The sequence below is a fragment of the Pinus tabuliformis genome, chromosome 1_2, assembly GCF_031772625.1.
Source record: "Pinus tabuliformis cultivar Carrire ecotype Pingquan chromosome 1_2, CPIR1, whole genome shotgun sequence".
Classification (NCBI taxonomy): domain Eukaryota; kingdom Viridiplantae; phylum Streptophyta; class Pinopsida; order Pinales; family Pinaceae; genus Pinus; species Pinus tabuliformis.
The window spans coordinates 1,136,530,419-1,136,602,507 of NC_142298.1; the positions used below are offsets into that span (position 1 = coordinate 1,136,530,419).

At 38.9% G+C, this 72,089-nt stretch overlaps 2 protein-coding genes across 2 annotated transcripts; one reads left to right on the forward strand and one right to left on the reverse strand.

Moving 5' to 3' along the window:
* Window positions 1-31,480: 31,480 nt before the first annotated feature.
* Window positions 31,481-33,411, reverse strand: LOC149210174 (pentatricopeptide repeat-containing protein At3g28660-like). Its single transcript, XM_089398896.1, has 4 exons — window positions 33,203-33,411; window positions 32,749-32,889; window positions 32,461-32,538; window positions 31,481-31,901 (listed from the first exon to the last, which is right to left on the reverse strand). Exons 1-4 carry the CDS (start codon window positions 33,409-33,411, stop codon window positions 31,481-31,483), a joined length of 849 nt encoding a protein of 282 aa, XP_089255022.1.
* Window positions 33,412-44,358: 10,947 nt separating this feature from the next.
* LOC149210175 (uncharacterized) lies at window positions 44,359-46,800 on the forward strand. Its single transcript, XM_089396652.1, has 2 exons — window positions 44,359-45,062; window positions 45,168-46,800. The coding sequence occupies exons 1-2, from the start codon at window positions 44,609-44,611 to the stop codon at window positions 45,440-45,442; spliced, it is 729 nt and encodes a 242-aa protein (XP_089252778.1). The 5' UTR covers window positions 44,359-44,608; the 3' UTR covers window positions 45,443-46,800.
* The last annotated feature ends 25,289 nt before the right edge of the window (window positions 46,801-72,089 follow it).

Consider the following 72,089-nt stretch of genomic DNA (forward strand, 5'->3'; position numbering starts at 1 on the left):
AAAAACACTTATAAAGGTATTAACAGAGCTAGTGGTGGACCAACACATGAATCCAGAAGAAGGACTCAAGATATGAGATCAAAGTTGAAATATTTTGAAGAAAGGAGGGTGATACTAGTAACATCAGCACAAAAGTTCTTGAAAATGCAAATTCAGGTGAGATCTAACAAGTAAAAATAGTCTTTATGTTTTTCATGTCTTCGTCTTCTTTTTGTAACTTTTGAAAACCATCTAAACTTTCTTAAGAAAGGGATGGATGTTGATTCTCCTCTTGACTACTTATCATTTTTGGATAAGTTTTCTTCAATTGGCATGTCACTAAATAGTCTATGCACCTAAAGGTTATATTCTTGTCGTTTAGTTGTTGGGTCCATTTCAAATATTTACAATCTAGAATCATATTGTATGGAACAACTTTGCCAAGGTCCAGCTCAACACAATTTCATTCATAAGTGAAAATTCCCTTCTTTTGTGGACACAAGTCAACCTTTCTGAATTTACCTAAAGAATTGTTGATATCTATGAAGGTATTGATTCATGCCTCTTCATTTTGGTTTGACATGGATGTGAAGCAGATCCAAACCCTTGTATTGGTGAATTACATAATTTCTTGATCATCTAAACCAAACTTTAAATACTGAGCAAATCCCAATTTTATCTGAAGGGAATCGACTATCCTTCTCTTTGGTGGTTTATATCTAAAAAAATGGGTTATGGTCAGAGGTTAAAATCAATTAAATTTAAATTTAAATTTAAATTAAAAGTTGTTCATTAATTCCATGAAAATGAACATGTTTAGCAGTTTTGCTATGGAAACCTTTCTCTTCCTTTGGTTGTCCATGTATATTTTTCCCCAGAAAAAATTGTATATTTTATTCGAGTTAAATGAATGATACATTCAAGAGGAAAAAATGTATATTTTATTCAAGTTGAATGAATGATACATTTAGTAAATGCATATGGCATTAAGAAAAAGTCATCATCAATTTTTTCTCTTCCAAAAATAAAATAAAAAATCCAACTTATGCTTATGTGGTTGTCATATTGTGAACAACATTATGCTTTCAAAAAAAATTCTCCCCAAGGGATATGTGCTCATAAACTATTAAGGTAATTTCATGAAGAAGAAAATATAAATTCTTCATCAAGGCTATAAAATGGGGACTGTGTTGTAGTAGTATGTATCATCTCTATATGTCATAATTCTTCAGTGGATCATATAACTAAAGAAACATTTTGAAATTCAAACAAAAGAAATATTGTACAAGCAGTGGTTGTAGCCTATCACTCACACCTTTCCACTCAAGGATTAATCTATGGTCCTTGAATCCATTTGAATAATAATTGTTTGACATGCCCAATCTGAACACTAATTTCTTGCTCATTGAGAAATTTTCAAACCACTCATTAACGGTCCCTTTGGTAAGCCAAACAAACTAATTAACATTATGGTCATTATATAAGCTTTTGGGGTAAAAAAATTTACATCTCTTTAACTTAAGTCTTATTAGTATCTTTGCACCTTTAGAGGTCGTTGCTAGTTATGTTGAGTCTTATTAGTCCCTTTGCACCTTTAGAAGTCATCGCTAGTTATATCGAAGGTGTTTTTAAGGGGAGAGCTCCTCCGTACCTTCGTCGTTTGTCCACAACAAATCAAGTGATGCCACATACAGGAACTTTGTATGTATGATTAATTTTTGTTCTCTTCCTATGGTACTCTGCCACGTCTCACATTGTTTTCTTTATCATCAGGTTTACTTTGTCGTGAAATTGTGGAGATAGAGGAATGATGACGCAATTGTCATTATAATTAAGTCGATAGGCTTTTTACTATGAGGTTCATCTTCACGTCATTGTAGTAGATTCGTCGGCCTCCAGGTGTCTTGACTTGATAGGTGAACCTCCCCTGTGGCCTTGAAGCGTCTTTGACAAGGCTTCCTCCTCATGTACCACCTGCCAAGCTCAACATTATCCCATCTATGCTGCCAGTGCTCATGGAATTACTAGGGCCACTTTACTAGAACAAGGTCTTGTTTCCAGGCAAGTTACGAAGGACCTTGATGTATGCTTTGTATGTTTGGTTCCCAGTCAATTTCAGGCTTGGTAGCGACCCTCCTGCAAGGCAACAAGATAATTAACTACTGCGGAAGAAGGCGTCAGTTCAGGAGCAGGAAAGATTTCTCTTGTTACTAAGAAAATCTTTAGCCTTAAAATTTGGAAATAAGTTTAATAATGTCGATCCTTTTCCTTTAAATATAGAGTGGTCGTAGTTTTTCTCGCATAAGCTTGTTGATTGTCCATTCCAAACTGTGATCCCTCTTTCCTTATGATTTAATAGTTGTCGACTCAACCATTTGTTAACACTCTATATTGTCTTATTGGAGAAGCTCCACATTACTACAAGCCCCGATACTTCTTAGTCCCTTGTGCTTTGCTTGCAGTGACCGACCCATCATCTGTTAACACTCCTATGTTATACTATCAGACCCTTTATGCCCTGTAATATAGCCATAATACCACTTCGGAGCTTTTACTTCATCGAAACTTTTTACTTAAGAGATGTTACAATAACAGTGAATTTCAATGTCCTTTGGCCCCTTTTTCTTTCAACCCCTTCCTGCATTTCTTCGCCATATGACCGAGGGTTATGACCATCATCTTAACATTAAGGTGCTAAGGCTTTCCGTTCATTGTAGGGGGATATTTTCCTTTGTTAAATGCTTTAAGCCTGAGGTTCTTTGAGTCTTAATAACCACGAGCTAGCCCCAATATCGGAGCTCCCTTTGATATGAACTTTTTAAAGTGGAAAGTGCTACAAAGCTCCGATATCCTCAATCTTCGATCGCTAATCGCCGATTATGGAATCATCACTTCCACGTGACACCTCATGAATGGTGACATGTGTCACCCTTATTTTCCCCCTTAGGACCCCTCCAAACACCAAAATTTCCTGCCATGTGTCTGTTGTACCGCCACGTCATGCTGACATCAGATGCCACGTGGTTTTATTGGAACTAGTCCTATGCCGCCATGCGTCCCTCTAGAGGAGAGAGAAAAGGCCAACCCACCTTTGGTCTTTTCGATGAAATCCTTTGTTAACCTATGTTGGTGATCCCCGATGGTTTAACACTATCGACGATTTTTCCGACATTTTAATACTATCGACGCTCTTTTCAAATCGCAACTTTGCAATATCGCAACATTTGAAATTTGTCACCTTCGAAAACGTTGATATGCGATCGTTGATGTGTCGATCGCTGATATGCTTCGATGCACCATGGACCTCTGACATGCGATATGTGATCGCCGATGTGCCACTTACCGATGTGCCCTGGACATCGTTGATTGCAGATTGTCGATTATATAGGACCCGTCGATTGCTGATGTACGATCGTTGTGATGTGCATGTGCCGACATGCGATTGCGATATCTCTCGGACCTCTGATTTCCTATATGAAATATGCTCTTTTTTGCTCCTTTCAAAGGTTTCAAACCCTTAAACTTCAACAGGCCATATCTTTTGATCTAGAAGCCCATTTTTGGACTTCCGCATATCGTTGGAAATAATGTTCAGATAACTTTCCAATGGAGAGGGTCCAATGTAAACTTTGAATTCTTCTGATGCTTGAAAAATGACTACAAAGTTCTCTGCTTATTTACTCAAATTTACAAAACATGTTGATGACCATGCTATCAAGAAATTTTCCTTGGTTATTAAAATTCAAAATACTTACACTACAACTGTCAGCATTTTCCAAAAAGGATTTTAAATTGCAAAAATTTTATTGTCATAACACCCTGAAAGAAAGAGAAAAGGGCCTGTCAACCTTTGGTTTGGCAATGAAATCCTTTGTTAATCTTTATCGTCGCTCCGAGTTGGTTTTTAATGTTGAGCCTTCATGCATATCGAAGAGACAACATGTATCGACATATCGAAATATTGACATATCATAATAGTGGCGAGAAACCATATCAAAGTATTAGTGACTAATGTATTTAGGGTTTTTTAAATGTTTCTCAAAACAGAAAAAACCCGAATAATGCACTACCTTCGATATGCGAGAGCAAAGACAGTCCCATGGAATGTGGGTCCTTTACTACGACACTTGATTACCATATGTTTTATTCCCTGGGAACTATATAATATACTCTCCTCCATTTCTCTCTCTCCACCTCTCCCTCCCTTTCTCTATCTTTCTCTTATTCCCTCTCCCCCCTGCCATCTATATCTATACGTCTCTCCATTTATCTAGATTTGTCTCTCTATCTCAGCCCCTAAACACATCTCTCTCTCTCTCTCTCTCTTCTTCCCTCTTACCCCCTCCATCTATATCTCTATCTCCCTCTATCTCTCCTTCTTTATATATCTACATCAACTTGCATACACACACTCTCTCTCCATATATATCTATCTCTCTCTCCCTCTCTCTCTCTATACCCCCTCCATATATATCTCTATGTCATTCCCCAAACATTAACACTTTCTATCCATATCTATCTATCTATATATATCTCTCTCCCCCTCCCTCTTCCTCTCTCCCTCTCTCTCTCTCTCTATCTCTTCCCCTTCTCTCTCCATATCTATCTCTCTTGCTCCCTCCCTCTCTTTGCCTCTCTCTTTTACCCTCTCTTCCCCCTCCATCTATATCTCTATCTCCTCTTGTCTCTCCTTATCACCCCCAAAACATACACACTCTCTCTCTCTCTCTCTCCCTCACCATCTCTCTATCTCTCCCTTGTCACTCCTTATCCCTCTCCACCTTTTTCTCTCTATGTATTTCTTTCCCTTCCAACTCCATCTCTCTCTGCCCCTCTCTCTCCTCTCCCTCAAGTCATCTCTCTCTTCCTTTTTATCTCTCCCTTTCTCTCCCACCTCCCTCTATCTCTCCCCCCCATCACACACACACTCTCTCCCCACCCTCCAACTCTGTCACTATCTCCCTCTCTCTCCCCCCTCCATATCTATTTCTCCTTGTCTCTCACTTCCCCTTCTTTCCTTATCTATATCCTCTCCTTTTCTCTCCTTTCCCTCGTCTCCTCTCTTCCTCATTCCATCTTCATCTCTCTCTTATCACTCCCTCTTTCTCTCCACGTCTATCTCTCAATGTCTTTGTTCTTCTCTCCCTCTATTTCCCCCTTCCAACTCCATCTCCCACCCCCTCTCTCCCCTCCCTCTCCTCTCTCTCAAGTCATCTCTCTCTTCCTTACTCTCTCTCCCTTTCTCTCCCACCTCCCTCTATCTCACCCCCCCATCACACACACTCTCTCTCTCCACCCTCTAACTCGGTCACTATCTCCCTCTCTCTCCTTCTTTCTCTCCCCCTCTCTCCCCCCTCCATATCTATGTCTCCTTGTCTCTCTCTTCCCCTTCTTTCCCTATCTATGTCCTCTCCTTTTCTCTCCCTTCCCTCGTCTCCTCTCTTCCTCATTCCATATTCATCTCTCCCTTATCACTACCTCTCTCTCTCCACCTATTTCTATTTATGTCTTTGTTATTCCCTCCCTCTCTTTCCCCATCCAAATCCATATCTTTCTCCCTCCCACTCTCCTTCTCTCTCCCCCCTCCTCTCTCTCTTCCTTCCTCTCTCCTTGTCTCTCCCACCTCTGTCTCTCTCCCCCACTCTATTCCCCCCCTCTCTCTCTCTCTTAAATATGATCCCATTCTTTTTTATTTAAGAAAGTATCTAAAAAAAAGAAGAAGAAATAATTGGTTTTAAAATATTAAACCTATATTTTGGATAAATAATGTCAAATAAAATACAAAAATAAAAAACTTAAAAGAATCATGCACTGCCTTTCCTCTATCATTGTTAGTCACTTTAATTTCTCTCTTTTCTTGGATCTTTGGTTAAAATGCACCTATCCTGCTTCTTTATAATATTATTTATATTACATAAATTTCATATTGGTATATTTAAAAGTATTCTCATTTTTAATTTATTAATACCTCAGTTTAATCTCTATGGGAATATTTTAAGTAGTCGTGAGGATGGTGGGTTTAGATATACCTCGGAAGTAATTATAACCCTTTTTCTTTTAGATTTGATTTAAAAATATTATACAATTAAATTAAAATAATTTATTTGTAAATGATCCAAAATGGATCTTGGATAGACTTCTAAGTCTAAAGTGTTCCTGACAGAGGAAAATGAAAGTCCAAGGATGCTCTTGGAAATAGCCTCATTGTGTAGATATTTTTATTCTAAATCTACTGCAACTTGAATGGGCTAAAATGGACTTCAGACGAAGAAGTTATCGCAGAAAGAAGATTGCCTTTGTCCTTTGGAAAAGGAGGCATTTCTTCTAAAAATGGCTTAAAAGGCCTTATAAAGGAAATCGCAACGTAAAAGGCTAAAGGGAAGGACTTAAGGCCGGGCGGAAGGAACCCCCGACTACGACCTCTAACTTATCGCATCGGAGGTAGGCCTTCGCCCGATATCGGAACCCCTAGGCCATAGCGAATGCGATATGCCGATTGCGATTGGAGCTGATAGCGATGATCGGAGATATCGGCGGTTGGCGAACCGGCGATCGAAGAAGGTTGAGGACCATGCCCTGGGGCCGTTGCAATAGTGATATGTGAAATGCCAATAGCGATACGCTGGTGTCGGCGATCGACGATCGGTAATCCCCTATACCAAAGGGTCGATGCGATAGCAACATGTGATGTGATCTCAGCCGTCCGATCAAGGAGCAAATAAACGGTCAGGATTTGATCGGCGATCGGCGATCGACGATCCCTGATGCCAGGGCTGATGCAATATTTATTGCGATAAGCGATAAAGCACGGACCCGATGGGAATTATAAGCCCGATTGCATAAATTTTGAGATCCGGGAATTCAGATTTTCTGTATATTCCCATGTATTGATGTTTTTAGACCTCCAACCTATGCGATGCAATATACTGATGAAAGGCAGACTTGATAGGGTTTATAGGGGAGATTTCATGGAATTTGAAGTCCAGATTTCATGCCCGATAGTCTATTTCCGGTAATTCTCTGTGTAATGGAATTTTGTCCATTTTCAGGTTTTTATCTGGAAAAAGGCCCCGATCCCTTTGTAACAACTCCTAATGATTGTGCCACGCTGTAAGCGGGCATTTTGCAGACAATGATGCGTTTGGGAATGCGTAGAGCTACAAAGTCACAGAGCCAGATGGCCGGTCAAACAGACAAGGAGCAGAGAAGCCGCAGAGCTGCAGAGGGATGATTACACGTAGAGAAATGGCTAGGGAAGCCGCAGAGCCGGAAAAATGCCTCAAGAGAGCCAGAGAGCCCAATTAACGGGGCAGCTGGCGAAAAGCTAACGTGCAAAGCAGCGGAGGGAGTCTTGGAGTCGCTTGGAGGTCGAGCGAAAAACCAGAGAGCTGAAGGTTTCTGAGGGAGGTGGAGGACTAAGAAAAAGGTTGCTGGGAGGTTTCTGAGAGTCGCTTGGAGGTCAAGTGGACTATAGAGGCACGCAGAGGTAGAGAGAGAGAGCTCAGAGAAGCCAGAGATGAAGAACTAGAGCCAGAGCCAGAGCCACAAGCCAGAGCCAAGAGCCAGAGCTAGAGCCAAGAGCTAGAGCCAGATCCAGAGCCAAGAGCTAGAGCCAGAGCCAGAGCAAGAGCCAGAGTCAAGAGCGAGAACGTCGGAGAGCTTCAGAGCCAGGGATAAGATGGTGTTCTAAGCCCATTGTGTTTTGTGTAAACCAGTGGAGTTGAGCGTGGAGCTTGTAAAAGGACTTTGCCATATTCCCAGAGAGCCTAGTCGAGTTGACTAGAGATCAAGGAGACATAGCCCAAGAGTTTTGGGTGAACTCCATATTATATTGTTGTTTTGTGTGTTTGTTTTATTGTTGCATTACTTACTGTCACATGTATCTACAAACATAAATATCTACATATCAACATAAACAACCGAATTTAAAGCGCTAAAGAGTTAAAAATAAACACAAGCATACACCTATTTTCAAGCACTTTTTAATTCCGCAATTGGTTAATCATAAGGTCTTGGGAATATTTAAGCTTTGGAAGTGGGAGAGGTTCTTGTAAGCTAGACAAGAAGCCTTTAGTGCCCCATTTTCGGATCAGTAAAATATTTTGACTCTGAAATATGTTATGGTTTTTGGGCATGTGGTATTGATAAGCCCATGACCATGGTATTGTAACAGAAAAATTAAAAGCCTAGATCCATCCCATAATAATAAAAAACCTAGATGGCCCATGGTATTGAAAAACCATGCTATTTGCCTATGGTATTATGATTTTTTACCTCATCTCCCTCTCTTTCTCCCTCTCTCTATCTTTTTCTTCTGGATATTGGCCCATGGCATTAGACGGGTATGGAAAAAAAATATGACCTCGGAAATTTTTACAGTTTTACACCATTCATTCTAACTTATTGGAGTCTCTGGCCTTGCTTCTCGAATCTCTCCAGAAAGTTTCAGTTTGACGTATCTTTAACAGTAGGATCTTTCGTTTTCGTAGTCCTATCGGCATGTCTTTGCGCCCTTCCGGTGAAAATTCTAGTTATTTATTCATGTTATTCATACTACACATGCCTTACTCTTACCCTTAAATCAACAAGATACACACAATCTATGTGACTCTGTTTCATAATTATTTATTATGTGTTAGTCATAACGTTACAAACATAAACAAATAATATCATGTTGTATTTTGAGTTTTTTTTTTTTTGCTAATGCAAGAGTCGGACCTTCTATTTCATTAATAAAATACAAAATTTACATCAATCCACAAGGAGTTATGGACTAAGGAAGAGACCCAAAAACCAAACAGAGCACAGGCCCGAGGCAAAAGCTTCTACCCCTATAAACCCAACCTCTAAATTCGTATAAGCCAAAATAAAGTTGAAGTCGGCATTGGAACCTAAGCAACAATATAACCAGATATCATATTCGTAAGACCCACCATAACATTAAGTATCCCGCCTGGAACCATTTTCATCCCGCCAAGAAAAGAGCGCATTAACGCTTCCTGCCATCTAGACCACCAACCTGCTCGATCAATCCCAGCCGTCGATCCGCTTCGTTTGATTCGACGGCTGAGGATCATATTGCATCGACCAATATCACCAAACATTAGCGTGCGATGAGGGCGGTATTCTAGCCGACCCCACCGCCACTTGTAGCCCGATGTATGCAATCGCTTCAAAATCGGAAATACCATTTCCCGCTTGCTAGGCTCGTGATCGCCTGAAAACTGCCTCTATCCTGGTAAAACAATCACGAACTGGAAATCCCTGGTATTGAGGCCACTGAGAGTGCCCGGGTACCAACCTTTCGAAGCGTCTTCCCTACTAGAATCAAGGAGAGACGAAACTCCCGCCAACCTGCCTTTCTTCGAAGAACTAGAGCCACCCGACTGGCTATCACCTGGATTCACTAAAATAGTGCTTACCCGGGTTATGATGGTCAAAAATGGCCTGCAGACCACTGAATACTTGAAAGTGAAAAATATGAGACACATAAAGCACCTGAATCAACTAGACTCTGACTCCATGGCCCTACTTCAAAACACGGCCCTGTCTTCATCTGCCTGGTCATGACAATTCGCTTTTAACCTACTCTAAGGCAGCTCTTGCCAGCTCAACGCAACTCTGTTCTCTGTGCTGATCACACCTTGATTGGCCAGAAGATCCACCAATTTATTGGCTGATCTTCATACATGTTTAAAGCTGACTGAATGAAGGCTCTGGAGGTGATGCTGAATCCATTGCAATCCCTGGATCAGCCGCCAGTTGCTAGATACTTTTTCCGGTCTTGTTCCCCAGCTGATCCTCTTAACCGATTTGATGATTAGCTCAGAATCAATGTCAACAATCACATTTTGTCGGTTATCCTGTTCCAGAAAATCTAAACACTGCTCCATAGCCATCAATTTCGCCATGTTATTGGTGGCTCTTCCTAAATGACAGTAGAAGATGAAAATAACACTTCCATTCTCATCCCTTAACACACCTCCATAACTCGCGGTGCCCGGGTTGCCTTTTGAAGCCCCATCAATGTTGAATTTCAAAAATCCCTTAGGGGGAGGATGCTAGAAATCTTGCTCAGAATCCAGGGAGATTACTTTCCTGTCCAGTCCCTGAGGGATAAGTCCCTGCAAGCCCAACTCAATGAGAATTCTCAAATCAGCGACTGGAGGTGGGTTCTTAGGGATATTTCGCACAATAGTTCCAACCGTTTCCTTGAGTTGTTTTAAGATCTTCTCAAACAGGCATTGGGATGGCCTCTTTTCATTCTTGAAGATTCTATTGTTCCTTTCTTTCCAGACATTCCAAATAATGAAGCTTGGCATGATGTCCCATGCTGAGCTAAGAACTTCATTATCTGAAAAGTTTCTTCTCCAATTGTTTAGGGTATTGATGATACTCCCTTTGTCCCTATCAGTCTGTTGGAAAATGGTGGCAAACGAATCCCACAAACTGGCGGTGAAAATGCAATTGTTGAGAAGGTACTTCATAGTTTCCTCTTGGGTTTCACAGAGCTGACATCTGGAAGGCCCTAGGACACCCCTCTTCTTAATATTATCCCAGGTCAGAATTTTCTTATGCTGAACCAGCCACATGAAGAGTTTAATTTTCATCCAGCCTTGATGTCTCCATAGGTCTTGCCAAATGTTATCTGGAGCTTGTGAATTAAGGTCAAGGAGAATGAGTTTTGCTTCCTTAAGATTAAAGGCACCCTCATTATTGTTACCCCATCTTAGCTGGTCTTGCCCCTCTAACATCAAAATCTTCCTTTGTTCTAACATTTTTTTTTGAATCTCTGCTTAGCCTTCAGGGGGCTATCATCCCTAAAATCAAAGTTCCTCCAGGTTCTCCATTTTCCAATACTGTTGGTTTGATCCCAAAAGTATTTTACTTTAGATAACCCTTTGGTGTTTGTATCTTCCTTGAGATCCCTCAAGTCTTCTTTTAACAATATAGTTTCTTGTTGCCATCTATCCTCCCAGAATAGGGCAAGGTTTCCCTCTCTGATTTCCCAGAAGTTGTTTCCTTGGACTAAGCCCCGATTATCCCAAGCCTTATTCCAAATATGAGAGCCCTTTCTATATCTTGACATTCTTATTAGATCATTGTTTTGCCAAGTGCTTGCATATTTTTCTTTCCATATCCTTGCCCATTGAGCCTCTGGCTATTTTACCCATCGCCACCATAATCCAGCTCCTAAAACCTTGCTTGGAATCTCAGGATCATCCTATCCAAGCCTTCCATAGTTTTTAGGTTTGCATATTTTTTCCCATGCTACCAGGCCCATTTCTTTCTTTCTTCCCCCTTGCCCCAAAGAAAGTCTCTTTGCATGTTTCTAAATTGTTGCAGGACTCCTTTAGGAGCTGGGATAGCTGATTGTAGAAGTTTCACCTGTAGAACAAACCGATATATGCAATGTCCTAAAGCATAATACTTGTTCTACTTCTACAAAACATTAAGCGAAAGTATAATCGAAATCATGAGCAAAATCAAGTAGAAACATGCATAACTGATCAAGAGAATTAATCACACATAACACAAGATATATCCAGGGGAAAGCACCAGCATAAAACCCCAACTATGTATTATCAATCAAGTGGAAATCCTCTTCACAATACAAAAAGAATCAACTCAATAGCTATCCTGCTCTCTTTGTACTCTGATGATCTTCAATCAGAAGATGAAAATCATGGACTACCTAGGCCTCAATATATAGCCCACAAGTCCTCCAATCTCTTATAATAGATCCTTCTCCATGCAAGGAATACTTACTATAAATATCCAATCATCTGATAGTACACTGTCCCACATATGATCTCAACTAGGTCTCTGACAGAACTGACATGCAACAGTTATCCATGAGTGAATTCTCAGTTAGCTAAAATAATAGTTGTCACATGCATGAAAGCATTAACAAACTATATTTTATTATTTTAACAACTTGTTAAAATAATCTAACTGGACTTGACTAGTTAGAACTAAGTCAACTGATTCTCTCATTATAGAATTCATACTTATTCCCTCAATCAGTGGAGGAAATTAAGGACACGTTCCCCAATCAATGGAGAAATAGTTGTGTGTTCTCACAAAGACTTCAAGTTTGCTTTTCCTTAAATTATTAACTCATGGAGAATTAATTAATTAATATTCCAAACTGCTGGTAAGACAAAAATTAATTTTACTTCCTATAGATAGACTAGGGACTGCTATAAATAGGAAGGGACAAAAAAATGCTATTTTTAGAACTTTCTATTTTTAGCAGTTTCACCTCTCACCCAATGTGGCCAATGACCTCACTCGCCAAACTGTTATTTTTAGACATGTTATTTTTAGCACATTTTAAATTTAACATTTCTTGTTGCACATTTTTCAACACTGATAGCATGAAGACTGGGATTGATTGTAGGACAGCCTTGGTTAGCACCAATCTACCAGCCAAATTTAAAGATCTAATAGTCCATTTCCTGATTTTTATCTTGCAATTTGTTAATCACTGGCTCCCAAATGTTCTTGTGTAAAGGCTTGGTCGTTAGAGGAACTCCCAAATATTTTGAAGGGAGGATCTCCCTTTGAAAGCCCAAAATTCTGGAAATATTTCTCTGAATAGCAATGTGAGTATTAAAGAAAAAAATCTTAGATTTGGAGAGATTAACTTCCATACCTGAAGCCATGGCAAAGTCTCTTAGGATTTTCTTATAAGCTAGAGCTTCTTTGACCGTGGGGATACCCTGCAGCATGGTATCATCAACAAATTGTTGATGTGTTAAGGCCTGACCATTTTCAGAAAGTTGGAGACCTTTGACTTTACCAAATACTTTTGCATGCTTGATAGATCGACCCAGCCCTTCCATCATGAGAATAAAGAGAAAGGGAGAGAGTGGATCTCCCTGCCTAAGGCCTCTAGAAGGAATAAAAGTCTCTGAGGGAGATCCATTAACAAGAATTGAAAAACTAGGAGAAGTAACTAGGGTCATTACCCATCTGATCCAGTTGCGATCAAACCAAAAAGCAAAGAGAACTTTTTTGATATAGGTCCAATTCAGCTTATCATAAGCTTTGGCTATATCCAATTGCATGATCATTCCAGCTTTCCTATTGTTTGTTAGTGAGTGTACCACCTCATGAGCTTGAATGATGTTGTCAAGGATTTGCCTACCTTCCACATATCCAGATTGTTCAACCGACACCAGGGTAGGAAGAAGAGGCTTGAGTCTATTGGCCACAACTTTGGATATTATCTTGTAGACAACATTACACAGGGAAATGGGTCTAAACCTATCAGGAGTTTGAGCCAATTCCGGTTTAGGGATTAGGGAGATAAAGGTGGTATTAAGTGCCTTTAGAATGGTTTTGTCCCTCCTGGAGTCTTCCACTACATTCAGAATGTCCTGTTTTACTATATTCTAGCAAGCTTTAAAGAAATCAACATTGAACCCATCCGGACCTGGTGCCTTACCATTTTGCATTTCTTTTAGGACCTCACTAACCTCCTCTTCTGACACTGGTCTATTAAGGTTGAAATTGTCCTCTCTGGTAACCAGCTTGGGAATATGTTTTGATATAACTCTAATGGATTGTTCTCTATCTAAACAGGTTTCCTGTGCAATATCATGAAAGTGCTGAACCAACACTGCTTCTATTTCTTCATGAGAATTGAGAAGATTACCTCCCTCGTCCTTGATAGAAGAAATCCTGTTGTGAGCTCTGTTCGCCATAGTGGATCTGTGGAAAAATCTAGTATTACGTTCTCCTTCTTTTAGCCATTGCACTCTGGATTTTTGCCTCCAAAAAATCTCCTCTTGTTTACATAAGTTCTCCCATTCTTGATGATATTTGGTTGCCTAATCACTTCTATCTTTATCAAAACCCTCCATGATAAGGGTTTGGTTGAGTTCCTGCATTTTTCCCTCAACGGATTTTTTTGCTTCAAAAATATTACCATACTCCTTCTTGTTCCACTCCTTGAGCCTGAGTTTGATATGTTTTAGTCTTTTTTGAAGTAGGAACATTCTTGTGCCCTGAATATTCAACTCTTCTGCCCACCAGATGGCTATGTTTTTGATGAAATCTGGGTGGGAGAGCCAGATGTTTTCAAATCTGAAAGGTCTATTCCTCGGGGTACCAATGCCTTGAATTTCCAGTTGCACCGGCTAGTGATCCGAGCCTCCAAAGGGGAGCACTCTTGCAACTATGTCCTTGTCCTTGAGTATAAGATCCTCTGATATTATGAATCTATCTAATTTGGAGGCCACCTGAGACTCTCCTCCTCTTTTATTGTTCCAAGTAAAGGTACCATTACTCATAACAATATCCACTAGCTTCATATTGTCTATGAAGGTTTGGAAAGCACAAGAGTCTTTATTTAGAGTTCTGGTACCCCTTTTTTCTCCGACAGTGATTTGATCATATTGAAATCACCCCCCAAGATCCAAGGGATTCTTGCATGTCTTTCCCTGAGATCCTGCAGGGAATCTAGAAGCTTGAGTTTACCATCCAACCTTTGGGGACCATACACATTCGTGACCAGGTAGACTTCCTTATCTCCCACTAGTTGTATGACCATTGAAAGATAATCCCTAGCTGCCTCTGCATCTATAATGTCAATTTTTTGGGGGTTCCAAAGCGTGAGAATGCCTCCTGTTGTATTCTTTGATTTGACTTCAAGAAACTCAAATCTATTGAGCCATTTGCTGTGAATCTCTTTTATTTTTTGTGATATTTATTATTATGTAGTGGTGCATTTAAATTTCTTTAATTTAATTTATTTATTTTTTAAATAAAAATATGTTATTATAAAATATTTTATTAAACTTTATTTTATTTATATTTAAAAAAAAATAATGAAAATGGTAAAGTTTACATATTTGGATTATTCTTGGTATTATAAAATTTATAAGTGATTTATTAAAAAAAATTATTTATATATTATTACTTTTTTTATATCAATTTGGTATAATTTGAGTGGAGATTCACTTTCATTTTATTACGGAAATTCTTAAGTTATCAATAGGTTTTCTTACAATACTGTGGGCCAATACCATGGCTTATCAATATCACATGTCCAAAAAACCATAATTCAATTTACACTCAAAATATATTATACATATTTTATTTTATTTTTATTTTATAGTATTTTTTAAATTAAAATTGAACAACATAAATGACATAATTACATTTGAAATAAATCTCAACCCTTTATCTCAATTACTACTCAAACTACCACAACCATATAAATTAAATGGTCAGTAAATGCGGATAGACATCAAGTTATAATAAGCATCAAAAAGTCACTTCATCATACATCTCAAGTTGGTAAAATTAGAAAAATCATGAGAATTAACTAAATTATAACTTTATTTAAAATCATTTATTATTAAAAAGAATCAATATATAAGTCAAACACATCTATAAATTTTTAAAAACATGTAACAAGATTCTTAACCATGGAAATTCAGACCCACTTTATCATGGAGATTCTTAATATGTAAATTGGCTTTGTTATAAAACCATGGGCCAAAGCGATGACTTATCAATACCATATGTCCAAAAATCTATAACTTATTTCATATGACTCTTGTTTATATGACATTTTTTTAAACGAGCCTAGACCCATCTTAACCCCAGATCTGTGAACCATTCATTTCATATGACATTTTTTAAACCAGCCTAGCCTAGATCCATCTTAACCCCGGATCTATGAAGCACCTAGAAGGATAAAATCTATTGAGATGCAAACCTCTTTTAAAGTGAAAAGAGATTTGATCCCACTTGACGCTTGACAGATCCAAAGTTAATAGGGATCTAGGCTGGTTTTTATATACATATGCCATATCTGGGCTAGATTCATCTCTCCCCATCTCTATATTCCCTCTTCTACTCTTTTTATTACTCTCTCCTTATCTTGTTATTTTTTTTAGCCTTATCATTCAAACGTACAAGGTGAGACATTCAAACATATATTTCAAGAAATGCATAAAATGTCAAATTGAAACACGCATTAACACAAGTGATTTTATGTGTTAAAACCTTGAAAGTGTATCAAGAAAACCTCCACGAGGCAAGGGATTGGAAACTTATTAATCAAATATGAGTTTCCTTGGTTACAAACCTCTCGTGCAATCTCAATTAATATGGGCGACTTTGTTACATAACTTCTTCCCATTATAAAACCGATTGATAGTAAAAATAGATTTACCCAGATAACTAATCATTTTTACATTGTTGTCACTTCAACGATCTCCACCTTGACAAAAAAATTCCTAATCCCTTGCCCATGCCCACTCATCATCTTTTCCGCAAGCCAAGAGAATCTAAACACCATCACAACTTCTCTACTGTAACTAGCTTCGTGAATACGTCTGCTCGATTCTCCTATGTATGGACCTTCTTGAGAGCTACTTTACTGCCATTGATCACATGTCTCACAAAATGATACCTTACATCAATGTGCTTGGCCTTACTGTGATAAGCTAGATTTGTAGCCAAATGAATAGCACTCTGACTGCCATTGAACACATTCACTTTCTCCTATGTCATTCCAATCTCATCAAGTAGACCTTTTAACCAGATTGCTTCTCTACTGGCATCTGAAGCAACTATATACTTTGCTTCGGTAGTGGACAAAGCAACTGTTTCTTGAAGCATTGACATCCAGTTAATTCCTCCACCTACAAGAGTAAAGACATAACCTGTAGTGGATCTCTTTTTTTCCAGATCACCTGCATAATCAACATCCACATATTTGCACACTGATCCTTCACTACCGTTAAAGATGATGCAATGGTCAATTGTGCCTCTCAAATATCGAAGCACCCATTTCACTGCTCGCCAATGTTCTTCTCCTGGATTTTCCATGAACCTGCTGACAACTCTAATTGCATGTGAAATGTCAGGCCTTGTAGATACCATCGCATACATTAAGTTTCATACTGCATTTGCATATGGTACACGAGACATATACTTCTTTTCTTCATAATTTCTAGGACTCAAAACTGAAGAAAGTTTAAAATGGGAAGCTAATGGAAATGTTATCACAAAATCAAGCACTGAAGGCTGCCAATCAGCAAGATTCTGTGTAACTATTTCAAACCAGGCTTTGGACTAAGGCTTAGCCTCCTTAGTCTGAGAGGGCTCTCTCACAGATTATGAATATTGACTAATGACAAGAAAAGATGGCTAACTCTTATAAGACACATGAAAAATAAGCTGGCTGGACAACATTGAATTGATTCCCATTGGGCTTATGGAGTCTCTCATATCTCAGCAAACAAAAACACTATCTTTTCATAGAAATCAGGGCACTTTACATCTATATGTTCAAACATAACTTTGAAACCACAGTTTGCCAAGGCATACAGGAAGTCAGAGCATGATTCATGAGTTCTGAGTGATTATGCATTAACAAAACTGTAAAAGAACCTTAAAGAAAGAATACCATCACACATTTGAACAAGAAGATACATTGTGAATCCTGAGAAGAAAACAGAGTCATTTGCATTACTGAAATTTGTTTATACATAAACCAAAAACAATCTTCTCCAAAACATCCAACCCTCATTACATCAAAGTCTGATCTATATATAGAGATACAACCTTAACCACTATGAGCTTCCTCCTCCAGCATGAGGGGAGCTCGAAGACTATTACTAATTACCCCTATCTACCAATTAACTAATTCATTAAATACATTAAGTGCTGACTGTAATTACAAAGAGTGCTAATTAAACTACATATCTAATTCTATCTTCCTCGTATCATGATCCTTCTTTGCTCTTGGACACCTGTCTCCTTTCAGTTTGGCCGAGATAACTGAGAAGTGGATGCAATGAACAAGGTTAGCATTGGATACTGAATGCGTTGATGGTTCATTGATCATAAGAACAAACCCCTGTTTTTCCGGTCCTTGTCTCCCACCATCCTTCGAAAGTTAAGCAACATGTTCCCAGCTCTTTAATACCCCAAAATTTATGAGCATCACCATATTTCAGATGTGTTGGAGGCTTCGTTGATGGACATGTGTATAAACCAAAACAATACTCCTCGTATGCCATTTCTGCCAAACCCTAACTGGTCATAAAGTACCTTTATAAAAGTTTTAACTTGAGACAAAATATTTCACCTTTACAAAAAGGCACACTTGTCATTATCTGAATGGCTAGGATAGCCTCATGTGGTCTCCCTTATGTTCCTTAGGCGTTTCCTTCAAAAATTTGCTGATCTTACCATTAAACTGTTTGTCTTCATCCAAAAACAGCACCTACAGCAGTTTCGTAGCGCGCTACGAAACTGTTGTTTTTGCTAAAACAGAGTGTATTTGCAGTAAGGAATTTTTTGCTTGAACTTCTAATTTTTTAAATCTTCTTTATAGGTGGCAGAGACCTATATGTCTTCAAAACAATGGAGCTTTAACAAAATTTTCCAAAATTTAGAAAATGACCTCTCTCACCATCAATGAGCAGCTAGTTAACCTGGCTGTGCTTTTAAATTTGCAATCTCCCTCCTCAGGGCTTTGTTTTCAGCTCTTAGAGTCATGTTCATTTTACTGATGAATTTAGCTTGTTTAATAGCTGGAACTGTCCATGTATACACATCAGCCACTGAATCCACTTGACTCACTAGGTTTTTACTACCCTTTAACACAGCTCTTCGATAGTTGGCATACCTGACTGCACGCTCTCTAATGACATTCTTTGCTTTGGCAATTTCATCTTTTGCTGTCCCCGCTTGATTCTTTATGGCTATAACATTTCCTCCTTGGGTAATAATAAATTTTTTGTTCTTGACTTTATGATTGACTGCCTCCACTGTTTTGGACAATACTTCAATTACCTCTGTTCTGGGCATCTTTACAACTTTCTCTCCTTTATGCACTTTCTCAGCTTCTCTAACTTGTTTCCTTGTAATCGGCCTTCGTGGTTTGAAAATAAACTCCTCACTAGGTTCATCAAACCTTAGTTCTCTTCGAAGCTTTGGATTTCTTAGTGCTCTCCGGTGATGATTGAGTCAAATCAATATGCATGGGTTCAACATGCACCGGTTCTACCTGCTCAAACTCAATGGCCTCAAGCAAATCACTTAAGTTGGCCTTTGATATTGGACTTTCCTCAACAGCTACTGATTTGCCCTTCTCTTTGCTTAATTGACTCCTTGTTTTAACTCTTGATACTCTTTCAGACCCACTTGATCCAGGTACATATTTCTTGTGCTTAACCTTTTCCTTTGATGATGGCTGAGGTGGCTCTTTAAGAACCAAGGGCTTCACTGATTTATTTAATTTGGTCTTGGTCTTCTTTTTATCCTTTACCTCCTTTCTAAGCTCAGCTATTGTGGGTTCCTCAACTGATTCTTCTCTTTCTCTAACCGGCTGTGGAGTAAGGCCTGTTTTACTCTGAAAACCTGCCATAAAGATAAAAGAGTTCCAATCCCTACCAATTTTCTGAAGACCATCCAACACTAACAGTTTCACTAAACCATGGTGAAATAATGATGTCTCACAGTCATCCTTTATTAATTGCACTTTATCACACATTTTGCTGAGACTACGAAACAGGTAAAATGGAATATCTATGGATGCTTTGCTAGTAAAGTGCAACAACAACTTAAAGTGATAGGAGTAAACCTTGTTATATCTACCCTCACAGGTTAAATACTTTTGAATACAAGTAAGCAGAAGGGCGTAGTGTTCTTTAACATAATTTCTAGGTACAGCCTTTGTTAGATCCTCATTCACATATGCCTCTTTAAGAAATTCCTTGCAGGGGTTCAAATCAAATTTAAAGTTCTTAAACCACTCTTGCCCCCCTCTTGGAATCTCAGTTACATTAGAAATTGTCTCTGGAGATACTTGAAATTCTAACATAGATACTTTGGAATTTAAACCTATAAAGTTCAAGGCAAACTCTTTTGTTACCTCAGCATGGCCACCCTGCAGCTTCTCACAGAAATTCCAACAGCCAGCATCCTTGAAAGCTTTCCTAACACCTTCATCTCTTAATGCAAGGTCCAATCCTTCAGGCTCTGTTCTTTGACATCTACCAGACCGATGCTCCTTCCTCTCCATTCCGCTTTCGAAATTCTTTGCACAGAGAATCACCACCAGCTTCAACTCAAATGGAAAATTCAATTTTTTTTAAAACGCAGGCTCGCTTGTATCAGGCTCTCTTGAAAAAGAAACTCGGGCTTGTTTGCAATTCAAATATGTTATCATACAAGCTGGCCACTTTATGCATCATTTACAAACATCATAAAACATTCATGCATGATAAAACCGTTTGAATGATTTTTATGTGTATGCCTACGAATCTATTGGTGGAGTGATGGCTCATAAGCGTTTGGGAGGTACGCCAACTGACAATAACCGGACTAACACAATGACTCATCCCCAGATGTGACCCTTTAGGAATCTGCGCTGCAAAATGCCCGAAACTGCGATTTCGTAGCGCAGACAATTATAAATTAGCAAAATGCGTTGCAAAATGGCTGGATGATGACGCGCTGCGAAAAGGCTAAAACATAATTGCGCTACAAAATCAACCAATAAAATTGCGCTGTGAAAATACAGAAAGGTCCAGTGGCATGTACAAGATAAGACATGGCTTATGCAATCATGATGGAGGATGACCGATAGTATAAGATAATGATTCACATCAAGACCCTTTAGAAACATGACCCCTAAGTAAGAAACATAGGACAAAACCCATTTGACACCAATTTTTTGACAGTGAACTTTGGACAAAAATTATATACATGTAACTGTAGTTCTAGGTGATAACAGGAAAATTAACAAGTTTGACATTTTTCATACCGAACTTTTCAAGTACTCTTTTCACATACGTCTGCTATGATAACCAAAGATTTCCATTTTTCCTGTCTCTATATATCTCCATGCCCAAGATATGTTTTGCCACTCTAAGATCCTTCATATCAAACATCATAGAGAGATGAGCCTTTAACCTATTTATCTCTTCCATGATTTTGCTTGCAATAAACATATCGTTAATGTACAAGATCAACATAATGAATATTCCATTAAAACTCTTAAAGTATACACGATGATCATACTCACTTCTAGTAAAGTTCTGGCTCACCATGACAGAGTCAAACTTCTTGTACCACTGCCTGGGAGACTGCCTCAGGCCATACAATGATTTCTTGAGCTTGCAAACTAATCTTCCGTTGCGACCTTGTACAAAACCTTCTGGTTGTTCCATATAAATCACTTCAATCAAATCACCATGTAGAAAGGTTGTTTTAACATCTAACCATTCTAACTCAATATCAAGTAATGCAGTTAGTGATAACATAGTACGAATAAAAACAAGTTTTACGATTGGTGAAAAATTCTCATGAAAGTCAATACCTTCAACCTGAGAATACCCTTTTTCTACCAGCCTCGCCTTATACCTCTCGATACTACCATCATCATTTCGCTTCAATTTGAAGACCCATTTGTATCTGACAACACTTCTCCCTTCAGGAAGTTCTACAAGATCCCAGGTTTTGTTCTTGGCTAAGGAATCCATTTCTTCATCCATAGCCCTTTTCCACTTTTTTCTATCTACATCATTCACTGCTTCCTGATAACAAGAAGGTTCCCCATCTCCAGTAATCAATGTAATAGATGAAGCAGAATCTTCATACCTTTTGGGTGTTTTTCTTTCCTTTGTAGACCTTCTTAGAGTGATTGGTTGATGATATGGTTTTGGAACTTCAACAATTGTTTCCTTTGCATCTTCTTCACCTTTTTCTGTAGAAGTCTCTCCTTCCTTTCGACTTTTTGAAAAAGGTTTAACCTCCAACTGAACTTGCTGATTTGGCGATACCTGTTCCTGTTCAACTTTTTCAACACATGATTTTAAAAAATGAAGATTCATCAAATGTTACATCTCTACTAATGACTATCTTATGCGAAGAAGGATCACACAACGTGTATCCTTTCACCACATAGTCATACCCAACAAATACATAACATTTTGCTTTTGGGTCTAACTTTGAACGTTGATTCTTTGGAATAAGAGAATAAGCATCACAACGGAAAACCATTAAATGTGAATAATCACAAGACTAACCTGACCAAATTTCTTCAAGAATTTTCCAATTAATGGCAACATAAGGTGATCTATTAACTAAATTACAAGCAGTAGATACTGCTCCTGCCCACAAATCCTTTTGCAGGTTAGCATTGTTGGTCATGCTTCTAGCTCTTTTCATAAGAGTTTGATTTATACGTTCAACAATAACATTTTGCTAAGGAGTATAAATAACAATCTTATGTCTAACAATACCTTCATCCTTACAGTATTGTTCAAATTTTAAAGAAGTAAATTCATTGTCGTTGTCACTTCTTAAACATTTAATTAATTTGCCTCTTTTCTTTTCCACCATAGCTTTAAATTGTTTAAAAACATTAAATACATCAACTTTCTTTTTCAACATATAGACCCAGAATTTCTGGGAGAAATCATCAATAAATGTTAAGAAGTATAATGCACCTCCATAAGATACAATAGGAGATGGTCCCCAAATATCAAAATGGATATAGTCCAAAATTTCCTTACTATTATGACTTCCAATTTTAAATTTTTGTTTACATTGTTTACCATATACACAATGATTACAAAAATCCAACTTCAAGGATTTCAAATCAGGAAGCAACTTGTGATTCATCAATACCTGAAAACCCTTCTCGCTCATGTGACCCAACCGTTGATGCCATAGGCGAGTACCTTCTTCTGCCTTCTCTGATACAATCACTACCTCACTGACCTGAGTACTTCCTTTGATTCTGTAAATATTTCTAATCTTTTTTGCCTTCATAACAACCAAGGTACCTTTTGAAACTTTTAGCACTCCATTCTGACATGTAAACTTGTAACCATTTGAGTCCAACACTCCCAAAGAAATCCATTTTTTTCTTAATTCAGGTACATGTCTAACATTAGTTAATGTTCTAACTGTATCACCATACATTTTAATTCTGATATTTCCCATCCCAACAGTCTGACAAGATACATTATTTCCCATAAACACATAAATACCATTCACAATTTCATATGAAGTAAACCAATTTTTGTGTGGACACATGTGGTGAGAAGCACTAGAACCCAACAACCAATTTTCATAATTATAAACAGGTAAAGCTTCACCTACCATACCCAATTCAATAGATAAAACTTCAATAATCATACCTGACTCAACTTAATTTTCTTCCTTCTTTGGGTTTTCAGACTCCTTTCGTTTCCAGCAGTCTTTCTTGAGGTGTCCAATTTTGTTGCAGTACCATATTTTGGCTTTACACTTCTTGCCCTTTGATTTTGATCTAGAATAATTCGTTGCTTTCTCCCCTCCTTCCATTGACCAACCTCTGACTACCATGGCTTCTAGCGTGGAGGTTTCAATGTTGGAATTCCTCCGTACATCTTCAGATAACAAAGCTCCCACAACTATATCAAATTCCAAAGATTCAGTTGTGCTCAAACTGATAGAGGTTACGAAGTGGTCCCATGACTTAGGCAGAGAACACAATAAAGTGATAGCTTTGTCTTCTTCCTGAAATTTACCTTCCATATCTGAGAATTGACAAATAAGTGTATTAAGAACATTTAACTGTTCTATAATTTTTGTACCTTCCTTCATCTAAAGATTGTATAGTTGTCTCTTTAGATCAGGTATGTTGGCTAAAGATTTGGTCATATACAACGTTTTCAGTTTTCCCCATAAACCTGATGTCGATGTTTCTTCAACAATGTTGAAGAGAACTTCATCCACCAGGTACAACCTGATGGTACTAAGAGCTTGGGCATCCAAGTCCTCCCAATCCAAATATGTTATCCCAACATGTTTCTTCTTCACCCCGTCTATTGCTTTGTGCAACCCTTGTTGCACCAACGAATCCCTAACTTTCAGTTTTCATAAAGCAAAATTGTTCTTTCCGGTGAACTTCTCCACCTCGAACTTTGCATTCGTCATTTTTTCCATTTCTTTCTATAAGGTTAATAAAATTTTGCTTCTAGATTTTGCTTCTAGGGTTTATCTTATGCTTTCAACTAGGGTTTCTTTTTTAATTTGATTTCCTACAATTTTTTTTTGATTATGTTGCCCCTTTATTAACTATTAATAAATTTCCATAATTTCTTTTAACCTTATTCAGGCTTCTGAATACAATTCTTTAAACCCTACTCAACAAATTCTTTAAACCTTACTCCATAGGTTAAAAAAATAAATTGAGATTGCCAGTTGTTTTCCAGAATCTTCAAACCCTATTCCTTTTATTTTTCTACAAATTCACCAGCGCTAAAAAAAATTCAATTTTCTGTTGCTAAAAAAACAAATTACTCTGCGTCCTCCTTTCCCTTTGACAGTGGCAACATCTTTCTCGTCTGGTTGGGGTTTCTAGTAGCATGGTTCATTCAATTGATGGTGGGCTAATACAACATTCCCCTCTCACTGATGGCTCTTTCTTTTTCCCACTCGACAACCTCTTCCCTGGATAAAAATGAAGTGGTGACTATGTCGTTGTGTTTTCAAACTTCAACATTCTCCAGCGACAACTTAAAGTGAAGGTCATGAGATTTCTTAACTAACAACAACCTCTTTACAATCGCAGGTGACAGTCATAGTAGCAGCCATGGCAACATGCTCAGGTCTCTTCTCGACAGCAGGGATCTACGCAAAATTAGTAGTTTAAACAAAAAGGAACATAGCACACCACATATCCACTTTTAAACTTCCAGACAGGCTCAAAGATTCCAAGCACCGACGGTTCTCGTCACTCCCTCTTCAGCTCACTACCTATGCGACGCTCTGCCTCTGCCACTCTCAACTATCACTGTTGGGACTTATCTTATGTGATTTTCTCCACAGGCTTTGGGCTCTTTACCCGATGGCTACCAACTCTCTGTCATTTTTCTTTGACCAATAGAATTGCTGTAGTAACCCTCCAGATTCCTCAACGTGACAGAGCTTCGACCAATGCTCAGGTAAAATCCCCTAACTCGACTCCTTTGGTGCTTTGATACCACTTGTTGGTTTTTTGAGCCTTATCATTCAAACATACAAGGAAAGACATTCAAACATACAAGACAAGAAATGCATAAAATGTCAAATTGAATCAGACATTAACACAAGTTATTTTACGTGGCAAAACCTTGACAGTGTATCAAGGAAACCTCCACGGGGAAAGGGATTGGAAACTTATTAATCAAAGATGCTTTTCCTTGGTTACAAGCCTCTCGGGCAAGACCAATTAATATGGGATACTTAGTTACATAACTTATTCCCATTATAAAACTGATTGATAGTAAAAATAGATTTACCTAGATAACTAATCATTTTTACATTGTTATCACTTCAACATCTCTCTCTCAAGACCCCTCTCTCTCTCTCTCAAGTCCTCTCTCTTCCTTTCTCTCCCCCATCTCTCTGTCTACCCTCCAACTCTGTCACTATCTCCATCCCTCTCTCCCCCACTCCTTTTCTATGTCTCCCTCTCTCTCACCTCTCCTCTCTATATTCCCTCCTATCATCTCTCCCTCTCTCTCCATCTCTACCTTGTTTGTCTCTCTACCTCTATCTCTTTATGTCTTTGTTCTCCCCTCCCTCTCTCTCCATGTAAAGTGAGGGTGAATATCCATGGTTAAGAAACTTGTTATATTGTAAGTTTATTTTAAGTTTTTTAGTGCTTATTAATTAAATTTAAATATGGTTATGGAATCATTATTAGTCCCTGCCAAGACAAGACTCTAATAATTGATTTGTATATAGATCACTATTAGTTTAGAATTGACCAATGCAAATTATAATGTTTAAATTTGAAAAATAAATATTTATTTTCCAATTTTATTAGAAAAATAAATTTCAAACATTTGATTGGACCATAAATTGAAGGCCTCATTGTAACATTTGCACAATATAATGCCGTGTGGAATTGGCTTAGATATTTTATACCATAATTTATGCATATGGCGTAATTTCTAACTTGATTTGGGGGGGCTAAGCTGACCTGCAAAACAAAATTATAATATAACAAATTGAATTTTATTACTTTTAACTTTTTATTATTAATTGAGCCAAGGTTTAAATGTTTACACTACAACATCTCCACATGCTTAGCTCTATATTGCTTTAGCCTTTTATTATTTTTTAATTGAGCCATCGTATAAATGTTAAATGAATGCATGAATGAATATATGAATAATATTTTAATGTCCACGAAACTAAAAATAGTCTATGGGACTACTAACCTCCCCGTTTTTTGCCTTTTGCAATTCAATCCTTTTCTTACTCAAATTGATGATGAGTTGACCAAACCTTTTAACAGTCTCCTCACTAAAAAGACAATGCCAAGGAATTGATGCTAACATAATACCATAATTGTCCACGATGTCTCTGAAAGCATCACATTCCAAAATGAAATTATTTTTCGATTCCACTGCCCCAAAAGTGCAAAAAGTGCACACCCGTTCTTCCTAAGCTTCTTTAGGTCTCTTCCACCACCGAAGTCGATATGAGTTAGTTCTTAATTGAGCAATAAGCATATTTTCTCTCCACAAAATGCTAGCTCCAATGAACTCTTTTTGTTGGGAATCACAAATCAGGTTGAATCCCTGAACGTAGTACTTCTTCTTTCTACCCAACTCTTTCCTCCATATAGGTTTACAAAACTTCTCCATTAAAAAAATCTTTAACTCCTTGCTATTTGTGGGACATGCATTGAGGTAAATATTCCATTTTTTTTTTTGTCTCATCCATGATTTCTTTCTTTTACTAATGCCTTCATTGAAGATAAATTTCAGCCATCTACCTACTCCCATTTGCTCAATTATTTTTAGATACCTTATAAGACACACCATAGCAATTGCTTCGATGGGAGTTGCCCCTGTTTCACTCAACATTATCTGATAAGGAACCCAATTTTTTATTTTGAACTTGCTCATGATCAAACATTTTTGGATTTTCTCAACTTGTTTCCATTTTGAAACAGGGATGCTACTAGCGCACAGTTCACACCCATATAATACCACTAGACAAACTAGGAGTCCAAAAAAAACTTGAATCGTTTTCCAATCTCATAAATATGCCTCTCTACATATGTTTTGAAGTGCATATAATGTTTTCCACCCTCCTGAATGTTTATGCTAAATGTTAAACATTTATGCTTACACATCTACCTCTATATTGGTTTTTAATTAGAGTCAACATTGACATTAGATTAAATTTGTTAAATGTTAAACATTTACGCTAGACATCTACCCCATACTGGGTTGTAGAGAGCCTATAGGTGTAATTAATGAATATAATTAAAATGACAAAAAAAATCATAACTACTTTGGAAATAAATATCAACCTTTGATTTCTATATACTAAAAATATTCTAAAATATTTTATGCAAGTTAAATCCCTACCATCCAACTGATAATTATTTATAATTAAATTAAAATTTTGGAATCCCTATTCTAAACTAGAAATGCCTATTGGCATAAATATTTTGTGGATATTCTGTAAATGTCAAATGTTAAATGCCTTTAAATACCTGCCATACATCTATTACTTACTGATAATTAAATTTAAATTCTAGAAACCCCGTTCTATAATAGACACACTTATCAAAGTAATAGTTGATTTAATTTTATAATTTATGGAATACATATGTATATTTAATTTGATCTTAATATTTGTTATTAAAAAAGTAGGATACGATAATTATGAAGATTTTGTTTGTTAAAATTTAATGTAAATGAAACAAGAGGAAACAATTAGATTGATATATACTGAGTATTATAAGTATCATAGAAATGTAAAGTACAACAAAATCTAAAATAAAAATAAAAGAAATTCAAAGTTCAACATGGGAAACAAGTTTGTAATATATTTAATATGTTATAAATATATTACCTTCATAGATTACACATAGTTTATCTTTCCAAACACACATTGTTATTGGTGTGCATAACTATTTAAACTATTTATCAACACTTCCAGGAAAAAAATTAAGTTTGATTTAAAGTTTGCACAAATGTTACAATAGATATTTGCAAGTCCCAATTCCATATTAGCTCTTAGAGTGAGCTCATTTGGTTGAAACCCCATTACTAAAGCACCTTTGATATTGAGAGGTCATGGGTTCAATTCTCTCGACACTACCAGGGTCAAGCTTCGTGGTTGAGCTGATAGGAAGTTGATCCCTTCGGGTGGATCTACTTCAATATGTTTGGTACAATTATTTTGTGGATGTAGTGGTCACCGATCTACCTAGATATGCATGGTACAAATATTTTGTGGACATAGTCCAATTACATATTTGATGACATAACCACATTTTGTCACATGACTACTACTCTCCTCATTAGTCCCTCCCAAGGCAAGACTCTAGCAATCAATTTACCCATTGATATTGTTATTTTAACATTGAACATTGAAATTTATGATGTTTAACTTTGAATTATTTTTTTTGATATTGTTAAAAAAACTATTTTTCAAATATTTTACTGGATAACTTATCTTATTGTAGCCTCAACATACTATAATTCCATGTGGATAATCGCCTCACATATTTAATTAATCTCATAATTTACTAATATCATTGCTATATTCATGCATGATTTTAAAATATATGTGTAATTTAAAATATATTTTTGAATGCACATAAATAGATTCAAAGCCATGAAAAACACCAAGGGCAATTGAATTTTTAGATTAAACAACATAACTGATGCATTTAAATAAAGATCTTTGTAGGATTTTCGTTAAAATTAATAGAAAAAATACCCTGAAAAAAAAGATCATTTTATTAATTTAAACTACACGCATTTTTTATTCTTAAGCTTTGCAAGAAAACCATCCAAATTTAAAATATTTAAAATACTAAGTACCTAGGTAAATATTTTTTTTACCATCAATTACTTCCCATTATAATTTAAACAAGTCTTTGTAGTTACTTCTAACTATAATTTAAATAAGTTTTTGACCATTATTAGTTTAGCATGGACCAATGTAACTTATAAATAAATATTTAATTTTCAATATGATTAAAAATTCTATTTTCCAAACATTTGATTGGACCAAAACTTGAATGTCTTATTGCAACCTTTACGTAAGAGTATGCCATGTAAATAACAACCTCACATATTTTATGTCATAATTTATGGATATAGTTGCAATATTCATGTGTGATGATTTTTTATTCTTAAACTTTGGGGAAAGTAAATAACATATTTACCATCTTCCTACCATAATTTAAACAATTCTTTGCATACAAACTCTATAGAAATATGATGTGCATACAAAATCTATAAGAATATGATGTAAATAAATATATTTACCAAGAGTTCTTTTTCACCGTTATTTTATGTAAGTGCAAGTGTAAGTAAGCCAAACTAAGATTGACAAATATAAGTTATAATTTTTTATGCAATTTTCATTTTTACTTTCATTAGATTGGCAAAATAAATTATAATTTTTAAGGAGTTGTCTATAATGCGACTTTTTGGAGATTCCGGTGACGGAATCCGGCGGAAGAAATTGAGATTAAATCTTGATTTGTTGCAGTTAAAATGGTTTTTTAACTGCATATTTGGATTCAGCACCCTCGAAAACCCCTGGGACGCTTTCATTGTGCAGAAACTAGTTATCAAACTTGCGATTCCAATAAATTCCTGCCAGATTTCGACCGGAAAAACCCGCTGAAAAGGCTTTCAAAAAGTCGCGTTAGACAAGTGCAATTTTTAATGCAATTTTCCCATTAAAACGCACTAAATTACACTTGTTTACATAGAAATAAATTTACAAGTACCAAATTTCCTTCCAAAATACACTAAATACATTTACATATAACCACAATCTAAACCCATTTAGATATAAACAAAATCTAACCTCTTTCATCTTAGGTGTTCCCTTCCCCTGCTTCAGGGTATGCTAGTTATGTTGTCGCAAGTCAGCGATTTGAAAAGTGGTATGCGGTGAAACGTTCAAATGCTAGACGACTTTAAATGGGAGTTGTCTATAATGCAACTTTTTGGAGATTCCGGGTGACGGAATCCGACGGAAGAAATTGAGGTTAAATCTTGATTTGTTGCAGTTAAAATGGTTTTTTAACTGCATATTTGGATTCAGCACCCTGAAAAACCCCTGGGACGCTTTCATTGTGCAGAAACTAGCTATCAAACTTGCGATTCCAATAAATTCCTGCCGGATTTCGACCGAAAAAACCCGCCGAAAAAACTTTCAAAAAATCGAGTTATAGACAACTCCCTTTAAATGAAATTGCTAACCACTTTCCCGCTCACTTCAACGAATTGGTTTTCGTGAGCCTTTTTAGAAAGAAATTTCTCGAGAAAAACGCGTCATGTGCGTTGGTCTTTCTGAATTCTTTGTCCGGATAACAACTGTAACATTAAGATGCTATTAAACCATGCCACTTGTCATCCACGATATCGATTCGTGCCAACCAAACCACATAAAATTGCCAGGAACTTGTTGCTGCCATAGTTCGAATAATAAATCAAAAAAAATATATGAAAAATAGAGGTGATAAATTTAGTTCGTTCACTCTACTGGAGGACCCTGTTTGCAGAGCGAGACACAAAGTCCGAAATCTACCGGATTTCAGAGCAGTTTTGTTGTCACTTTATTGGCCAATATTGAGAGAGACATAGCGCAGCGAAGGCCGAGTGTGCTAGTGGTAACTTGGGGTCGGGTCATCCTGCTGCTAGCCACTTTGCAATTGTTCCTTGATCAACCAGCCCATCGTGTAATTCCAAATCTGTGGCAGTATGGCATTCTTCGATCGTCCACCTCTGCATCCACCAGACGATCGTGTAATTCCAATCTGTGGCGGTATGGCATCCTCGGATCCTCCTCCTCCTCTGCATCCACCTCGTACGCTAACAACAATTGTTGTGTATGATGTCTTCATTGACCACCGTGGCCCTGATTGCAAGAAAACATTGGCCACCTAGATCTCGGATCATCTTTGCAAACACTGATTGCGATTATTCTTGGACCGGCAGGAATTGTAAGAGGGAGATCGCTTTAACTTCTCAAATGGAATGCGCTATTGAAACGACCTCCGCCCATATTGCAATTTTCTCTCCACGATATGCCGAATCAAGGTGGTGTTTGGCAATTTTCTCTCCAAGATATGCCCAATCAAATTGGTGTTTGAAGGAGATCCTGTTGATGGTGGAATTTAAGACAACTATCATTCTCGTATCCTATGGCGTTCAACCATCAAAACTTCGGAGGACGCAGCGCAAAACTGGACTGTATAATAGAGTCTTGAGCATGCTCTGCTGTAAGAGGGGCGAAAATGGAGTATATGGTGGATCCCTGCTGGCGCTCGAAGAGAAGAAAACAAGCCACCGTCAAACTGGTCAGAAGAAGCCGCGATACGACTCCAGCACTATTAAAGAGTGGAGGGTGGCTCCTTTTAATGTTAGAGGCATAACCCGTTTTGACATAGAAACAGCTATAATGGGTGAGAACTCTGATTCTTCCTTTAGCCTTAGTTTTAATTTATTGGATTGATATATGGCATTTCTGACTCGTAATTGAACTCTGGATATTGTTTGGTGACGAGCAGCATCTTCTCAAAAGGCCGTGAAAGGTTTTCAATAGTATGTCTGCTTTGAGTTGCAGAAGCGCTCAGATTCCTTTGGATGCTTGACAAACCTCCAAACTCGACTTGTCGGTCTGCTCTCCCTTGGCTGTTTGACAAACTCGAGTGTTTTGCCATATACTCTCCTATCTCTAGATTTTTGTGCTCTACAGGCACCAAGAAACAAATCCATACAAAGGCATCAGCTTTTATTGGCATTTTCTTGATAAAGTCTGGTGCTTTGTCTATATAGGCTGCACGGCCAAGGTCAACCACACAGCTGTAGTTCTCCACTGCAGGTGTGATATTGTAATGTATTCTCATACAGTATAGGCTGCACGGCCAAGGTCAACCACACAGCTATAGTTCTTCACTGCAGGTGTGATATTGTAATGTATTCTCATACAGTTGATGTACTGACAGCCCTCATTCACGATTGCTGCATGTAACCATGCAGAGAAAATACAAACCAACATAACATGGGCTGGTCTCGTCCTAGAGAGTTTCATTTGTTCAAAGAGTTTGAGGGCTTCATTTCCACAGCTGAGCAAAGCATATCCTTCAATCGTTATCCATGAGACCTTTTATCGTTGTTATCCATGGGGCCTTTTATGCATTTTGTGAAATAATTTGGTGTTGTCTAACTATGAGATTTTTTTGGGGGAGATTTTGGTTCGAATCTGATAAACTGTTTTTGTCAAATCTTTATTTTTTTTTGGGTTTTAAATTGGGTTTCTGATCGCGTATATGAATTTGGCACCCTTAAAAACCCCTGGACACCTGAATTGTGGAGAGTTTAGAGTTTACGGCTCAAACTTGTAATTTGTGATTCTGCCAAATTGTAATCAATTTTGACCGAAAAAGATACTGAAAAACCCTCCAAAAAGTCTAACCGATAGCCCACGGCAAATAATTCACGTCTTATGCATGCTCCCATGTTTTGCACAACTTTATCAAGGCATTTATCACAGCTATATCAGATTGAAAAATCCATCTCTGACTAATTGTTCATGTATCCCAAAGCCCTGTTATAAAGCTGCTAAGTTGGCACATACAGAGGTAATACTGGAAAAAGTTCTTGAATCTGGCCTAACCCCTCCCAATTGCATATCTTGAAAATGTTGCATATCTTGAAAATGTCTCAGGGCCTCAGCTGCCTTCCCTGCCCATTCTGAGCATACCCTGCAATCAATGTCGTCAATGATACAACGTCTTGTTCCCATGTTTTGCACAAGTCTATCAAGGCATTTATCACAGCTATATCAGATTGAAAATTCCATCTCTGACTAATTGCACGTGTATCCCAAAGCCCTGTTTTAAAGCTGCTAAGTTGGCACATACAGAGATAATACTGGCAAAAGTTGTTGAATCTGGGCTAACCCCTGCCAATTGCATATCTTGAAAATGTGTCAGGGCCTCCGCTCTGTTCCCTGCCCATTCTGAGCATACCCCGCAATCAATGCCGTCCATGCTACAACGTCTGGTTGATGCATTTAGTTAAACAGTTCAAAGGTGCTCTGAATCCTCCCACATTTGGCATGCATGTCTAACCACAATGACCTCACACTGATTCCAAATTTAATTACATTCTCATGAATCTCCATACCCGGATGCAGAGCTCCCAAGCCAGCTCACACTTGGGGAATACTAGAAAAGGTTTTCGAATCAGCCCTCACATTTGCCAATTGCATTTGTCTAAAAGAATGAACAGCTTCTTCACCATTGCCACTCTGTGCAAATCCTGCTATCATCGCATTCCATGACACTAGATTGCATTGAGGCATTTCATTAAATAGTTTCAGAGCCATGTCAAGCAACCGATTATATGCATATCCTGTGATCATTGCCGTCCAGGCATATATATATCACTATGGAGTATCTGAAAGAGCCTCTGAAACTCGTTTGGATTCCCTGACTTTGAATATCCCGCTATCGTGACAGTCCAAAAGATTACATCTGGTTCGGATATTTTGTCAAACACATTGTGCGCAGTTCTTATGAACCCACATTTTGCATAAGCGTCTACTAAAGCATTAGCCACAACACGATCAGACTGAAATCCGCTACTTATAATTTTCTATGCATCTGCATGCTTAGTTGCAGAGACGCTAGCTTGGCACAGGCTGGAAGAACGCTAGCGAAGGTGAATTCATTGGGTTGCAAATGGGCTCGATGCATTTCGCCAACGAGTGACAATGCCTCCTCAACTCTATAGAGATTGCAGATTTATGAATATTTTCAAATCTCGAGCAAGAACTTACTCCTCCCCATTTCAAATCCAAAATCTATAATCGATATAAACTTAAGTGATCCCAGATGCGATTTTATTTTAGACAAACTCGGTATTCTTTCGTTCATGGCCTTCATCATTCAATATTGCCAAGCTTCATATTTGAATTTGATGTTAAATCAAAGAATATCTGATCATTTTAGAGATCTTTCCACAATTTCCCAATTTCCAATGCGAAAGCTTTCACCAAAATTCATTTATGCACTGTTGGTTTAAAGCAGGTAAACCTATCGACTCTGACCAAGTTGCCCTTCTTCAAAGAGTGTGTTGTAATGTTTAATATACTTATGTTTCGTTCAATTGCTGTAATGTTTAATATATTTATGTTTTGTTTGGTTTAATGGGTGGGGAAAAATGTTTTGGAAATTGTAAAATTTCTAATGAAGTTTAATTTTTTTTTGGTAAAATTACATGATAAAAAATTTTGGTCAAAATTTTTTCTTATGTGATTTCTACGAAAAGATTTTGCTTAATTCATTATGGATCACAGAAGCTTGAATACAGAAAAAAGTGTAATAATGTAAATAAGTTAAATACTTTAATAAAAATAAGTTTTTATTAGAGATGTTAATGAACATTATAAAAATGAAATGGAAGAATAAGAAATTATGATATATAGTTCATAAAAATGAAATGGAATAAGAAATTATGACATATGTTTTTGTGTTGGTTGAGGGGTGAAGAGAATTGATTATTATATATTTATTAACATTCATATCAACAAATAATGTAATAAAATAAAAATAGAACTATTTTAAGGTTTTTCTATTTCATATATAAGATTGGTCTATACAAAACATTAAGTATAAGATTGGTCTATATAAAACTTATGCTTTTGTGTTGGTTCAGGGGTGAGGAGAATTGACTATTATACATTTATATCAACAAATAATGTAATAGAATAAAAATGGAACTATTTTAAGGCTTTTCTATTTTATATATAAGATTGGTCTATACAAAACTTATAGTTTCATAGAAGGATTGAGGGTTCCAAACTTTGACTTCCTTTTTCCATAATTTTTTTGGATAGACACTGGTAAGGTGTAAATTAATTGGTTTTTGTGGGATTTAGCCCTCATTAACTTTGAGGTTCAAATCTCATCGGAAGGGGTTAAGGGTGACAAGTGCAGATAGGCTTAATCAAGTTCTCATACAATCCTATTGACAATTTCTATAGTGGCACTCGCTTAGGGTTAGCTTAGTTCTAAAATAAATAAAAAATTGGTTGATACAAAACTCTATATGCAATTTGATAATATTAAAATGTTTAACCCACAACCTGTAAATTACATTTCATTATATACATTAAATTAGTTACAAACAAGACATTGATGAAGATTACATGAATGAGTTTGATGAGTAAGAAAAAATAATATATACATAGAAACATAAGATTATGTATTTGTGGCAACCACAATTTTTTTAAGTCATGTATGCAATGGAAATATTTTTATAAAATGGGTCGACTAATGGGAGATAAATTTTATACAATGGGGAGGTTGCTTGGTTGGGATGGTGTAAATTTCCTTGAGGCAAGAAAATATAAATTGTTTTGACAACTCTTGAAGGCTGGTTGGTAAATTTTTAATGGCTTGGTGTTTTTAGAATTTATGGAGCTGCAAGAGAAAGGATGAGGGCCATCATTGCTTTGGAACATTGGACAAGGCAATGAAAACAAAAATAAATTATGGAAGAATGGGCACACTGACAGCTCGTGGAATGTATAGGCCACCCATTACAAACAATAAAACTACATTTAACACACTAGTAACAGAAAGGGAGACGTCGCAAACTTTTCATTTGCTAACAAGATTGTGTTAGTAGGGCCATTGTTTGAAGGTCGCAAAGAAAGGGCAAATTGAACTGCTAAGGGACAACACAACAATCGAGAGGAGAATTCAAGATGTGGGGAAAGGCGATGGAAAAGAGAGAAAAAACACAGTCGGAGAGCGGAGGTGGATTGAACTTCAAATAGAAGCATGAAAGGCAAGTTCAAGCAATGTGGAAGAGTGAGAACGCAAAGAGAACATAGAGGAGCGGGGAGACAACATTTTAGTTGTCTAGAAGTCAGGAGGAAATCACTTCCAAGTGGGGAAGAAATTGCCTCCCGAGTCCCCAGTGGCTAGAGGGTGGAGACGGTGATTCTCAACAAATCTCGAAGGGCTAGAGTGGAGGAATTATTCCAAGGAAATTTCATGGAGGATTTCTCAATGGCTTCCTTGTTGTATGTTTGATTTTATTGTGGTTCTGGAGACCCCAAATTGGGTGGAACCACGGTGTTGAGTTTTGAAGGGTGGAGACAACGAGTCTCTAGACTCCTTGTGCATTTTGTTGCTTGCAACTCAGCTGGAGGGTGGAGGTGGAAAGATATTTAGAGTCCTTGGTGCAATTGAAGGTTGTGTTTCAACCCTTGAGAAAAGGACCCCTTAGTCTCTAGAATCTGGCTCAGGGGTGATAGCTATAAGTGAGAAATGGTTGCAACTATCTATGGTTGGGTGGAGAGTCATAGTCCTAGATTCAGTTGCCCAAAAACTTACAAGATAAATGTTCCTCGTGTATTTTCTATGATAATGGATGACTCTTGTATTTCTGGTTTGAAATGGTGTTATTAATGCATGAGACATGATTGTGTGATTAATATACACAAGAATGGAAAATATGTTGCGTTATTGTTTTAAGGGTGTTGGTATAGCGTGTGAAGGTATTGGTTATGTCATAGCAGTAGTTAACATGGGAATCCTTCCTTATTATGGTGTGGTGGTTATGTGGATTGCAAATTCTTATTAACACTGTTTATCTGGTAATATTGAGGATTTCCTTATCCTTATTGACCTGTTAACTTATATGAGGGTCTTTCCCAAGTCTTAAGTGACACATACCCTGGTGTGGGGTCTACGCATCCATTTTATCAAGGACTCAGACCAATAGATATCAATCATGCATTGTATTAGGCATGACCTCAAGAACTTGAATGACTTGATTTTATGACTCTATACTTCACACAAAGTTGCATCTATGTTATGTATGTGTTGAGGTTGAATCTCCCAAGGTTGGGTGCCATATTTTGTATATTATTTTGGTGTGGAGATGACGTGGTAAATCCCTACTTGAATCGCTAGTTATAGCCATGGTGCTCAACTTGATTGGTACTCTACTAGTGGGTATTCATATATTGGTTATTTTTGTTAATGATTTGTTTAGAATTCTCATCCATAAGATTGAAATGTTTGTGGCCCTGTAAAATTGTTAATCATGTGTTTGTATACATGGTTCATGTTGATAGTCCAATTGAAAAGGAGGATTTTTTTGTTTATTCATGAATGTTGAACTCCTTGGGGCCTTTATGGCACCATATGCCTTTTGGTTGTTTTTATAAGCTTGCTATGTTTATTTATTTCTCAAAATAGACCTGTAGAATTCTGAGTCGAGATTAGTTTGTTCCTTGTATGACTTGGAGGGCCCAAGGGATCGTAGAGCTTTGAGAGACTGGATGGAAATGTCTTTGCACTGAATGGACAAGTCCCTGGCTTGGATGGATGAGTCCCTAGGCTGTGTTTCGTATCCCTGCCATCAAGGACCCAAAGATGGTAACCTTCTTATAAGCTCAGGAGGGATATCACCTATGTGTGCTTCATAAAACCCCAAGGGCAAGAGTCAAAACTACGTAGGTCCAATCCCTTATAGAACCACCATGGTCAAGCTATGGCCGAACTCATCACACAAGGTTTGACATGAATTACACAACCCAATTTTCGTGCAGAACCACCATGGTCGCGAGTGAGAATACTCATGTGTGCGTGCAGGACAATTTTCCTTATCATGTTGTAGACCAAACCCATTTCATTATAGAGTGAATCAATGCATAGGATAAGTCCTTATAAGGAGCCTTATCGTTAACTGTTTCTTCCCTTATGTCCTCATGACTAGACTTGTGATCAAGAGCGAACACTCTTGTAACAAGTAGCCAAGATCAAGATAGAGAGATCAACAACCAAGGGGAAACTCAGGATGATGTAAGATTTAGAGGTTTCATTCTTGGAAGGCCACAAGAAGTCGTGCATGATAAAGGTTGGGATGATGAGGGCTGGGATAACATGGTAGGGCTAGTAATGTGGAGTAGGTTGGGATGATGTGGAAGTCTTGCATTAGTTGGTGGAAGAACTAATCTTGTGTAAAGAAGTTTTGTCGCGATGTTAGAAAGTGGAAGGTGGGACCCTCTTGGATATGGAATCTACCAACAATGGACGAGAATATATTTGTCCCAAAGTCCATCTCCCAGGGGAAACAATGCGCAACACTCAAGGGAGTGTTGGGTTGACTCATCACTGGGTTTTCGTGGTAGTGGCAAGGTCACGAGAGCTGGTAGGTAAGACTGAGAGTTGTGGACCAATTAGGAGCGTTAGCTGCACAAAAGGAGAGGCCCACCAAGGCACATAAGCCTGGAGGTTGATTTCTGGTAGTTCAATGGAAACTACATTTCAAAACGAGTAGGATGACGTAAGCTTGGGACATGGTGGCCCCCACGTGATCTTGTATGTCATTATATTGGTGTGGGGACGAACCCATGAGACAGGTCAACCCGGAAGGTCATTTCTAGAGTAATCCTTGTAAAATGGGCTTGGTAACAAAGCCTGAGAAACGAGAATGTTGTCACTAATAGACGACCCGTCAATTAAGCATAAATATACGTATATATAACTATAAGTGGTGGGCACAAATGGGGCACTGATTAATATATATATATGTGTGTGTGTGTTCACATTTAAATAGCGCAAGGGTTGTGAAAATCCAACACATGAAAGGATCGACAACTAACGTCCTAATGCCAAGTGGATGAATGAGAGGCTGGATGGACTGCCATGTGGATGTCACATGGCACATGGATGATGGGGTAGTGGAACTTTGAAAAGCCATAACTTTTGAACCAGATGTCAGATCGGGATAAAATTTTACAACGCTGGAAACATCTTGCAGAGACGAACACAATGGTGACATTTATTTCAAGTTTTGTAAGCAATTTTTTTTTTAATTATCCCATCTCTCTAACTATACAAGGGTGATTGGATTAACAGGTAAACACTTTTCACCGAGATTAAGGTGGGGTGTTTATAGGTGGTATGAGAACATTCAAGTTCAACACTTGGACTGGATGGGCTCTATCATGGGCAAATATGGTGGTACTTTGTTTACCGATTTAACAGAGTAAATGAGTCTCATAATGATTGTTTTAGAAAATCAACTAAACTAATCTTTACATTTTAAAATTCAATCTAAACTGATTGATTTCTTGCATGATTGCTATGCTTGCTCTGTGAATTAATAGTTTAGCATAGCACTCACATTTGAAATGTTTCCATGGTTTAATGAGCTAATGACTATGTCAACAAATGTATATTTTGTGGACTATGCAAACCTGTATATTAATAATTTGTTGATTTACTGACATTAGTATGTTGATATGGGCTGTTTGTTTCAACTAGTTTTCCATAACAACTCTGCAAAAACTTGATCATGGGCATGTTTTTAGATATTTAATTCTATTATTATGTGTCTAACAATTGTGTGTGAATGATAAAACGTCACAAGAAACATAAGACAATAAAAGACACAAGAATGAGGACCAAAATGGTGCAATATAGCTCTAATTAGTCCCAAAATGGAAATGAAGAGGTCAAGACAAATGGAGAAGAAACATCAGTTGGCCAAGGGGGAGGGGAGACTCTCCTAATTGGATGGATACCTTGAGAAGCCTAAGGTATGAGGTTATAAGCTTCAAGGTAGATAATGAAAATATATTAATAGCTCAGGAGAGGCACGCTGAGATAAATGCAGTCATCTTACAAAGTCTCTCAAACTTACATATCCAAAGGCAATATGAGTTGGTAACTAGTCATAGTGACATGAAAAACCTTTGGGAATTAGAAGAGAAAACAAATGGAGTAGATGGTAACAAGTCCAGGAAGAGGCACAGGCGGGAGAGTGAAGACACCGTGAAGGAAATGCACCATTGAGTACCCCAAAAGGTAGAACTAGCACTTATGTGCATCATTCTGGTAGATATTCCAAATCCACCACTAAGAGGCACCATCATCATTCCCATCATCACCTTCAAAGGAAAAGAGGAAAGAACTGTATTCCTAAGGAATTTCAGAGAAAGACAAGCCACCCACATTTGATGGAGATATGAAGAAATTGAAAGATGCAAAAGCTTGGCTATTTAGCATGAAGAAATTATTCAGAATCCGTGATTATTCTGAAAACATGCAAGCCAAGATTGGCACCTATAGCTTGAAAGGAAAAGAAAACAATGGTGGGAAGGAGTTGACTTGGTGTGAATTTGAAAGGCTCTTCATAAGTCATTATTTATCAGAGGAATACTACGACAACAAAGCAAAATAATTTTACAAACTTAAGATGAGACAAATGACAGATGATAGAATTTTTGAGATATGTGCCATAACTTAAAGATGAGAAGGCCAAGATCCAGAGATCGTGGGCTTCCTATGACATTCAAAGACCGAACTGAATTGCTGGAACCTAAAACATTGAATTTATGTAGTCATGGGAAATCACTAGGAATACCACCAAACATCCATCATTGAGATGGAAGGTAAGCTATTTAATGAATTCATTTCCATTTTTGTTGACCCCGGTTCTAATTACAACTATGTAAATCCGAAGGTAGTGGAAAAATGCAAATTGACTAAAGAATTGCACATAGAGCCACATTTTTTTCAATTGACAACATGAATAAAGATAAATAATGTGCATTTGAGATCAACGACATGTCCACAATAACACATTTAAATTTGTTGCCATTGGGTGCATGCAACTTGTTATTGGGTATGAATTGGTTGTATATGCACAAAACAAAGGTCAATTGCTTTGAAAAAGAAATTGAATGCCTGGATGATGCAAGAAAAAGGAAAATTTTACAAGGTAAGTGAAAGCCAATTTCAGTGAGATTGATCATAGAAATGTAGGCTAAATGCAATTTATGGAAAGGGTATAAATTATTTGATGTGCATGTATCCAATGATAATGAAACTAGTGACAATGTTGGGTAAGAAGAAATAGAAATAATAAAGAAATATCCAATGTTGCGACAATACGAGGATGTGTTTATAGCAAACATAATGGGTTTACCTCCTCATAGGGAATTCAATTTCTATATTGGATCAGTGCCTAGAGAAACATTCGTGTCTGAAGCACCATACCGAATGAGTACATTAGAGCTAGTTGAATTAAAAATATAACTAAAAGAGATGCTTCATAAAGGTTACATACGACCAAGTGTGTCACTGTGGGGAGCTCCAGTGTTATTCATGAAGAAAAATGACAATATGCTTCGACTCAAATACATTCAATTGAATAAATTAACCATTTAGAACTAGTATTCGGTGGCATGGATTGATGATTTAGTCAATCAGTGAAGGAGAGCAACAATCTTCTTCAATATCGATTTGAGGTCAGGATATCATCAAGTATGTATCAAAGAAGAAGATATTCACAAAATTGCTTTCTGGACAAGGTACATGCACTACGAGTTTGTGGTGGTACTCTTTGGGCTTAGAAATTCCATTGTCGTTTTCATTTGTCTAGTGAATAATGTATTGTGTCCTTATTTAGATATATTTGTCATTGTTTTTCTTGATGACATATTGGTGTACTCAAGAATTGAAGAAGAGCATGGAAAACCCTTGGTTGCAGTGTTACAGTGGTTGAGAGAACGCAACCTTTACACGAAGCTTAGCAAATGTGAAATTTTCCAATCACAGATACATTAGTTGTGGCACACTGTCTCCAAGGAGGGAATATCAATTGATCCGAAAAATATCAAGGCCATAATGGAATTGCCAATACCGAAGAACATAAATGAGGTCAGAGCATTCATGGAATTGGCAGGATACTATAGGAGGTTCTTTAGGAACTTCTCCAAGATAGGCCACCCCATTACATTATTGCAAAGGAAAGGAAATAAGTTTGAGTGGACAACTGAATGTGCAACGAACTTCAAGCAGTTGAAACAATTGCTCACTAATGCCCTTATGTTGAGGATTGTATATGCAGACAAAGATTTTGTGGTATGTACAGATCCCTACAAGGAAGGGCTCGGTGGAGTCTTAATGATGCAGGAGCATTCCACTTCCAAGCCAAAATGTATTTTGACTAGAATAGGGGTCTTTCATTTACCAAGGGAGTTGTTTTCCCAATTGTGAGGAATTGTTTAATCTACCTCAATATTCTTGGTACAATTATTTTGTGGATGTAATGGTCATCGATCTACTTAGATATGCCTGGTACACATATTTTGTGGACACAACGGTCACCAATTTCCGAGGAATTTTGTGGACATAATGGTCACCAATTTTCGAGCACTGTGAACCACATAAAATAAGAAGGAGAAGAAGTCCCAATTCCATATTTGATGACATGACCGCCACATAAAATAAGAAGGAGAAGAAGTCCCAATTCCATATTTGATGACATGACCACATTTGGTCACATGACTACTACTCTCCTCATTAGTCCTTGTTAAGGCATCAATTTACCCATTGATATTGTTACTTTAACATTGAACATTGAAATTTATAATGTTTAACTTTGAAAAATAAATATTTTTTCAATATTGTTAAAAAAAAACTAATTTTCAAATATTTTATTGGACCATAACTTTTCATATTGTAGCCTCAACACACTATAATTCCACGTGGATAATTGCCTCACATATTTAATTTCATAATTTATAGATATTGTTGCTATATTCAAGCATGCTTTTTAAATATGTGTAATTTAAAATATATTTTTGAATGCATAAATGGATTCAACACCATGAAAAACACCAAGGGCACTTGAATTCCTAGATTAAACAACCTAAACTCAAACATTTAAAGATCTTTGTAGGATTTTGGTTAAAATTAATAAAAAAATACCCTGAAAAAGATCATTTTATGGATAAGTTAAACTACACCCATTTTTTATTCTTAAGCTTTGCAAGAAAACCATCCAAATTTAAAATAGTCCGTACCTAGGTAAATAAATTTGTTACCATCAATTATTTCCCATTATAATTTAAACAAGTTTTTGTAGTTACTTCTCGCTATAATTTAAATAAGTTTTTGACCATTATTAGTTTAGCATGGGCTAATGCAACTTATAAATAAGTACTTAATTTTCAATGTGATTAAAAAAACTATTTTCCAAACATTTGATTGGACCATGACTTGAAGGTCTTATTGCATCCTTTGTCTAAGATTATGCCATGTAGATAACAACCTCACATATTTTATTCCATAATTTATGGATATGGTTGCAATATTCATGTGTGATGATTTTGTATTCTTAAACTTTGAGGCAAGTAAATAATGTATTTACCATCTTCCTACCATATTTTAAGCAAGCTTTTGCATACAAAATCTATAGGAATATGATATAAATAAATATATTTACCAAGATTTATTTCTCACCATTATATATGTTTTCTCAAGGCTTATATAGGAGTAAAACTATAAATATGTATTCTGGTTACTACCCACCAAAATTTATGCAAGTGCAAGTGCAGAGCAATCAATTGATTTATCCACTTCACATTTCAATTTATTAGTTCCTCCCAAAACAAGACTATAGGATTCCATTGACCTATTAACCACTTTTAATTTAACTAACATTAACAAATTTAGGTTATAATTTTTTATACAATTTTCCCATAAATTTTAACTTGAGTGAGAGACAGACTAAGTTACCGGATTCCATTGACCTATTAACCACTTGTAATTTATCTAAAGTTGACAAATATAAATTATAATTGCAATGCACCACTTGTTTACATCCAAGTAAAATAACAAATAAATTATCCAATTTACATTAACTACATTTACATATAACCAAAATCTAAGTCAGCGACATGAAAGGTAGTCGGTGGTGAAATGTTCAAATTCTAGACAACTTCAAATGAAATTGCCCCCTACTTTCCCGCTCACTTCAACGAATTGGTTTTCTTTAGGTTTTTTACAAAGAAATTTCTCGACAAAAACGGGTCATGTGCGGTAACATTGAAGATGCTATTAAACGATGCCAGTTGTCATCCACGATATCTTGACTCGAAAAAGAAAAGATTCGGGGCAACCAAACCACACGAAATTGGCAAGAACTTGTTGCTTCCATAATTCGAAGAATAAATTAAAAAAGCATGAAAAGAGGTGATAAATTTAGTTCGTTCACTGTATTGGAGGACCCTGTTTGCTGTTTGCTGAGCGAGACAAGAAACTCCGAAATCTTCCGGATTTCAGAGCAGTTTTGTTGTCACTTTATTGGCAAGTATTGAGAGAGACATAGCGCAGCGAAGGCCGAGCGCAACGAAGACCGAGTGTGCTAGTGGTAACTTGGGGTCGGGTCATCCTGCTGGTAGCCACTTTGCACTTGTTCTGAGAATCAACCAGACCATCATGTAATTCCAAATCTGTGGCAGTATGGCATTCTTCGATCGTCCACCTCTGCATCCACCAGACGATCCACCAGACGATCGTGTAATTCCAATCTGTGGCGGTATGGCATCCTCGGATCCTCCTCCTCTGCATCCACCACGTACGCTAACAACAATTGTTATGTGTATGATGTCTTCATTGACCACCGTAGCCCTGATTGCAAGAAAACATTGGCCACCTAGATCTCGGATCATCTTTGCAAACACTGATTGCTAGCATTCTTGGACCAGCAGGAATTGCAAGAGGGAGATCGCTTTAACTTCTCAAATGGAAGGCGCTATTGAAACGACTTCCGTCCAGATTGCAATTTTCTCTCCACGATATGCCGAATCAAGTTGGTGTTTGGCAATTTTCTCTCCAAGATATGCGGAATCAAGTTGGTGTTTGAAGGAGATTGTGTTGATGGTGGAATTTAAGACAACTATCATTCTGGTATCCTATGGCGTCCAGCCATTAAAACTTCGGTGGACGCAGCGCAAAACTGGACTGTATAATAGAGTCTTGAGCATGCTCCCGAGAGATCACTGCAAGCTCTGCTGTAAGAGGGGGCAAAATGGAGTGTATGGTGGATCCATGCTGGCGTTCGAAGAGAAGAAAACAAGCCACCGTCAAACTGGTCAGAAGAAGCCGCGATACGACTCCAGCACTATTAAAGAGTGGAGTGCGGCTCCTTTTAATGTTAGAGGCATAAGCCGTTTTGACATAGAAACAGCTATAATGGGTGAGAACTCTGATTCTTCCTTTAGCCTTAGTTTTTATTTATTGGATTGATATATGGCATTTCTGACTCGTAATTGAACTCTGGATATTGTTTGGTGACGAGCAGCATCTTCTCAAAAGGTCGTGAAAGGTTTTCACTTGTATGTCGAATTTGAGTTGCAGAGGCGCTCAGATTCCCTTGGATGCTTGACAAACCTCCAAACTCGACTTGTCGGTCCGCTCTCTCTTGGCTGTTTGACAAACCTCCAAACTCTTGACTTGTCTGGCTGCTCCCAGCTGAAGAGGCTCCCAGATTCGCTTGGCAGCTTGACGAGCCTCCAATCTCTTTCTTGTCCCGCTGCCCCCAGCTGCAACGGCTCCCAGATTCTCTTGGCAGCTTGACGAACCTCCAAGCCGCTGCTTCCATTTGCAGAGGATCCCCCAAATGCCCTTGGCAGCTTGACGAACCTCCAAATCCTTCACTTATTCGGCTGCTCCTACTTGCAGAGGCTCCCAGATTCCGTAGGCGGCTTGACTAACCTTCAAACCCTTCACTTGTTCCACTGCTACCAGATTTCCTTTGGCGGCTCCCAGATTCCCTTGGCGGTTTGACGAGCGTCCAAACCCTTGTTCCGCTGCTACCAGCTGCGGAGGCGACCAGATTCGCTTAACAGGCTTGACGAACCTACAAGCTTTTCCCTTGCAGAGGCTACCAGTCTCCCTTGGCAGCTTGACGAACCTCCAAGCTCGACTTATCCGACTGCTCCCATCATCTGCAGAGACGTCCAGGCTCACTTGGCAGCTTAACGAGCCTCCACACGATTGACTTCTTCAGTTGCTCCGATTTGCAGAGGTTCCCAGACTCCCTTGCAACTTCACAAACCTCCAATTGATTTGTCCGGCTGCTCCGACTTGCAGAGGCTCCCAGATTCCTGTGGAAACTTAGCAGACCTGCAAACTCCCAGATTCCTGTGGCAACTTAGCGAACCTGCAAAGGATTGACTTCATCGGCTGCTCCGATTTGCAGGGGTTATCAGATTCCTTTGGCAACTTAACGAATCGTTAGCTTGTGCATCTGTTCCCGTTTGGAGATCCCATTTGGAGAGGCTTCGATATTCCTAAATTCCTAAATCGTTGCAAATACTCTTATTCAGTCTTCTGAGGAGCTTGAAGGAATTGGAGCTCAACTTTTGCTACGGATTGAAATGTTTGTTCGATTCCATTAGAATGTTGACTCTCAATAGAGGATTCTCAGCGAAGCAACCAGCCATTGAAAAAAGATGGAGGGGAATTGAAACATTTAACAATTTAAGAGACTCTTCGGAGGTGTATCCTATTTTGAAGATATTTTACTCAACCTTTAAGATGTCGAAATTAAGAATTGTAATGGTCTTGTAGAGGCGGGGGCATTTCCAACAACTCAGATAACCCTAAAGTTGGAGGCTGGTGGCGCATTGAGGAGAGTAGGAGGGTTTCTGGTCTTTCAGATCTACAAATGTTGAACACTAGCTGGTGCATAGAATTAGAGGTATCTTTGGAGGACTTGTGTGCATTTAACTGTGTCAATGTGAAGAGCTTACGGGGATAGAACATTTGACGAAGCTTCGAAAGCCGAATATTAACTGGAGCATGATTTGGAGGAGCTTTGAAGGACATTGTGGACGTAATGTATTATTTTTAATTTCAAAGAAAAATTTATGGATTTAATGTATTTTTTTCATAGAAATCAGTATGGAATATCTAAGAGATGGTTGCTATACTCTTTCCTATATCTAAGAGATGTTTCTTTATACTCTTTCCTATATGTCATTCCTATATTCATTTCCTTATATTATTTCTATTTCTATGGAAAAAAAAACACTCTTTATACTGTTATATTCATGGATGTCATGCTATATTCATTTCCTTTTCCTTGTACTCTTCTTTCCTATATTCATGGATGGATGGCATCCCTAACAAACCCAACGGCAAGAACCCATCAGTTCGAACTAGGCAATTCGAATCAATTCATTTGTGATGGCTTATAGTCTTGTGAACAGAATGTTTATCAGGCGAACAGTTCCTTGATATTACTTGCTATTGAGTTCTTAAGGAAAGAGAGTTATGATAGTTCCCTATTGGTTTAAAATCATACATATATATATACACTATCCTATTGAATGTTGTATGAATGTGCTCGTTTGATAGTTAAAGGTCTGATCAGAATGTTGTTTTAGCAGACATAACAATCTGCTTTAAAAGCATTTGAGACTGACAGTTTTAAATGATTAAGATAAAACACCCTATCCATATAAGTAATTATTAATATTAATATAAAATAATCTTTGTCCACATTGCCCCTCTCAATCGGGGCCAAAAGCAGAGAGTAAATCATCAAATGCTCTGATATATTGGACGCTGACACAGACCCTAGACACGAGTCCCCGCAATGAAAGCTCAACATGCCTATGCCTTTTATAGCTTGCTCCACTGAATGTCGCTGCTAACGCCTCTGGTGACACTACCCCTCCTTGATACAATGATCAGTTGGCATACCTCAGCAATTTCTCCTGCAGCAAATTTTGGAGATGGATACAGTGGCTCGAGTGACACTACCCATCCTTGATGCAATGGTCAGTTGGCATACCTCAGCAATTCCTCCTGCAGCAAATTTTGGAGATGGATACAGTGGCTCGAGTGACACTAGCCATCCTTGATGCAATGGTGAGTTGGCATATCTCAGCAATTCCTCCTGCACCAAATTTTGGAGATGGATACAGTGGCTCGAATGACACTACCCATCCTTGACGCGATGGTCAGTTGGCATACGTCAGCAATTCCTCCTCCTGCAAATTTTGGAGATGGATACAGTGGCAGCGTCGTAGTCAGACTGGAGGGTTTTCATTAACTCGAACAATCATGATAGCAAACACCTTTAATAGTCTAATTCAATTGCCAACTCCTCTCAGGGTGGCATTTAGTTTGGTTCTCCTCCTAAATCATTCAATATAAACATCAGAGAACACAATCTGTGACCACCTTGTCACAGGCCAATGTCTCAAACTTCCTATAGTTTTCTTGCATTTTTTAATGCAATCCCTCTCCTGTTTATTTACCTCAGTCCAGCTACATCCAGGTGTTTCGCTTTTTTATGCCTTTTGTCTTTCATCATTTTCCGTTCCTTTTCAATGTGCCCTCCACCTGCTAGCTGTAGCGTAGATGTCTGATCGAAACACATAAGGTGCAGTATTTGTAGGGTCCAACTCGAGTGTCTTGCCATATACTGTCCTATCTCTAGATTTTTGTGCTTTACAGGCACCAAGAAACAAATCCATACAAAAGCATCAGCTTTTATTGGCATTTTCTTGATAAAGTCTTGTGCTTTGTCTATATAGGCTGCACGGCCAAGGTCAACCACACATCTATAGTTCTCCACTGCAGGTGTGATATTGTAATGTATTCTCATACAGTATCGGCTGCACGGCCAAGGTCAACCACACAGCTATAGTTCTCCACTGCAGACGTGATATTGTAATGTATTCTCATACAGTTGAGGTACTGACAGCCCTCATCCACGATTCGTGCATATAACCATGCAGAGAAAAGACAAAGCAACATAACATGGGCTGGTCTCGTCCTAGAGAGTTTCATTTGTTCAAAGAGTTGAGAGTTTCATTTGTTCAAAGAGTTTGAGGGCAACCGTTATCCATGAGACCTTGTATGCATTTTGTCAAATAATTTGGTGTCATCTAACTATGATAAATTGATAATTTGGTGTTGTCTAATTTTGGTTTGAATTGATAAACAAAATTGTCAAATCTTCATTTTTGTTATTTAAATTGGATTTTTGATTGTGTATATGGATTTGGCACCTTAATTGTAGAGAGTTTACAGTTCAAGTTATTTAAATTGGATTTTTGACTGTGTATATGGATTTGGCACTTTAATTGTGGAGAGTTTACAGCTCAAACTTGTAATTCCTGTCAGAGTTTAGGCAATTTTAACCGAAAAAAAATACTGAAAACCCCTCCAAAATGTCTAACAGATAACAGATAGCCTACGGCAAATAATTCAAATAATTCACGTCTTATGCATGCTCCCATGTTTTGCACAAGTCTATCAAGGCATTATCACAGCTATATCAGATTGAAAAATCCATCTCTGACTAATTGTTCATGTATCCCAAAGCCCTGTTATAAAGCTGCTAAGTTGGCACATACAGAGATAATACTGGAAAAAGTTCTTGAATCTGGCCTAACCCCTCCCAATTGCATATCTTGAAAATGTCTCAGGGCCTCCGCTCCCTTCCCTGCCCATTCTGAGCATACCCTGCAATCAATGTCGTCCATGATACAACGTCTTGCTCCGCCATGTTTTGCACAAGTCTATCACAGCTATATCAGATTGAAAAATCCATCTCTGACTAATTGTTCATGTATCCCAAAGCTGCTACGTTGTCACATACAGAGATAATTCTGGAAAAAGTTCTTGAATCTGGCCTAACACCTCCCAATTGCATATCTTGAAAATGTCTCAGGGCCTCCACTCCCTTCCCTGCGCATACCCAGCAATCAATGTCGTCCATGATACAACGTCTTGCTCCCATGTTTTGCACAAGTCTATCAACGCGTTTATCACAGCTATATCAGCTTGAAAATTCCATCTCTGACTAATTGTTCATGTATGCCAAAGCCCTGTTCTAGAATCTAAAGCTGCTAAGTCGGCACATACAGAGATAATACTGGAAAAAGTTCTTGAATCTGGCCTAACCCCTGCCAATTGCATATCTTGAAAATGTCTCAGGGCCTCCGCTCCCTTCCCTGCCCATTCTGAGCATACACCGCAATCAATGTCGTCCATGATACAACGTCTGGTTGATGCAGTTAGTTAAACAGTTAAAAGGTGCTCTGAATCCTCCCACATTTGGCATACATGTCTAACCGCAATGACCTCACACTGATACCCAAATTTAATTACATTCTCATGAATCTCCTTACCCTGATGCAGAGCTCCCAAGCCCGCGCACACTTGGAGAATACTAGAAAAGGTTTTCGAATCAGCCCTCACATTTGCCAATTGTATTTGTCTAAAAGACTGGAGAGCTTCTTCACCATTACCACTCTGTGCAAATCCTGCTATCACCGCATTCCATGACACTAGATTGCATTGAGGCATTTCATTAAATAGTTTCAGAGCCATGTCAAGCAGCCGATTCTGTGCGTATCCTGTGATCATTGCCGTTCAGGCATATATATCACTATGGAGTATCTAAAAGAGCTTCTGAAACTCGTTTGGATTCCCTGATTTTGAATATCCCGCTATCATGACAGTCCAAAAGATTACATCTGGTTAGGATATTTTGTCAAACACTTCGTGCGCAATTCTTATGAACCCACATTTTGCATAAGCGTCTAGTAAAGCATTAGCCACAACAGCATCAGACTGAAATCCGCTGCTTATGACTTCCTGATACATCTGCTGCCTAGTTGCAGAGACGCCAGCTTGGCACAGGCTGGAAGAACGCTAGCGAAGGCGAATTCATTGGGTTGCAAATGGGCTCGATGCATTTCGCCAACGAGTGACAGTGCCTCCTCAACTCTATAGAGATTGCAGATTTATGAATATTTTCAAATCTCGAGCAAGAACTTACTCCTCCCCATTTCAGTTCCAAAATCTATAATCGATATAAACTTAAGTGATCCCAGAGGCGATTTTATTTTAGACAAACTCGGTATTCTTTCGTTCACAGCCTTCATCATTCAATATTGCCTAGTTTCGTATTTGAATTTGATGTTAAATCAAAGAATATCCGATCATTTCAAATGCGAAAGCTTTCACCAAAATTCATTTATGCTCTGTTGGTAAAAAGCAGGTAAACCTATCAACCCTGACCAAGTTGCCCCTCTTCTGGAGTTTCTGACAGGTTTTCTCACTCTGTAAATCAATCCCCGAGCCTTTTGAAGGCCATCCTCTCCATTGCAATGTATTGAATATATATACCAATATATCCTAGAATTGGTTCATTGTCCTGTATGCCTCAACTTTGGCTCAAGGTCCAGGACTTTGGTTGCTTCAGTTTTGGACTGTATGACGTCTCAACATAGTTAGGTTAATTCGATATGTGCAAATTCTGCAAAATGTCACTGCTCTGCTGTAAAAAATCTTCCTGTAACAGAGGATATTGTAACAGCTTTCTGATTTGTACACCTCAGCTATGCCCACCATTGATTTACGATCAATACCTTTATACTTCATTCGAGGTACTCTTCGTGTAACAGAGGATAAAATTAATTTGGATTCTTGCTTATTCGAAGACGTACTTTTATGTGACATGCCACTTAATCAAACAAAGAGTGTTATTTTAAATTAATAATAAAGCTTAATAATTAAGCAAAGTCTATAGGAGAAATTTTTATGTAATGGTTTTGCTTAATTTATTATGAAGCACAAAAATTTGAATACAGAAAAAGTGAAAAAGTGATAATGTAAATAGGTTAAATATCTTAATAAAGATAAGGTTTTATTAGAGATATTAATGAACATTAGAAAAATGAATTGGAGTAAGAAATTATGATATATAGTTCATAAAAATGAAATGGAGTAAGAAATTATGATATATGTTTTTATTAGAGATATTAATGAACATTAGAAAAATGAATTGGAGTAAGAAATTATGATATATAGTTCATAAAAATGAAATGGAATAAGAAATTATGATATATGTTTTTCTGTTTTTTGAGGGGTGAAGATAATTGATTATTATATATTTATTAAACATTCATATCAACAAATAATGTAATAAAATAAAAATGGAACTAGTTTAAGGTTTTTCTATTTCATATATAAGATTGGTCTATATAAAACTTATGCTTTTGTGTTGGTTGAGGGGTGAGGAAAATTGATTATTATACATTTATTAAACATTTATATCAACAAGTAATGTAATAGAATAAAAATGCAACTATTTTAAGGTTTTTCTATTTCATATATAAGATTGGTCTATAGAAAACTTATAGTATAAGGTTGGTCTATACAAAACTTATAGTTTCATAGAAGGATGGAGGGTTCCAAACTTTGACTTCCTTTTTCTATAAAATTTTTGGATAGAAATTGGTAAGGTGTAAATTAATTGGTTTTTGTGGGATTTAGCCCTCATTAACTTTGAGGTTCAAATCTCATCGGAAGGGGTTAAGGGTGACAAGTGCAGATAGGTTTAATCAAGTTCTCATACAATCCTATTGACAATTTCTATAGTGGCACTGGCTTAAGGTTAGCTTAGTTCTAAAAGAAATAAAAAATTAGTTGATACAAACCTCTATATGCAATTTGATAATATCAAAATGCTTAACCCGCAGCCTGTAAATTACATTTCATTATATACATTAAATTAGTTACAAACAAGACATTGATGAAGATTACATGAATGAGTTTGATGAGTAAGAAAAAATAATATATACATAGAAACATAAGATTATGTATTTGTGGCAACCGCAATTGTTTTAATTCATGTATGCAATGTAAATATTTTTATAAAATGGGCCGACTAATGGGAGATAAATTTTAGACAATGGGGAGGTTGCTTGGTTGGGATGGTGTAAATTTCCTTGAGGCAAGAAAATATAAATTGTTTTGACAACTCATGAAGGCTGGTTGGTAAATTTTTAATGGCTCGGTGTTTTTAGAATTTATGGAGTTGCAAGAGAAAGGATGAGGGCCATCATTGCTTTGGAACTTTGGACAAGGCAATGAAAACAAAAATAAATTATGGAAGAATGGGCAGACTGCCAGCTCGTGGAATGTATAGGCCACCCATTACAACAAATAAAGCTACATTTAACACACTAGTAACAGAAAGGGAGACATGGCAAACTTGTCATTTGCTGACAAGATTGTGTTGTCAGGGTCATTGTTTGAAGGTTCGCAAGGAAAGGACAAATTGAACTGCTAAGGGACAACACAAAAATCGAGAGGAGAATTCGAGCTATGGGGAAAGGCATCTGAAAAGAGGGGGAAAAAAGACAATTGAAGAGAGAGGGGTATTGAACTTCGAAGAGCAGCATGAAAGGCAAGTTCAAGCAATGTGGAAGAGTGAGAACGCAGAGAGAACATAAAGGAGTAGGGAGACAACGTTTTAGTTGTATAGAAGTCAGGAGAAAATCACTTCCAAGTGGGGAAGAAATTGCCTCCCGAGTCCCCAGTGGCTAGAGGGTGGAGACGGTTATTCTCAACAAATCTCGAAGGGCTAGAGTGGAGGAATTATTCCAAGGAAATTTCATGGAGGATTTCTGGATGGCTTCCTTGTTGTATGTTTGATTTTGTTGTAGTTCCAGAGACCCCAAATTGGGTGGAACCATGGTGTTGAGTTTTGAAGGGCGGAGACAACGAGTCTCTAGACTCCCTGTGCATTTTGTTGCTTGCAACTCAACTGGAGGGTGGAGGTGGAAAGATATTTAGAGTCCCTGGTGCAATTGAAGGTTGTGTTTCAACCCTTGAGCAAAGGACCTCTTAGTCTTTAGAATCTGGCTTAGGGGTGATAGCTATAAGTGAGAAATGGTTGCAACTATATGTTGTTGGGTGGAGAGTCATAGTCCTAGATTCAATTGCCCAAAAACTTACAAGATAAGTGTTCCTCATGTATTCTCTATGATAATGGATGAGTCTTGTATTTTTGGTTTGAAATGGTGTTATTAATGCATAAAAGATGATTGTGTGATTAATGTATACAAGAACGGAAAATATGTTGCGTTATTGTTTTAAGGGTCTTGGGATAACGTGTGAAGGTATTGGTTATGTCATAGTAGTAGTTAACATGGGAATCCTTCCTTATTATGGTGTGGTGGTTATGTGGATTGCAAATTCTTATTAACACTGTTTATCTGGTAATATTGAGGATTTCTTTGTCTTTTATCCTTATTGACCTGTTATCTTATATGAGGGTATTTCCCAAGTCTTAAGTGATGCATACCCTTTTGTGGGGTCTACACATCCATTTTATCAAGGACTCAGACCAATAGATATATATCATGTGTTGTATGAGGCATGACCTCAAGAACTTGAATGACTTGATTTTACGACTTTGTACTTCACACAAAGTTGCATCTATGTTATGTATGTCTTGAGGTTGAATCTCCCAAGGCTGGGTGCCATATTTTGTATATTATTTTGGTGTGGAGATGGTGTGGTAAATCCCTACTTGAATCACTAGTTATAGCCATGGTGCTCAGCTTGATTGGTACTCTACTAGTGGGTATTCATATATTGGTTATTTTTGTTAATGATTTGTCTAGAATTCTCATCCATAAGATTGAAATGTTTGTGGCCTTGTAAGATTGTTAATCATGTGTCTGTATACATGGTTCATGCCTATAGTCCAATTGAAAAGGAGGATTTTTTTGTTTATTCATGAATGTTGAACTCCTTGGGGCCTTTATGGCACCATATGCCTTTTGGTTGTTTTTATAAGCTTGCTATGTTTATTTATTTCTCAAAAGAGACCTATAGAATTATGAGTCGAGAGTAGTTTATTCCTTGTATGACTCGGAGGACCCAAGGGATCGTAGAGCTTTGAGAGACTGGATGGAAAGGTCTTTGAGCTGAATGGACAAGTCCCTTGTCTGGATGGACGAGTCCTTGGGTTGTGTTTGGTATCCCTGCCATCAAGGACCCAAAGAGGGTAACCTTCTTATAAGCTCAGGAGGGCACCTATGTGTGCTTTATAAAACCCCAAGGGCAAGAGTCAAAACTACATAGGTCCAATCCCTTATTCAACCACCGTGGTCGAGCTATGCCGAACTCATCACACAAGGTTTGACATGACTTACACAACCCAATTTTCGGGCAGAACCACCATGGTCACGAGCGAGCATACTCATGTGTGTGCGCAGGACAATTTTCCTTGTCATGTTGCAAACCAAACCCATTTCATTGCAGAGTGAATCAATGCACAAGATAAGTCCTTATAAGGAGCCTTATCGTTAAATGATTCTTTCCTTATGCCCTCATGACCAGACTTATGATCAAGAGTGAACACTCTTGTAACAAGTAGCCAAGATCAAGATAAAGAGATCAACCGAGGGGAAACTCGAGATGATGTAAGCTTTAGAGGTTGCATTCTTGAAAGGCCACAAGAAGTCGTACATGATAAATGTTGGGATGATGAGCACTGGGATAGCATGGTAGGGACAGTAATGTGGAGTAGGTTGGGATGATGTGGAAATCGTGCATTAGTTAGTGGAAGAACTAATCTCGTGTAAAGAAGGCTTATTGCGATGTTAGAAAGTGGAAGGTGGGACCCTCTTGGATAGTGAATCTACTAGCAGTCGACGAGAATATATTTGTTCCAAAGTCCATCTCCTGCAGGAAACAATGCGCAATAGTCAAGGGAGTGCTGGGCTAACTCATCACTGGGTTGTCGTGGCAGGAGCAAGGTCACGGGAGCTGTTAGGTAAGACTGAGAGTTGTGGACCAATCAGGAGCGTTAACTACACAAAAGGAGAGGCCCACGAAAGCACATACGCCTGGAGGTCGATTCCCGGAATTTCAATGGAAACTACGTTTCAAAATGAGTAGAATGACGTAAGCTCAAGAAATGGTGGCCCCCACGTGATCTTGACTGTTATTATATTTGTGTGGGGACGGACCCATGAGACAGGGCAACCAAGAAGGTCATTTCTAGAGCAATCCTTGCATGCATAAAATAAAATGGGCCCGGTAATAGAGCTCGGGAAACGAGAATGTTGTCACTAATAGACGACCCGTCAATTAAGCATAAATATACGTATATATAACTATAAGTAGTGGGCACAAATGGGGTACTGATTAATATATATATGTGTGTGTGTGTGTGTGTGTGTGTCACATTTAAATAGTGTGAGGGTTGTGAAAATCCAACACATGAAAGGGTCGACAACTAATGTCCTAATGCCAAGTGGATGAATGAGAGGCTAGATGGACTGCCATGTGGATGTCACATGGCACATGGATGATGGGGTAGTGGAACTTTGAAAAGCCATAAATTTTGAACCAGATGTCGGATCAGGATAAAATTTTACATCGTTGAAAATATCTTGCAAAGACGAACACAACACTGACATTTATTTCAAGTTTTGAAGGCAATTTTTTTTAATTATCCCATCTCTCTAACTATACAAGGGAGAGTGGATTAACAAGTGAACGCTTTTCACCGAGATTAAGGTGGGGTGTTTATGGGTGGTATAAGAACATTCAAGTTCAACACTTGGACTGGATGGGCTCTATCATGGGAAAATAAGGCGGTACTTTGCTTACCGAGTTAACGGAGTAAATGAGTTTCTTTTTTTGCTGAAGCAAGAGTCGTACCTTCTATTTCATTAAATCGGAAAACAAATTACATAAAATAGAATAGTCCTCAAGGAACTGTGGGCCAAAGAAAAAACTAGCCTCTTAAAACCGAGGGCACCGAGCTAAAGGCTAAAACACTGAGCCAAGGTCCCGCAAACAAAACTACAAAACCCTTGAAACACAGACAAAGCCGAGACCGTTCGATCTCCCCTCAGAGGTCTGACGGATCAGGCTCAAATCGGGTCGGAAACAAGCAGCCACTTTAAAATTAGAATCGGACCCGATGAGGAAATAGGGACCAATCGAAAAGGATTTCGGGTCCGAATGGGGGAATAATCCTCGAGCATGTAGATCGCGCGAAATACATCGATTCCCACCATGATGCGAAACAAGCACTAAAGATATTCCTCACCCAGATCTACATACTTATTCTTAACCATCGATTCTCCTCGCCAGATCCAACGACTGAGGATGATATTGCAATACCTAGAAGCACGACTATTAACCACAAAATAAACCTGGATCCACGAACATGCTTGCTTATTCCTGACCATAGATTCGTCTTGCTTGATCTGACAGCTGAGGATCATATCGCACGAGCCAACAACACCGAGAATTAGCACGCGATGAGGGTGGTATTCCTTCCCCTCCCTTGGCCACGTGTTGCTTGGTGAGTGGAATCACTCCCAACTTCGAAAAACCGCTTCCAACTTGAAGGGCCTGCGATAAACCATAAACCACCCCGAGAACGGTATTGCGTCCACAGAAAGAAAGACGGGGGTTTTAAGGCTGCCGAGAAATCCAGGACTTCGACCACTCACCCCAACCCATCTCCACTGGCACATGAACCAATGTAGGATGAAGATCCATCTGTCTAGCCAACCATCCGAGAAACAGTGTCTGCCGTGCAACTTCCATTTGAAACTTATGTGCTTGTACTTACTAGGGTTAAGGAGGCCGACAGTGACCTACCTCCCAAAAATGACCTCATTTCAGAAAAAACACTTCATAATGAATCCAAATTAGCTAGACCCCGCCTCTGTGGTTCTATTTCGAAACACCATCTTGTCCTCATCCGCCTAGTCGTGACAATGCGCCTTTAATTTATTCTAAGGCATCTCTTGCCAACTCAGTGTGACCCTGATTTTGGTACAAAGCACCCCTTGATTGGCTAGAATGTCCGCAAATTTATTTGCCGTCCTTCGCACATGGTTAAATCTCATTGTACGTAAGCACAGGAGGTGAAGCTTAATCATTTGAAAGACCTGGAGCAGCCTCCAGTGTTTTGAGACTTTTTCCGGCTCCGTGCCATAGCTGATTCTTTTGATCGAGTTAATGATTAACTCAGAATCAACTTCGACAATTACATTTTGGAGATTATCCTGCCTCAAGAATTCTAAACATTTCTCAAGAGCCATTAATTCCGCCATATTGTTAGTGGCTCTTCCCAAATGGCAATGGAAGATGAAAAGGATACCGCCGTTTTCATCCCTTAACACCCCTCCAAAGCCAGTAATACCTGGGTTGCCTTTTGAAGCCCCATCAATGTTGAATTTCAAAAAACCTTGAGGGTGAGGATGCTAGTAATCCTGTTCAGTATCTAGTTTCATTACCTTCCTATCCAAGCCCTGTGGTATAATCCCTTGCATACCCAACTGAAGAAGTATCTGCATTTTAGCTTCTGAAGGTGGATTTTGAGGGGAAGTTCGAAGTATAGTACCTACCGTCTCCTTAAGCTGTCTTAATATCTGCTCGAAAAGGCGTTGGGAGGAACTCTTTTCATTTTTGAAGATTCTATTGTTCCTTTCTTTCTAGACATTCCATATTATGAAGCTTGGCGTTAAAGCCCAAGCTGAGCCAAGAAATTCATAATCAGAGAAGTTTCGTCTCTAGTTGTTTAGGGTATTGATAATGCTTCCTTTGTCCCCGTCTGTCTATTGGAAAATAGTGGCGAAAGCATCCCACAACCTGGAGGTGAAAATGCAATTATTGAGAAGGTGCTCCATTGTTTCCTCTTAGGCTTCACAGAGCTGACATCTGGAAGGACCCAGAACACCCCTCTTCCGAATGTTATCCCAAGTCAATTTTTTTTTATGATGTACCAGCCACATGAAAAGTTTGATCTTCATCCATCCTTGATGCCTCCATAGGTTCTGCCAAACCCTGTCCGGTACATTGGAGTCCAACTCAAGGAGTATGTGTTTTGCCTCCTTAAGATTGAAGGTACCTTCTTTATTGTTGCCCCATCTAAGTTGGTCATGCCCCCCTGTAACTAAAATATTCCTTTGTTCCAACATTTTCAGAAGTGCCTTTGCTTTTTCTTTCAAGGGGTTTCATCCCTGTAATCAATATTCTTCCAGGTTCTCCATTTTCCTTCACTATTAGTTTGATCCCAAAAATCTTTTACGTTAAATAACCCTTTGGTGTCTGTCTCTTTCTTGAGGTCCAGAAAGTCCTCTCTTAACAGTGTAGGTTCTTGTTGCCATTTATCCTCCCAAAATAAAGCAAGATCTCCCTCTCTGATTTCCCAGAAGCTATTTTTTTGTACTAAGCCTCTATTCTCCCAGGCCTTATTCCAGATGTGTGAGCCCTTTATGATGCCAAACATCCTTATGTGATCATTATTTTGCCAAGTGTTGGCATATTTTTCTTTCCAGATACTAGCCCACTAAGCCTTTGGGTCTTTTACCCAATGCCACCATAATTTTTCCCCTAAAACTTTGCTTAGTACTTCTGGATCATCCAATCCAAGACCCCCATGGTTTTTAGGTTTGCAAATCTTATCCTAGGCTACCAAGGCCCATTTCTTTCTTTCCTCCCCCCCCAAAGAAAGTCTCTTTGAACGGTTCTAAATTGTTGTAAAATTCCTTTAGGACCTGGAAGGGCTGATAGCATGAAGATGGGAATTGATTGAAGAACAACCTTTGTAAGCACTAACCGACCAGCCAAGTTTAAAGATCTAATAGTCCATTTCCTGATTTTATCCTGCATCTTATTAATCACCGGCTCGCAAATGCTCTTGTGAAAAGGTTTACCAGTTAGAGGAACTCCCAAATATTTGGAAGGAAGCACATCCCTTTGAAAGCCTAGAATTCTGGAGATATTTCTCTGAATAGCAATATTGGTATTAAAGAAAAAAATCTTAGATCTGGAGAGATTAACTTCCATACCTGTAGCCATGGCAAAGTCACACATGATTTGTTTATACGTTAGTGCTTCTTTGACCATGGGGATTCCCTGCAACATAGTATCATCAACAAATTGTTGATGGGTCAAAGCCTGTACAGACTCAGAAAGTTGGAGACCCTTGCTATTACCAACTTCTTTCGCATGCTTGGTAGACCGACCAAGTCCTTCCATCACGAGGATGAAGAGAAAGGGAGAGATCGGATCTCCCTGCCTGAGGCCTCTTGAAGGAGCAAGAATCTCGGAGGGAGAACCATTAACCAGAATTGAAAAGCTAGAAGAAGTTACTAGGGCCATGACCCATCTTACCCAGTTATGATCAAACCCAAAAGCAATAAGGACCTTTCTGATGTAGTTCCAATTCAACTTATCATAAGCTTTGGCTAGGTCCAATTGCATTATCATTCCAACCTTTCTATTGCTTGTCAATGAGTGCACCACCTCATGCACTTGAATGATGTTATTGAGAATTTGTCTGCCCTCCACATAGCCAGATTGCTCCACAGAAACTAGAGTAGGAAGAAGTGGTTTGAGTCTACTGGCAACAACCTTGGATATTATCTTGTATACCACATTGCACAAAGCTATGGGTCTAAACCTGTCAGGAGTTTGAGCATTGTCCTGTTTGGGGATCAGGGAGATGAAGGAAGTATTGAGCACCTTCAAAATAGTTCTATTCCTCTTGGAATCTTCCACTACATTCAAAATATCCTGTTTAACAATATTCCAGCAAGCCTTAAAGAAATCCACATTGAAACCATAAGGGCTTGGCGCTTTACCATTCTGCATTTCTTTGATGACCTCACTAACCTCCTCTTCAGTCACTTGGCCTATTAAGATTGAAATTATCCTCTCTAGATACCAGCCTCGGTATATGCCTTGTTAAGTCCCTGATAAAATGCTCTCTGTCCGAAATTGTTTCCTTTGCTATACCTCAAAAGTGCTGAACTAACACAACTTTTATATCTTCATGGGAATTAAGAAGATGACCTCCCTCATCCTTGATCGAAGAGACCCTATTATGATATCTATTCGCCATGGTGGATCTGTGGAAAAATCTAGTGTTTCACTCTCCTTCTTTTAGCCATTGAACTCTAGATTTTTTTCTCCAAAATATTTCCTCTTATTTACATAAATTCTCCCAGTCTTGATGATGTTTGGTGACTTGATCATTTCTTCAACAACTTTTTTCGCTTCAAAAATATTGCCAAATTTATTCTTGTTCCAATCTTTAAGTCTGAGCTTGATGTGCTTTAGTCTTTTGTGTAGCAGGAACATTCTTGTACCCTGAATATGGAAATCTTTTGTCCACCATTTTGCAATTTCGCTGATGAAATCTGGGTGGGTGAGCCATATGTTCTCAAATCTAAAAGGTCTGTTCCTGGGGGTACCAATGCCCTAAACCTCAAGTTGAACAGGCCAATGGTCTGAGCCTCCAAAGGGGAGAATTCTCACTATCATTTCCTTGTCGGTGAGCATAAGGTCCTTTGAGATCATGAATCTGTCTAACTTTGAGGCTACTTGAGACTCTCCTCCTCTTTTATTGTTCCAAGTAAAGAGACCATTACTTGTCTCAGTGTCAACTAGCTTCATACTATCTATTAAAGTTTGAAAGGTTGAAGAATATTTGCTTAAAGTTCTGGTTCCCCATTTTTTCTCCGAAAGTGAGTTGATCATGTTGAAGTCCCCACCCATGATCCATGGTACTCCTACATGTTTGTCTCTTAGATCCACAAGAGAGTCTAGAAACCTGAGTTTATCATCCATTCTTTGAGGGCCATAAACATTCGTGACCAGATAAGTCTCCCTATCTCCCACAAGCTGAATAACTACTAATAAATAATTCCTAGATGCCTCAACATCTATTATGCCAATATTTTGGGGGTTCCAAAGAGTGAGTATGCCTCCTGTTGTATTATCTGCTTTGACTTCTAAAAACTCAAAACAATTGAGCCATTTGCTGTGAATTTCTTTTATTTTTTGAATGGAACATTTTGTTTCTTGGATAAATCTAGAGCTTCTTGTTTCATTCTATTACTAAGTATTCTTTGTTTTCTTTTACTACCTAGACCTCTGATATTCCAAGATGTGAACTTCATTATTAAAGATTTGTAAAGGAGTAGTTGGTTAGGTTTTTCATCTTACTTGAATCTACCATTAGCTTTCCACATTCCATCAATAGTTCATTCTGCTTTTTCCTACCTCTTTTCTTTCCTGGGTTTGTAGGTGCTAGTCCTGGTGTGGTTTTCATAGTTTTCACACCTTCGTTGCCCTGCCTTTCATTGCTTCTTTGCCTTTCTAGCCCTTTAGCTTGAGTTTTCCATAGGAACAACTACTGTACTTTTTGAACTCTTCTTGAGACAATCTTAAGTTATGGTATGTTCTATGCTTATAAAAATTTACTTATTTTTCTTATTATATTCCACAGATTAGCAATCACATGTACATAAAGTAAAGCGCAGATAGAACATTAAACGATCGACAGAAAACAAGCCAAGACAAGAGACACAAGATGTGGCAGCTAGCCAGGGACAAACCCCACAATGTGTGGGGAAACCCTTTGATCAAATATTCTTTTATCTTCAATAATTCAGCAGAGAGAAATAAACAATAAATCTGATTTATATCAACAGTAGCAAACCCTAGATTAGCAGCATCAACATTAGCGGCTTCATCATCAAACTAGGGCAGACGATGTCTCACAAACTGACCATGATTCCACCACCAAACATTGCAGCTTCCAGAGGAGGTTCATATGAACCTACAACGCAGTTCAGATGAGGAGATATTCTAGTCCACGCAGGTCAATCTTTACTTCTGCAGTTGCAGCTTCAGTTTCGGCAGCTTCCGGCTTTAAACTAGGGCAGTTGATATCTTGCAAACCGTCTGTCAAATTGACTTGATTCCACCACCAAAAGTTGCGGCTTTCAGAGGAGGTTCAGATGAACCTAAAAAGTAGTTCAGATGAGGAGATATTCTAGTCTACGTAGGTCAATCTTTACTTCTGCAGTTGCAGCTTCAGTTTCGGCAGCTTCCGGCTTCAAACTAGGGCAGTCGATATCTTGCAAACCATCCGTCGGATTGACTTGATTCCACCACCAAAATTTGTAGCTTTCAGAGGAGGTTCATATGAACCTACAACGTAGTTCAGATGAGAAGATCTTATAGTCCACACAGGTCAATATTTACTTCTGCAATTGCAGCTTCAGTTTCAGCAGCTTCTGGCTTCACATGTGAGAGAGAGAGACCCATTTATGCGCAGTAGAGAAGAGACTCTTTTTTGCGCAGTAGAGAGAGAGAGATGTGATGAGATGAGTGAGTCCAAATGAGGAAAAGTCCTCCTATATTTATACACAATGTTGGTGTTTGAATAGATGCGACTATTGGGCTTCTGAGCCTACATGAGTTGTAGGTCGGCTTGATAATAATTCCATAATCGAAATAAATTCATATCTCCATGAATACTTATCAGAATTGGATGATCTTTATATCAATCCTACACCTCTCGATGAGAGGAATATAATAAAAATATTATCAGCCATGAATAAGATGACCCACATGAAGTGTTGCCCTGGTTTTCAATTTTAACACTCCCTCTCAACTAGGGAGAACTTCATTTGCAATCTGTCTATTGGTCGTTACTATTCATCCATCAAATGCACTGCCTTGTATAGCCTGACCCTTGCCCTGCTCTACTCTATTCTGCCTGTTCTGCTTTTTCTTGTTCTGCCTTGTACTGATCTGTACTGTTCTGCTCTGCTCTTTCATTTTTCTATTCTACTTTTCTTTTGTCCGAATTATGAAGAAGAATAAATGATCGAGGATGTATCATACTGACTCAAAGTATGTCTCAGAGTATGTACCACTGGTCCCAGACCAGTCTCAACCAACCTGAAGTCAGTTTCATAGTGAGTACAACTCCACTGGTCTCAGATCAGTATCATCCTCCACTAACTCAAGGTCAGTCTCGGAGTGCGTACCACTGGTCCCAGACCAGTATCACAGTCTTAGAGAGTGTACCACTGGTCCCAGACCAGTCTCAACCGAACCAAAGTCAGCATCATAGTATGTACCACTCTCACTGGTCCCAGACCAGTACTGCACTGACACGAAGTCAGTCTCAGAGTATGTACCATTGGTCCCAGACCAGTCTTAATCGACCCGAAGTCAGCATCATAGTATGGTACAACTCCTACCACTGGTCCCAGACCAATGTCATTGATCCCAGGTCAATGGAGGTCATCCTAGCGTAGGGAGTGCGGTAGATACAACGATGCGTCCATCCGTACTACTATGGTCCCTAACTTCATTTCCCTACTCATTGATCAGATGAGAGGTACTTCCCATGAGTCCCAGACTGCATGGGTAGGATGCCTCGACAGGAGAACTAATCAATCCTGCTACAATCGCCATGGAGAACACATCAATCCAGGCTACCATGGAGAACACATCAATCCAGGCCTCACAGGAGAACACATAAATCTTGCTACAATCGCAATGGAGAACACATCAATCCAGGCCTCACAGGAGAACACATCAGTCCTGCTACAATCGCCATGGAGAACACATCAATCCAGGCCTCATAGGAGAACACATCAATCCAAGCCTCACAGGAGAACTAATCATCCTGCTACACAGGAGAGCGAATCATCCTGTTCCACAAGAGATTGAATCATCTTGTCCCACAAGAGAGCAAATCATCTTGTTCCAGTGCGCACCACTAGGGGAGGGTGAGTCACCCTGTGGTTGTATGTTGCTCCAGTAAGAATCGCAAGCCCTCAGAGCTCCCAGAGCTCAATGTATGCAACATGTAGGACCCTTGTACAAGGGTTTCTTGACGACTCCAAGTCGTTTAGGAAAATCACAAATTAGATCTTTCCTTGGGGCTTTGACAAGGTGTATCGACCTGTACATCATCTTAATGCGATGGAGCCTCCTTGCTCATCGAATTACCCTATCCTAGATGATGTCTATCTGCTAGAGCAATCGACGAATACAGGATTCCTCAATAATTGAATCCCACCTCTAGTTGTCACATAGGATCACGGTGGTATCCAATGTAAATCCAAACAGCTCACTGAAGAGCTTTCGCAACTAGAATGCCTCACAGGAGGCCATGCTAGCAGCAATATACTCTGCTTCAACAGTGCTCAAGGCCACCGATTGCTTCCTGCTCATCCAGGATATCGAAGCAGATCCCAAGGTGAAACAGCACCTAGAAGTGCTCTTACGGTCCACTACACTTCTTGCCCAATCAACATCAGTATATCCAAGTAGTCTCACATCTCTGGCAGTGTATCTTAACCCATTAGTAATTGTGCCACAAAGATATCTTAGAAGATTCTTGGCATCAATCCAATGAGGCTCAACCAAATATGAGCTCACAATGCTAAATGCAAAACATATGTTCGGACGGAGGTTCACTAAGAACATCAATATGAATGAGTTTATGAAACTTAAAGGCATTTCCCAAATTTGGTCTGACATCACTACCATATAACTTCTAAAAGTTAAGATCCTCGAGGTAGTCACAGGCTTGCAGTCCACCATACCAAATATTTTTAGAATCTTCACCACATATTTTCCTTGAGATAGTAAAATTTCCCTTGGCTTCTGCCATACTTCAAGTCCTTGGCCCTTCATTTCAAATTCAGAAGCCAACTCCCTCTTACATTTGTGAATGAGAGGGTCTGCACTTGTTAGAAAGAGGTCATCCACATACAACGCCAGTATGAGAGGCTTGTCATCTTCAACCTTAAAGTAAAGGTTAGGATCGGCTTCACTCCTAGTGAATCCCAGCTTCATCAAGTAGTTATCGATCCTCTCATACCATGCTTGAGGTGCTTGCTTCAACCCATAGAGAGCCTTCTTCAACCTGCATACATGATATTTTCAATCATAAATCTCAAATCCTTCGGGTTGCTCCACATAGACCTCTTCTTTGATCGAACCGTGCAAGAACACGGTCTATCCATCTGATGTAGGTTCCATCCTTGTGAAGTCACAAGGCTATGATCAAGCATATGGTCGTATATATGGAAACAGGTGCAAATATCATAGTCTATACCTTCCTTCTGGGAGAAACTACGAGCAACAAAACGAGCCTTATGCTTTTATGTACTTCCATCTGTTGCATGCTTTATATTGTAAAGCCATTTAGAAGTGACAATTGTCTTGTCTTGGGGTCTGGGAACTACTTCTCAGACATCATTCTCCATAATAGAATCATATTCTATGGTCATAACATCCTTCCATACTTGATTCTTGACAGCATCTGTGAATGATGAAGGCTCATTTTGTATAATCGTGCTCATGATGGTCAGGTATCCCTGATACCTATCAGGTTTCTTACTTTTACAGAAGGTTCCTTGGGGTGCAGAATGTCCTTCAGCATCATTAAGTATCCCCTAAGCCATGAAGGCCTCTTCCTAGAAGAGGAAGGCTCAGGTGGATAAATAGGATCCATGGGTTCCTCCACATCAGGCATTGTTACATCATCTACCCATAGAGACAGCTTCCACAATCGTACGGTTCTTCTTTTTCACCACACCATCCTGCTCAGGAGTATGTGGTGTAGTAGTCTCCCTCTTAATGCCAGCCGCAGATATGCCTGAGTGAACCAAATGTGATATATCGAAGGTCTTGCTTTGGCTTGAGGGGAATGGTCCCCTTTTGATCTTTCCTTCGGCACATCCTGGACATACACCTTCTTTCTCTACTCGGAATTCAGGCATCCCTGTTACCATATGTCTTACACCGAGTAGAGCCTTATAATGAAGGTGGGCAAGCCTTCGATGCCAAAGTTCGGACTAAAGAGCTGTGTCACAAGACATGACACCTAGCGGACATCCATCAACCTGATATAATGAATCAACACGAAACCTAAGAGAAAAAGCATCTTTAACATTATTTTACCATATGCGTACCTTTCCATCGCTGAAGGTTACCTTGTAACCTTTGTCTTCCATTTCCGAGATGGACACCAGGTTCTTTTTGAGGTCAGGTGCATTTAATACATCCTGGAATTTCTAGCCTTCTTGAATGGTTGTCCTCTTCCTCGATTCCCAGCTCTCCTCTTACCTTTGCTATTGAATTTGTCATTCCTTTGATTGCCATCAGAGGGATTTTGATCATCGTCCCGGTGTGAGTCCTTTCTATCAGGGCACTCCCTTGCATAGTGACCTGCTTTATCGCAGATGTAACATCGTCATTTTCTTCCACCCTTAGGTCCAACCTTTCCTTTTGATTTAGTCCCAGAATTATTTCTTTTCTTAGCATGAGAAGAAAAGGCAGCAGGAGGACCTTTAGGCATGGGCATTTCTTGCTCTTCTTCCCTTGTTTCTTCTTGAATGCATCTAGTCATTAATTCCTTGAAACCAGGAATTACAATATAGTTCAGAAGAGTAGTCCTGAACACGTACCATTCGGATGGTAATCCTTCAAGAGTCATGAGTGCCATTTCCCTGTCAGCAATAGCCTCCCCAATAGATAGGAGATTGTTCTTGATCTCGGTTATTCTTGAGAAGTATGCTTTCATACTCTCATCTTTACCCTTCTTGATTTCCCTCAGCTTATTTCTAAGAAACAAAACTTGATTTGCATCATTAACTTTAAATAAACTTACCAGTCTATCGTAGATTTCCTTGGAGGTGTCCAGTTCAGAGATGTAGGCCACCAAGTGCTTGTTGATAGAGTCCTGGATGATCTTCTTTGTTTTGACTTCTCCATTTTTCCATTTGTTCCAGGCAGCTGCGGATGCATTTGATGGAGGCTCAACAATATTGCCTCTCACATTATCCAACACTCCTTGATCCTCAAGGGTTAGATCGATAAACATCTTCCATCCGTGATAGTCAGCTTTCTCACGGAGCTTTTCTTCGGCAGGAAAGAGTGTTGAGGACCCCATCGTTCTTTTAGGATAGCCTTGCCAATCTTCTCTTCGGTGATTGCTCTTGCTCTTGCTCAAGCTTTGTCTTCACCTCAGCTCCAATACCATGTTAAGTTATGGTATGTTCTATGATTATAACAATTTACTTCTTTTTCTTATTATATTCCACAGTTTAGCAATCACATGTACATAAAGTAAAGTGTAGATAGAACATTAAACGATCGACAGAAAACAAACCAAGACAAGAAACACAAGATGTGGCGGCTAGCCAGGGACAAACCCCACAATGTGTGGGGAAACCATTTGATCAAATCTTCTTTTATCTTAAATAATTCAGCAGAGAGAAATAGTACAATAAATCTAATTTATATCAACAGTAGAAAACCCTAGATCAGCAGCATCAGCATTAGCGGCTTCATCATCAAACTAGGGCAGACGATATCTCACAAACCGACCATCGGATCGGCATGATTCCACCACCAAAAGTTGTGGCTTCCAGAGGAGGTTCAGATGAACCTACAACGCAGTTTAGATGAGGAGATCTTCTAGTCCACGCAGGTCAACCTTTACCTCTGCAGTTTCAGCTTCAGTTTCGGCAACTTCCGACTTCAAACTAGGGCAGTCGATATCTTGCAAACCGTCTGTCGGATTGACTTCATTCCACCACCAAAAGTTGTGGCTTTCAGAGGAGGTTCAGATGAGGAGATATTCTAGTCCGCGTAGGTCAATCTTTACTTCTGCAATTACAACTTTAGTTTCGGCAGCTTCCGGCATCAAACTAGGGCAGTCGATATCTTGCAAACCATCCGTCAGATTGACTTGATTCCACCACCAAAAGTTGCAATTTTCACAGGAGGTTCAGATGAATACAACATAGTTCAGATGAGGAGATCTTATAGTCCATGTAGGTCAATATTTACTTCTGCAGTTGCAGCTTCAGTTTCAATAGCTTCTGGCTTCACATGTGTGAGAGAGAGACCCATTTTTGCACAGTAGAGAAGAGACTCTTTTCCGCGTAGTTGATCCAGATTTAAACAGGAACACAACAAATTACAGAGATAACCATATACACAAAGATGCAGCGGAAATAATACTTCATTTCATTAATGGAAAATACTGAAATATGCTTACAACCAAAAATGGAAATAAACCAGCTAGGGCGATGGTAGCTTATCTCTGAGAAGAGATGTGTTGGCTACATGCCTCTAAACTGTTCTAAAACTGTGTTACAATGAGGCTCGAAGGCCTATTTATTGTTGAGAAACAATGGAAAACCCTTCACATCCCAAAACCTAACCCTAGAAGATGAAATGCCAAATTGTGGGCCCCGTTTGGGTAAATTGGTACATCAATTTCCCGGGGTCGTAACTTTGGCATACGATCTTCGTTTGACGTGTACGATAGCTCGTTAGAAAGATCTATCTGAGTACTACCACTTTGGCAGGCAACATGGGCCCATGGACCCATGTTGCCCCATATTTCCCAAAAAACGTCGTTTAGGGCCTCAAAAGGGCTCCGGAAGTTCAGGACCCGAAAAACTGCTAAAAATAGTAAACTGTGCTGCAATTTAGGAAATTGAAAAGACTGAAAGAGACAATTTTGGGGGTCCAAATGGGATAGGTGGGTGGCCACCAACATCCACCTGGATCATTCCTCCCCCCTTAGGAAGCAATGGTCCCCATTGCGTTGAGTTCCTCCCTGAGATGAGGAAGCTTCTGCTGAGCTGGGTCTCTGGTGAGCTGTTCTGCAATCTCTGATGTATCCAGAAATGGTGGGAAGCATGGTCGACGATGGTCCACATTGAACACCCGGTGATAGCGAAGGAATGGAGGAATGTTGTGCTTCCAAGCATTGTTTCCCGTAGCCTTGGTACTAGTGTAAGAGCCATGTCGAAGTGGTCCGAGTTTCTGATGGGTTTTGGTAAGGCGTTCTTTCTGCAGATGTAACCAAACTTTGTTGCCCACCTGAAACTTGTGTGGTACCCCTGTGGGTGAGGAGAAGTTGTTCCTGTGTTCTGTCATGACCGTATCCCTTTGATGCTGCTGCTGTGTGGCGGAATCCTTTGCGGGGGTCATGGATGTAGCAACGATCTTCCCCTTACTTTTGGAGCGAACGAGACATATGAATTTCCTAGTCTGGGATATGAGCTTGCTGCCTTTCTTAGCGGTGATCAAATATGTGGCGGTATGTGGGGCTACCTCCGGTATCCTGTATAATGAATTATTCAAAGAAATAATGACAACACGAGGCTTGGACTCATACACAACATGTCGCCTCCACAAGTATGGTTGGCCTAATAATACATCACAAACATCCAGAGGTGTAACATCACACAATACCTCATCTGTGAAGGGCTTGATGCTGTAGGGAAGGCGGCACTGCTGGCGAACTTTGAGATCTCGTCCTTCATGAAGCCACCCGATACTATATGGTTGTGGGTGTGGTGTAGTTGGTAGGCCCAACCACTTCATGACCTCTACTGAAATAAGGTTCTTTTGGCTGCCACTGTCAACAATGAATTGTAGCGCAAACCCTTCACCCACATATGTGAGTGGAAAAGGCGCTCCCCTTCCTCAGGATTTTCGGGCTCATCTTTATGGATCTTGGCGGTGGCAACAGTGGTGCTGGGATCCGCATCAATGATCTTCTTCCCTTTGCCATTCCCCTTGTCGGGTTCTGGCTCAGGGTCGGAACATGCATCTGATTCGGAAGCCTTCAACTCGTCCACCAGTGACTGCTTGGTCCGACACTCACTTGTGTTATGAGTGGGACTCTTGTGGAACTCACACCACTTTCCTATGTCCTTCTTCGGCTTCGTGGTGTTGTTCTTTTCTTGCGGCTTCGACAGGTTGTCTTGGGTCACCCTGCCTTGGCTTTGTCCTTTGGGCTTCGGATTTGCAGATCCAAAGTCTCGCTTCTTCTGTTTGAACTTTTGCTCGATTTTGACAGCGTATCGGTATGCATGCCGAGTGAGGAGATGTTCAAGAACCCCATCTCTTCCTGGATGTATCTGTGTAGGAAGCCGCGGTATTTGAGTACCAGATGCAGCTCAGAATCTTTGATACCCAACTGTGTGCGAAGGGTATGAAAAATGTTTGTGAACTCTGCACATCTTGGTCTCATCCCTGCCGCAGTGTGGTCCATTTGATGTATTTGTCCTCATAGCTTCCGACAGGGTATGCTCCTTGATGGCATCCCGGAAGTCATTCCAAGTGGGTGCGGCTGAAAATAGTGAGCCTGTACTTTCATCCTTCTGCTCGCAGTAGGTTTCCCACCAGTCCTTGACATGGGGGGCTGCTTTGAGAAGAGCGAAAACAATCCTTTCCTGACTCGAAAATTCGTGAACAGAAAAATACCCATCTAGCAGATTTGACCATTTATCTACGACATCTGCGTCTATTTGATCTCGATGATGGGGATTTAAAAATTAACTTGTACCTTGAAGGGTGTGGCATTTCCAGAGTCGCTGTTGGAAGCCGATGCGTCGCCTCTGGGTAGCCGCTGAAGGATCTGCGCAAAGCTATCCATCATCGCGTTCCTTTGCCGCTCGAGCACTTCTTCGAACAAGATTTTGATAGGATCTCCTACCCCCTCGTCTTTCTTCTCATCCGCCATGGGAGGCCGTTGGGATTTGTGAGGCTGGTCTTGCAAAGGTTCGACCAGTTCAAGCCCTAACTCCTTATATTCCGACCTCGTTGGGGACATGCAAAGAAAAATAGAGAAAAAGCAGACTGCTCTGATACCACTGATCCAGATTTAAACAGGAACGCAACAAATTACAGAGATAACCATATACACAAAGATGCAGCGGAAATAATACTTCATTTCATTAATGGAAAATACTGAAATATGCTTACAACCAGAAATGGAAATAAACCAGCTAGGGCAATGGTAGCTTATCTCTGAGAAGAGATGTGTTGGCTACATGCCTCTGAACTGTTCTAAAACTGTGTTACAATGAGGCTCAAAGGCCTATTTATTGTTGAGAAAGAATGGAAAACCCTTCACATCCCAAAACCTAACCCTCGAAGATGAAACGCCAAATTGTGGGCCCCATTTGGGTAAATTGGTACATCAATTTCCCGGGGTCGTAACTTTGGCATACGATCTTCGTTTGACGCGCACGATAGCTCGTTAGAAAGATCTATCCGAGTACTACCACTTTGGGAGGCAATATCGGTCCATGGACCCATGTTGCCCTAGATTTCCCAAAAAACGTCGTTTAGGGCCTCAAAATGGCTCCAGAAGTTCAGGACCCGAAAAACTACTAAAAATAGTAAGCTGTGCTGCAATTTAGGAAATTGAAAAGACTGAAAGAGACAATTGTGGGGGTCCAAATGGGATAGGTGGGTGGCCACCAACATCCACCTGGATCAGTAGTAGAGAGAGAGAGATGTGATGAGATGAGTGAGTCCAAATGAGGAAAAACCTCCTATATTTATACACAACGTTGGTGTTTGAATAGATGCGACTGTTGGGCTTCTGAGACTACATGAGCTGTAGGTCGGCTTGATAATAATTCCATAATCAAAATAAATTCATATTCTCCATGAATACTTATCGGAATCAGATGATCTTTATATCAATCCTACACCTCTCGATGAGAGGAATCTAATAAAAATATTATTAGCCATGAATAAGATGACCCACATGAAGTTTTGCCCTGGTTGCCAATTT

Excerpts from the sequence above, each read along its gene's own strand:
- LOC149210174 (XM_089398896.1), bottom strand. The coding sequence starts at position 33,411 with ATGATCACAGGATATGCATATAATCGGTTGCTTGACATGGCTCTGAAA. Across the intron at positions 32,890-33,202 it reads TTTTCTAGTATTCCCCAAGT|CTTTAAAACAGGGCTTTGGG; the intron begins GTGAGCTGGCTT and ends CCAACTTAGCAG. Across the intron at positions 32,539-32,748 it reads TTGACGACATTGATTGCAGG|CTGTGATAAATGCCTTGATA; the intron begins GTATGCTCAGAA and ends AATCTGATATAG.
- LOC149210175 (XM_089396652.1), top strand. The coding sequence starts at position 44,609 with ATGGAAGGCGCTATTGAAACGACTTCCGTCCAGATTGCAATTTTCTCT. Across the intron at positions 45,063-45,167 it reads CATAGAAACAGCTATAATGG|CATCTTCTCAAAAGGTCGTG; the intron begins GTGAGAACTCTG and ends GGTGACGAGCAG.